At 42.4% G+C, this 69,751-nt stretch overlaps 6 protein-coding genes across 12 annotated transcripts; 1 reads left to right on the top strand and 5 right to left on the bottom strand.

Moving 5' to 3' along the window:
* Positions 1-439: 439 nt before the first annotated feature.
* LOC128526736 (coiled-coil domain-containing protein 40-like) lies at positions 440-23,343 on the bottom strand. The gene is made up of 18 exons (XM_053498870.1): positions 23,245-23,343; positions 21,991-22,095; positions 21,782-21,865; positions 20,875-21,094; positions 13,763-13,920; positions 13,523-13,645; positions 11,126-11,247; positions 10,792-11,035; positions 10,486-10,668; positions 8,106-8,351; positions 7,490-7,703; positions 4,477-4,646; positions 4,235-4,326; positions 3,999-4,119; positions 3,680-3,868; positions 2,579-2,737; positions 2,097-2,234; positions 440-553 (listed from the first exon to the last, which is right to left on the bottom strand). Exons 1-18 carry the CDS (start codon positions 23,341-23,343, stop codon positions 440-442), a joined length of 2,781 nt encoding a protein of 926 aa, XP_053354845.1.
* Positions 23,344-26,105: 2,762 nt separating this feature from the next.
* On the bottom strand, positions 26,106-38,157 carry LOC128526799 (coiled-coil domain-containing protein 40-like). 2 transcript variants are annotated; one of them, XM_053498952.1, is made up of 18 exons: positions 37,961-38,157; positions 37,687-37,791; positions 37,328-37,411; positions 35,521-35,740; positions 35,100-35,257; positions 34,853-34,975; positions 33,615-33,736; positions 33,278-33,521; positions 32,979-33,161; positions 32,635-32,880; positions 31,381-31,594; positions 31,073-31,242; positions 29,978-30,069; positions 29,736-29,856; positions 29,231-29,419; positions 28,424-28,582; positions 27,953-28,090; positions 26,106-26,911 (listed from the first exon to the last, which is right to left on the bottom strand). In XM_053498952.1, the coding sequence occupies exons 1-18, from the start codon at positions 38,111-38,113 to the stop codon at positions 26,798-26,800; spliced, it is 2,835 nt and encodes a 944-aa protein (XP_053354927.1). In that variant the 5' UTR covers positions 38,114-38,157; the 3' UTR covers positions 26,106-26,797. The 2 variants fall into 2 exon arrangements, with proteins under 2 accessions (XP_053354927.1, XP_053354926.1); XM_053498951.1 differs by lacking the exons at positions 26,106-26,911; positions 27,953-28,090; positions 28,424-28,582 and having other exon boundaries at positions 29,237-29,417.
* A 1,067-nt stretch (positions 38,158-39,224) lies between these two features.
* anapc11 (APC11 anaphase promoting complex subunit 11 homolog (yeast)) lies at positions 39,225-40,457 on the top strand. Of its 2 annotated transcripts, XM_053499445.1 has the most exons (4): positions 39,225-39,310; positions 39,652-39,766; positions 39,894-40,035; positions 40,137-40,457. In XM_053499445.1, the coding sequence occupies exons 2-4, from the start codon at positions 39,658-39,660 to the stop codon at positions 40,150-40,152; spliced, it is 267 nt and encodes an 88-aa protein (XP_053355420.1). In that variant the 5' UTR covers positions 39,225-39,310; positions 39,652-39,657; the 3' UTR covers positions 40,153-40,457. The 2 variants fall into 2 exon arrangements, with proteins under 2 accessions (XP_053355420.1, XP_053355421.1); XM_053499446.1 differs by lacking the exon at positions 40,137-40,457 and having other exon boundaries at positions 39,894-40,039.
* LOC128527130 (mapk-regulated corepressor-interacting protein 1-like) lies at positions 40,346-43,989 on the bottom strand. Of its 5 annotated transcripts, none has more exons than XM_053499440.1 (4): positions 43,862-43,989; positions 42,856-42,969; positions 42,624-42,728; positions 40,346-41,636 (listed from the first exon to the last, which is right to left on the bottom strand). In XM_053499440.1, exons 2-4 carry the CDS (start codon positions 42,956-42,958, stop codon positions 41,572-41,574), a joined length of 273 nt encoding a protein of 90 aa, XP_053355415.1. In that variant the 5' UTR covers positions 42,959-42,969; positions 43,862-43,989; the 3' UTR covers positions 40,346-41,571. The 5 variants fall into 5 exon arrangements, with proteins under 5 accessions (XP_053355415.1, XP_053355416.1, XP_053355413.1 ...); XM_053499441.1 differs by having other exon boundaries at positions 42,856-42,966; positions 43,862-43,984; XM_053499438.1 differs by lacking the exon at positions 43,862-43,989 and adding an exon at positions 43,563-43,826.
* Positions 43,990-44,189: 200 nt separating this feature from the next.
* ppp1r27b (protein phosphatase 1, regulatory subunit 27b) lies at positions 44,190-46,016 on the bottom strand. The gene is made up of 3 exons (XM_053499437.1): positions 45,659-46,016; positions 45,392-45,542; positions 44,190-45,313 (listed from the first exon to the last, which is right to left on the bottom strand). Exons 1-3 carry the CDS (start codon positions 45,891-45,893, stop codon positions 45,193-45,195), a joined length of 507 nt encoding a protein of 168 aa, XP_053355412.1. The 5' UTR covers positions 45,894-46,016; the 3' UTR covers positions 44,190-45,192.
* A 2,155-nt stretch (positions 46,017-48,171) lies between these two features.
* Positions 48,172-59,700, bottom strand: p4hb (prolyl 4-hydroxylase, beta polypeptide). Its single transcript, XM_053498837.1, has 11 exons — positions 59,368-59,700; positions 56,146-56,352; positions 54,538-54,671; positions 54,048-54,185; positions 52,662-52,766; positions 52,285-52,410; positions 51,930-52,130; positions 51,683-51,803; positions 51,391-51,572; positions 49,919-50,029; positions 48,172-49,350 (listed from the first exon to the last, which is right to left on the bottom strand). The coding sequence occupies exons 1-11, from the start codon at positions 59,507-59,509 to the stop codon at positions 49,294-49,296; spliced, it is 1,524 nt and encodes a 507-aa protein (XP_053354812.1). The 5' UTR covers positions 59,510-59,700; the 3' UTR covers positions 48,172-49,293.
* Between the last annotated feature and the right edge of the window lie 10,051 nt (positions 59,701-69,751).

Raw genomic sequence — 69,751 nt, 5'->3', positions numbered from 1 at the left:
ATGTCGAGTCTGCCTTCACCCAGAATTAGAACCTATAATTAGAACGAGGGCGAGTGTTTAATAATGAGTGTGATGTCGCCCCGCCAGTTGTTTGGGATGTTTATCTGTAAACAAACACTGGTGTTACTTTTCCAGACGTTTGTCCCAAATTGCTGCTTGATCGTTGGATGCCAATCGTTTCGGTACATTCTTTAACATTTTATCTCTGAGATCTTTAAGGGATCTCTTTCAGACTAATTCTGAAAGGGGGGGGGGGGGGGGGCAAATACTAATGAGCACATAAAGGCACGTCATGCAAAAGTAAAAAAATAAAAAGACATGAATATTACTTGCTCTTGTGCACCACATAACCTCTCGTGAATTTAACAGCAAACTTTCTTTCTACTCTGTTACACATAAACGTTCTAGAGTGCGGATGGAGAACATCTGGAGATGGGCATCATGGTTTCTCCTGATCCAAGTGTGTGTGTACTGAGAGGAGGATGCAGAGCCTGGAGAGCAGGGGCTTGTGCTGCGGCAAGTCCTGGAGAACCTGCTGTAGAACCTCGCTGATCTGTGACACACAGCCAAACACACACACACACACACACACACACACATGATTCTTTCCGTACTAAGAATCCTAGTTCTAGAACGTTAAAGACTCCAGGTGTTTAGAATTCTAAATGTTTTTAAATGTCAGATATTTCATAGTATGTTGGATGTTCAAGAATCTCAAACATCATTGCATAGTACAGGGTAGATATTTTAAAGTATAATGAATATTCTAGAATGCTGGATATTTTAAAGATGACATCTTATTATTTTATTTCAGTCTGTTTTTAATTGTTTTAGATTAAAATGTTGAACATTGGAAAATGTTAGCCATGTCAAAGTCTCATGTTCTAAAACATAGTACTGGTGCAAAAGTCTTAGGCACATGTAAATACCTGCTGTAGACCGAGGATGTCTTTAAAAAGTTTCTATATTCAACAAATTTATGAAACGAATCTAATTAATGAAATAAAGTTGTGACGAGCCTTTGCTTAAAATATAATCTTAGGCACAATTTGTGTAGTTTTATAAAAAAATTAAATTAAATCCCGAAGAGCCAGCCACAGTCCTTCTGAAGTTTTTGCCACACCACCTTCTGTATTCATGCAGCAAAACCCAATAAAAAAAAATGCTTTTTTATTTAATTTTTGTCTAAAAAGCGCTCTTATACATAATATTTGAAATTTGAAAATCATGTGATTTGAGGCTGAGCTCTAATTGAATTTTTTTCATCTCATCCTTGAACCCTCCCACTTTTGTTCTTAGCAAATCAATACTGTTTTTAAATATTTGGGCTCATGTGATTGGACCATTCTCAGCGAGTCTTATTAACGGTCAGCAAATTTTAAGTTAATGTATTGAATAGTGATTGACATGGAAGCAGCTAAATATGAGAGAAAATTCTGTAATTTCTTTGCAAGGGCATCGGATGAAGAAAGAAAAAAAGTTAAAGAGCTTAGACCAGATCGCGGCCAAGCTTACACTCTGTGCTTTTCCCGAACTTCTATGGCTATTAACAGGCGATTATTAAAAGTTTAATTTTAATTTTGATATTTTGATTTTTCAATGTTGTATGATATATTTTGGAATCTTAGCCATTTTAGAATGCTACAGTAGATAGTTTAAAGTACTGTATGTTGGAAGTTCCAGATCATTAGTTCCAGATGTTATATATATATATATATATATATATATATATATATATATGTAGTTAATTCAAAACCTTTTTTGTTTTTCTGGAATACTACATTACAATGTTGGATGTTCTAGAATGTTAGATATTTTACAGTGCTCAACATTTTAATCTTGGATGGTCTAGATTACAAGATGCTCTAGAATGCTGTACATTTTAAAGTACAGTTGTACAGTCGCTGATGTTCTAGGATGTTGTTGCATGATAGATGGGCAAAAATATTGCAATGTTGGATGTTCTAGAATGTTAAATATTTTAGCTCTTGAATATTAGATGTTAGATGTTCTAAAATGCTGGTTGTTCTACAATTTTATTATTATTTTTCAAGAATGCAAATGTTCCAGATGTTCTAGAGCGTTCCGTATCTCACCAAGCGCAGCTGTTCTTGCTGTGTCTGTGTGATGAGGCTCAGCGCGTCTTCTTCGCTCGCCGTGGCTTTGTAACGATCCTCCTTTACTGCCTGCAGCTGCTTCACCCGAGCCTGCAGAGCCAACAGCTGAAGCAGGTTCTACAATGGAGAACAGCAGAACATTCAGGATGGGTTCTACAGAACAGAAAGCCAGGTTTTCCCAAGGTGTAGAAAATGGGACAAGACTGAAGAGTAGGAGAACTCTTCAAGAACAGCAGAACACTCACTTCACAGCAGGAGAACCCTCGACCGGGTCGAGCAGAAGAAATGATCAAGTTCTAGCACTGAGAACAGAACGTTTATCTGGGTTCTAAGTGATATTTTATTTTGTGTATTTGTGTTAAACTTTTGGGCGGAGATTTACTGAGTCATGAGTCATGGGTTTGTCATGAGCAATACGCAACCATATGTGTGTGTGTGTGTGTGTGTGTGCATATACGCACTTTTTCTCTGGTATCCTGCATCTTGTTGAAGTTATCATTGTGGGCGGAGTTAATCTTCTGGAGGCCAGTGATCTGCAGCTTATTCTCTCTCATATTCTGAGCGAGAGAACTTTGAATCTCCAGCAGCTGGTCTATCACATCATCACAGTCCTCTGCTCGCTACACACAACAGTAAACATCTGTTCAGTAATTATTTGTAATATTATTTTCATAAATATCTTATTGAAGTGAACTTAAATATTCAGTAGAGTTAGAAAAACTACTTCCTATGAAATTGAAGGTGTGCTTGTATTAGGATTGACTCCCATCACAGGGAAATCTGGTTCAGCTTGATCTGGTGTAACTGGTTTCTATGAGAGTGGCTTTAGAATGGAGCTGGCCCGGATGTGATCAGAGCGTCACTGTAGATCTACGGCAGTTCCTGGAAGAACCTAGTTCGAGCACATAACTAGAGAACAGCGTTCCGCGTGATGCCCCCAGCACCAGACTGTTGAGCTGTTTTTGTAGGGTCTCAGACAAATCCTCTCTTTACCTGTTCAGTGACTTCACTGATTATTCTTTCCATTTCTATTCCTCTCTTGTTAAGATGATGATGATGATGATGATGATGATGGAAGGATGGCATTTTGTTTTGTAGCAGGACGTCTTGAGGATTTAGAACCCGATTTAGATTTTGAGTCAGGGTCAAAGTCAGAGGAAGGTATGACTGGCTTTAAAATTAGTAACAAGAAGAACATGGAAGTTCCTCCAAGTGTCGAATAATTCAAGGTTGCTCTGCTGGATTTTTGTAATGTTTCAGATTTTTTTTTTTTTAAACCAAACCCTAACACACTCTTATTTATTTCAGGAAACTTTAACTGCACACATCTCAACTTCTTATGAACATAGGATTTTCCAATGATAGGGGTAAATACTTTTGGAAACTATATACTCACACACACAAGCGCAAGTAATTCTGTTGACTTTCCGTAGTATTTCGTAATGTTTTATTATGGTGTTGTAACACTACACAGTGTGATGTAGAGATGTATTGGGATTGAAATCCTGGTGAAATAATACAAGTACACACACACACACACACACACACACACACACACATGCCTTGTGCATCTGGTGAATGTTGCGACGCATGTGCTGCAGTGTGTTCTGGAAATTGTTGTGTAAGACGTGTTTGTGGCTGCTGTGTGTCTGAGCCTCGCGGCGCGTCATGATGCTCTCGCGCCGAGCGACCGCCGCCTCCATCTCCCTCAGCATCCTCTCCTGCTGCTTCATCAGCTGGCTGTAATGCCTCTGACACACACACACACACACACACACACACACACACACACATGCACATGCACAAATAACAAACCAATACATATTTACACATAAACAAACTCGCATCCACACAACACAGAAATAACACACACATCCACACCTCCATGCAATGTATCTCAGATTTCATGGTGTATATCACCCCCATTGCAACCTCAGACTCCAGGGCCACACGAGTCTCAAGGGCCAGCTGAATTTTTCTCTCCCACAACATGATCTGTCGTCTACACACACACATACACACACAATACTGTACATGTTGTTTGGATAAGAATAGTTAGATATCAGTGTATGTATTATTTTGCTCTTGACCAGTGTGTGTGGTGTGTGTGAACTCACTCTGCTTCTACAAGGCTGTTCATCAATCGCTCTTTTTCCTCCTGAAGCTTTTCAAGGCGCAGCTGCATCTCTACAGACTCCCTCTCTGCATCCTACACACACACACACACACACACACACACATTTATACATATATAATTTCCTGGATATATTCATCCATCCATTCATCATCAAGAAACATTTGTAGACCAACCAGGGACCAATGGTTATATATATCTGTGTGTGTGTGTGTGTAACAGGACCTTAAGTGTGTGTATGAAGCTTTTCTCCATCAGGATGTTGCTCTGCTTCAGTTCATGTCTCTGCTGTGTGTTCTGGTTCAGGAGAGAGTACAGCTTCTGCATGTCCAACCTCAGAACTTCAGTGTGTCTCTCCATCTCGACCAGAGCATGCTCCTCCTGCTCCATCTCCCCTACACACACACACACACACACACACACACACACACACACACACACAGTGATGGCGGACTAAAAACCAGTCCCCACATGCATCAGACAATTCTATGCTCAAATTCTACAATAAGGGCACAAAGAGCCTTTGGCACAGTCTGTGGCTTCTGTGTGTTTGGAAAAGGGGCAGGGCGCCCTAACTGGAACCCCAGACTGGTGAGTGGAAACTTTCGCAACTCGCACTTACGTGTATCTCCTATGCCTGCATATTCTGCAAGTTCAGGAAGGACTTTGCCAAGAGGGGCTCTACCTACACTGAACTGTTCCAGGTGGATTTGCGCCCCTGCCTTGGGTCACCCCATAGAGCCACTAAGACTTCAGCATGTTTGTGAAACTTGGTCTACGTGTTTCTCTCCACCTTGTCAAACCCCTACACTGGTGGAGAATGCAGGCAGGCAGACTGGAACGGAGCCCACAACGAACCCCAGAAAAATATCTGGGGCCATCTCTTGGAAACAAGTATTCAACATCTGGCGCTGCAGTAGCTGCTTGCAGGTGACGACGGAGAAGTTAACACAACTCCAACCCTGAGGAGTCAAAAACGTGCTAATCCCTAAGCGCTCTCATTCTGCTGCTCACTGGTAAGGCACAGTGTGATTATTTTTTTTCTTTCTGATGGAGTTGCTGAATGTCATGACCTACCAGCACACAAACCACGCCGACAGAACCAGAAATCAACCGAGTAGCAATGAGGGGCTTCTGGGCGGAAGTGTCTGGAAGAACATTTATCTACGTGATTTGATACCTGGAGGCAGTAAGCTGAAATTTCTGATGTGTGTCGACTGTTGCAGATCAAGCAGATCCACACCTCCCTCAACTACCCGCAGACGGATGGCCTTATCTAAAAGTTTTAACCAAACGCTAAAAAGGATGCTAAGGTGGGTGGTGGACATACTCAAAGATAGACTTTTTGCAGTGAGAAAAACACTCCAAGCCTCCACTGGTTTTACCCCCTTCAAGCTGCTATCTGGCCAGAGGAAAGATGCCTAGGAGGAAAAACCATCATTGTTCCGGTCAATATTTGAATATGTCAAAGATTTACAAGCCGAGGAGAACCAATCGGCCTGCACAAACCTGGGAAGTCCAGCCTGATGACCGAGTAGACCTCTTGCACCACAGCGCCACCTGTAGCCACCTGTAAGTTCTTGGCCCACTCGCAAGGACCCTTTACCATCATGGAAAAAGTGGGTCCCATGAACTACAGACTACAACAGCCAGGTAAGCATAAAATGACTGATGTTAACCATGTACTAAAAATCTTTTGAAAAAATTGATTGAACCATTGTCATGTCTCTCAGCCCTTGCCTCTCTTTCATCAGGGCCACAAGCTGGTATAACAAGGGGAGGAACTAGAGACCACACAGAATCAAGAGCAGACCTTGTGGATCAGGTTGTGGATCAAGAGCAGAGCTTGTGGATCAGGTTGGTGACATGTTTTCCACCGAGCCGGGGCTTACACACTTGGTATGCTAAAAACACCACCCAGCGTGAAAAAAAACGAGCCCATACTAAGCACCAGAAGCATGTCATCATGCCATAAATGCTCATATTGAGAGCATGTGACGCCAGGGCATCATGGAGGAGTCTGCCACCCCATGGTCCAGCCCAATAGTAACCGCGCCAAAGCCTGGTCAATTTGATGCGTACCCACTGCCCCATGTAGATGATCTCAAGAGCTGTTGTCAGGTGCTGCTTACACCTGAGGCTAAGGAAAAGATTGCATTTAGCACTGACCAGGGCATTGGCAATGCCCGGTTCCTTCCTTTTGGCCTGCATGGCACCCCAGCTACATTCCAGCAATTGATAGACATTATTTTATGTCGTTAGTGCCTGTACGCTTTAGCCTACCTCAATGATGTTGTCATCCACTTATCTTTCTCACCTTAAAAGGGGATTGGAGAAACTCTGGAAAGCCAGGGCCACAGCAAACCCAAAAAAGTGTCACTTGGGGCTGACCAAAGCATAGTACCTTGGGTACAAGATCAGACCTAGGTTACTCAAACCCAAGGAAAAAAAGTGGAGGCCATGTAATCCTACCCGTGACCCTGCAATGAACAAACAAGTATATAGTTTATTGGGCTTGGCGTTTACTGGTGTAGCTATCACTTGGCTAACTATTACCCCTCTTAGACCTCATGAAAACGGGACTCCTGGAGAAGGTTTGCTGGACAGAGAGAGAGAGGAAAGAGCTTTCCAACAACTGAAATCCCACCTCACGTGTTCCCTCAGAATCCCTGACTTAGATCACCCATTCCTGGTCCACACGGACACCTCTAAGCCTGGCTCAGAGCGGTCCTGTCACAGCACATTTCACACATTAATCTATAAGGCTGGCACTTCAATTTGGTCACTGACCATGCACCTCTAAAAGGCTAAAGACACTCAACACAGGAATGCAGCTGGGATCTCCCGGCGCTACGTCAGGTACAAGCTTGAAGCTTACATAAAGCTTTTCCCACTGAGATACTGAGACTTTAGATATCTGACCTGAGTATACATTGCATTTCAAAGACTCTGTTTACAGGTCTGTATACAAAAGCACTGCATTTTAGTGGAACTTTGTCTCCGTGTTTTGGTCCGTCTTGTCGAACCACTTCAACACATACATACACTCCTATTTTATCCAGGCTTGGGACTGCCACTGCGTCCAGTGGCTGGGGTTTGGACATTGGGTGAGATTCAAACCAGGGCCTTCCGCATGGAAGGTAAGAAACACATATATATTTAATATTCTTAAAAAACGTGAAGCTTCTCGGGTTGAGGTTCATCTCTGTGTGTCTGTGTCTGTGTGTGTGTTGCTTACTCTTTTTGCGGAGGTTCCTCTGCTCCAGGATGGTGAGCTGTGTGTTAAGTGTTAGTGTTGCGCTGCTCTGTGCTTGTTTCTCCCGATTCAGTCTCACTAGCTCCCCCTGCTGCCAGAGCCAGAAATGCTGCTGCTCCTTTATCTCAACTTCGAGCTCCTCCAGCTGTTTATTCAGAGACCTCACCTCGAGCGCCAGAGGACCCAGGTCTTCTTGCTGCTTACACACACATGTACATGTAACTTTTCCAAAATACTCAAAGAACAGTAGAAGGGGACAAAACTTTTGAAACAGTAAAAAGCATAAAAAAGAGAGTGTGTACTTGTGTGGGTCTCAGTAAAGAAGGCATGGCCTGTGTGCATCTCAGTAAAGTAGCCATTGCCTGTGTATGTGAAGGAGGCGTGACCTGAGTGAAGGTCTTAGTTAAAAAAGCGTGATCAATGTGGTATCTCAGTAAATGTGGCGCGGCCTGTGTGTCATGGCAAAGGAGATGTGGTTTGTGTGTTGGGTCTCAGTGAAGGAGACCTGGCCTCTGTACCACGTGACGAATATGTGATGTGTGTGGTGTGTGTTCAGTTTGTGTAGTGTGTGCTGAGTGTGTACTGTGGTGTTACTCACCCCCGTCTTCGCCCTGATCTGCTCGATCTTCTTATTACACACGTTGATGGCGCTCTGTTTGTGGTTGACGGTGAGGAGGAGTTTATCCACCGCCGCCTCACTGGCCGAGACCAGCTGATTCCGCTTCATCACATCCTGTTGCAGCTCCGTCTGCAGGCGAGAGAGAGCCTCGATACGCAGCACCACCTCACTGACCTCCAGCGCCAGTGCAGCCACCTCGTTCTCCACCTTTGAAAGCTGGACTTCCTGAAACACACAAACACACACACAGGTTAAAAAAATGTCTCATAGTAGGTATAGAAAAGAATTGGCTTGTTTAAAATTATCACATCGTGGGCCTCCGAGTGGCGCAGTGGTAAAGCGCTCGCCCTATCACCCAGATATCGCGAGTTCGAGTGATGCTGTAACCTCTTGCAGCTGGAGGTCTAGAGAGAGCTGATTGGCCGACCTTTCTCAGAGGGGAGGGATGAGAGGTACTTTGTGCTCCCACATTAATCACGACTCTACAGCCAATCAGGGGTGTTTGTGAGCTTGTACAAGTAGCTTAATGTGGGAGCGAACGGGGAGGAATTGGACACAACTGAATTAGGAAGAAAATCAGGGAAAAATCCAATCTTTGCAGCCTGAAATTAAGACAGATGAAGTTTTTGCTTTAGCCAGCTGTATTGACTCAGTGCAGCATTTAACATCCAAGTAAAAAAATATGACACCAACATCAACCCCTTGTGTCAGTATTTTGTTGAGACACCTTTTTCTTTAATTACGGCCTTTATTCTGTTGGGATATAACTTTGCACATCAAGACTTTGCAATATTTGCCCACTCTGCTATGCAGAACAGTTGAGCTAAATTTAAGGGTGACCATTTGTGGACTGCAGTCTTCAATTAATTCCACAGATTTTCTATGGGCTTTAAGTCTGGGCTCTGACTAGGCTATGAAAGGATATTTACCTTTTTCTCCTTCAACCACTGTGCGATCAGGTTTGCCTTGTGCTTTGGGTCATTGTCATGTTGGTAAACCTTTTTCCCATTGACAACTTTCTGGCAGAGGGCAGCAGAGAAATTCTTTTCATTTGCAAAAGTTCTCGGATGACTCTGCAGTTGTGGGGTGTATTAATGGTGGTCAGGAAACAGAGGACAAAGGTCTAGTGGACACTTTTGTGAATTGGTGTAAAAGAAACTGGTTTATCCTGAATGTGACCAAGTCTACACTGAGCACAGTCCACATTCTGGGTGAGGAGGTGGAGGTGGTGGAGAACTACAGACTACAATGACAACAGATTGGACTGGAAATGCAACACAGATGCTGCCCACAGAAAAGGACAGCATTTCTATGTCTTGAGGAAACTCAAAATGTTGCAGATCTTTTATTAATTTTATCAGTTGTGGCAAGTTCCATATTCCTCGCTTCTATCTGCTGGGGCAGCATCATCAGAACCAGTGACTCTGAGAAATTTAACAAGAAAATAATCAAAATATTGGGCACTCCCTTGGAGTGTTTGGAACTTGTGGTGGAGAGAAGGAAGTTACATAAACTGTTAACCACCATGGAAAACACCTCACATCCCCTCCATAACCTGCTGGCTAAACAGCTGTGCACTTTCGGTGACAAAGAACGCTATAGGAGGTCTTTTTTGCCGACTGCAGTTAGATTTAACAATAACGCTGCTCTGTGTCAAGAGAGGGATCTTCTTTTCTGACATCACAATAAATATGCTCATATACATTCTGTCTTCATTGCACTATGGTCACATGCTTCGTTCATTGCACCCACTCTGCTGGTTATATACTCGCTGGTTCATTCTCTTCATTACTACTTGCTGGTGCACCTTATGTGCAGTTTCGTTTCCACCTGTGTATACAGTCATTATGCACGTAAACATAAAAGCAATATTTTTATATTCATATATTATTTGACAGCATTCTACCTCTTTAATGCACCCTAAATCTCACACAATTTTTATTTTTAATTTACTGGGATTCTTGCTCGTTGCTTACTTGTTGCATAATATTTGAACTGGCTACTGTAACAATACAATGTTTATTTGGGACCAATCTGTTTTGCATCCATTTTCCCAACCACCTTCATGCTGTAGGAATGGCGTTATTTGGATGGTGAGATCAATGGTCACTCATTCTCATTAATCCCTGCAACTGCTTCAGAGTTGCTGTGGGCGTCTTGGTAGCCTCTTTGACCGGTCTCCTCCTGCCTCTTTCATCCAGTTTGGAGCGAGGTCCTGATCCAGGGAGGGTCTGTGTTGCACCAAATACCTTCCACTTCTTAATAATTGACCTCACTGTGCTTCTAGATGGTGATTAGGCCCTTAAATTTTTTTTATATCCATCTCCTGATTTGTGTGTGTGTGTGTGTGTGTGTGTACCTTCTCTCTGAGCTGAGCCGTGATCTTGGTGCTGAGATAGTGTGTGTGTTTGGCAGCGTTGTTGTGTATGAGCTGCTCCTGCATCCTACTCATGATCTTCTCCTCCAGCTCTAACCGCACACTCGCCTCTTTCTCAATTTGCTTCCTCAGGACAGTGAGCTTTAACTGAAGCGCGCTGCACTCCTACACAAACACAAACACAAACAGACTGTTAGACTTTGTGTCGCTGTTAGACTTTGTGTCGCTTCTAGGTCTTCTACAGTATGTGTGTGTGTGTGTGTGTGTGTGTGTGTGTGTGTGTCTCACCGAGGTCACTACGTTCATGCTCTTTTCAGTTTCCTGTACTGTGCGTGTGTGTGTGGTGTAGACACTCTGCAGCGCCTCCTGCTGTGTGTTTATCTGTGCCAGGAGCTTCTCGTAAGTGGTGCTGTTGAGCTCGGCTCGGTTCACCAGCAGCGTCAGCGCCTCGTTCCGCTCCTGCTCCCGTGTGATGGAGCGCCTGCATCCCTCCACCTCCGTGTCCAGAGCACGCACCTGGTCATCGGCCGATCTGGGGCGGAGGCAGCATGTGGGCAACCAGTCAGAAATTAAATGCTACAAGACTGCTATGTCTCACACATACACACACACACACACACACCTCAGCGCCTCCTGGAGTGTAGTGTACGCCTCGTCTCTCTTCTTCATCCCCATCACGATGCTGTTCCAGTGTTGAAGCAGCTGCTTCCTCTCCACTATCATGGTGTCTAACTCCAGCTGAGCCTGTGAAACACACACACACACACACACACACACACACACATTAATAAATGATTAAACATGTCATTCTTTTTATCCATTTATAGTTAAATTAATGTTACATGAAATCCATAAACCATAAATGCAAAGTCCATAACTCCATACCCACATTGCCTCACAAAAGTATTCATACCCCTTGAAATAAAATGTTATGACTACTAATATTTTTGGGGGATTTTATGTGATAGACCAAAACAAAGTGGCACATAACTATGGTTTTATAAAATTTTCACTAATAAATATATGAAAAGTGTAGCGTGCATTTGTATTCAACCCCTTTTACTCTAATACCTCTGTTTAAAATCAACTGGAAGCAATTGCCTTCAGAAGTCCATCTGAGTGTAATTTAATCTGAGTATAAATACAGCTGTGAAGCCCTCAGAGGTTTGTTAGAGATCATTAGTGAACAAACAGCATCATGAAGCCCAAGGAACACACCAGACAGGTCAGAGATAAAGTTGTGAGTAGAAGTTCAAAGCAGGGTTAGGTTATAGGCCTGGGGTAGCTCAGTGGTTAAGGCATTGGACTACAATTCGGAAGATCACAGGTTCAAACCCCACAACCACCAAGTTGCCACTGTTGGGCCCTTAAGCAAGGCCCTCAACTGCTCAGATGTGTAATGAGATAAAAATGTAAGTCGCTCTGGATAAGAGCGTCTGCCAAATGCCTAAATGTTATAAATATCCCAAGCTTTGAACATTCTTACGGAGCGGTGTTCCATCATATGAAAATGAAAAGGGTACGGCACGACTGCAAACCTATTAAGACATGGCCGTTCACTAATGATGCGCAAGTCGGGTATTTTTACCCGCCCCGCACCTGCGACCATTAAATAGACATACTAGGCGTTGTAGTTCAAACGAAAACAGCCTTTATTTCAGCCTGAATGTGCTTGGAAACATCACCCTGTAAACCGGCAACAGCATATGATTATGAATATAAACGATAAATCAGGTCATATTAATAACAAGATAATGATACACATTTTAAACATTTACAAAGCACCGTTTGTATTCTAGGCTAAACAATTTTTTATTTTAGATTTGTATAGGGCAGGCCTACAGTTTACAGCCTACGCTAAATAACACACAGAAATGTTCAGTTAGCGTTTTTACGTTCGCCGTGCAAAAAAAGAATGCTAACACATTAGATTTAGCAGCCTGACCTTTTTTTCTTTTAATGATGTAAATTCCCGACCTCAATTTCTCCCGCGCCTCGTCTTCCATCTTCACTTTAATTTCTCTGTTTTTGTTGTGACTGGCAGCGGTAGCTGCTTGGCGCTTTCGCGACTTGTCACGTGACGTAATCTTCTCAAAGAAGTTAATAAAAAATATGGAAATAGATATTTCCAAATATTTAATATAGGCTACAGGGAATTGCACACGACATACATTAATTTTTTTTTAATTTTGTTTTTAATGACCCGCCCCAACCCGACCCACGGGTTACCAGACGACCCGCGCATCACTACCATCCACCTAAACTGACAGGCTGGGCGAGCAGAGCATTAACCAGAGAAGCAGCCAAGAGCCCTATGAGAACTCTGGAGGCTCTGCAGAGATTCACAGCTCAGGTGGGTGAATCTGGACAACTGTTAGTTGTGTCCTTCACAAATCTGGCCTTTATGGAAGAGTGGCGAGAAGAAAGCCATTGTTGAATGAAGGCTATAAGAATAAGGTGCTCTGATCAGATGAACTCCACAGTTGAACTTTTTGGTCTAAATGCAAACCGCTATGTGTGGAGGAAAACTGTTGGGAAGATGTATGGATCCAAATACAAGTCAATCTAAGAAGAAAAAAAACCTGTTAGAGTCTGAAAAAGACTTGAGACTGGAGCGGAGCTTCACTTTCCAGCCGAAGAACGACCCCAAATATACAGCCAGCTACAATGGAATGGTTTACATCAAAGCATATCCATGTGTTAGAATGGCCCAAATTCTAGACTTAAATCCAGCTGAGAATATATGGCAAGACTTTAAAACTGCTGTTCATCGATGCTCTCTGTCCAATCTGTGGTGAGCTTTAGATGTTTTGGGCGAAAAGTTCACCCTGTAGATGTGCAAAGCTGGTAGACACATACCTCCAAAGACTTGCAGCTGTAATTGCAGCGAAAGCTGGTTTCTACAAAGTCACGCCAAACTTTTTCAAATATTTAGTTTGTTAGTTCTGTTTGTTACTATGGAAACAATAATATATTAAAAGGTGCACATTAAATAAAATTAAGTGAGCAGGTTTCAGACCTCGGCTAAGGCGTCTTGGGCGGCGTGTTTGTGGTTCATCTGAACGCGTGTCTGCACCTCGTACAGAGAGATCTGCTCCCACAGCTTCTCCACCTGCTTTGTCAGACGCTCCACATACAGGTCCTACACACACACATGGTAAAGTGAACTTTTTCTTTAGAAAGCAAAACAAAAATGTTTGGGATTCAGTCTAAAAAAAACAGGATTATGGGTCAACGTCTCTCTCTCTCTCTCTCTGACCTGTTGGTATTTCTGCTGAGCCGCTTGTCGTTTCTTCGTCTGCGCCTTGGTCTCGGCGTTCTTCATAGTGGAGACGTCTGAGCATAGATCCGAGGCCAGTTCCTCTATGTAGCGCAGACGCTGTGCGAGACCCTCTGCCTCAGACTGCAGCTGCGACACTGTCACACACCCCCACCCCCCTCCAATTATTTTTATTTCATTTAAATGAAAAGATATACACTACCGTTCAAAAGTTTGGGGTCACTTGCAAATTTCGTTGTTTTTGTTTAGTGATTTATTTTCTACATTCTACAACAATACCGGGGATTTCAAAACTATAAAATAACACATATGGAATTAGGTAATTACATAACAACAAACACAACAGTTAGTTGTTATTTTAAGACACAGAGGTCGGCCTTTCTGTAATAGTTCTTGTAAGAACAGTATTTTGTTAAGTGCATTTGCAAAATCCGTCAAGCACCATAATGAAACTGGCTCTCATGAAGGCCGTCCCAGGAGGGCGAGCCCAAAACCTACCTCTGCCGCAGACGAGAAGTTCATTTAGAGTTATCAGCCTCAAAAATGACCAATTAACAGCACCTGAGATTAGAGGCTTTACAGAGCAGAAGTAGCAGAAACATCTCACCATTAACTGTTCAAAGGAGATTAATGCATTTGTTGGACGCCTTTAGCATTCCTTTACAATGTAGAAAGAAATAAAAATCAAAAACCATCATGGAGTTAGAAAGTGACCCCAAACTTTTGAACGGTAGTGTGTATAAAGTCAGGTTTAAAGTTAAAGATCTACTTAATTTTCTGCAATTTAAGCCTTAGTTTAATTGTAAAGTTATGCAACAGAAGCTACAATCAAATAAAACAAAATTCCGCGTGTGACAGGAGCACCATAGTGGTGCTAGACACACCACAAACCTGTTGGATTAAGCCCCGCCCTCCTGCACTATGATTGGCAGGCATTTCACAGTGAGTGACCTAAACTAATCATAACAAGTCAGTTTTAATAGTCTACTTTCCTTTTCTTGGAGTAAGCCATGCTGTGTCGTGCTTTCGTATCTGTTTCTTCCGCGCACACTATCTATACACAGCAACTATCACGTTGATTGGCGCTTTTGAGTGATGTGTATAGCCACACCCACCTTAAGGCAAAAAAAACCCACTCCATTACTGGTGTTTTACTTCATTTATCTCATTTACTGTATAAGAGAAGCAGCAGGGTCTGGATAGATCTGTCAGTCGGTCCTGATCCAAACCATGGTCGTCATTTAGTGATGCCTGGTTTAAGTAAATAATACACAAAATCCTGGCCCGGCTTATCAGACTCAATCTCAGCTGATCTTTCAGGTCACGGTTCTTCAGGCTTTGGCAATGTTTGATCTACTCTAGAATATATTAATAGTCTGATCTACTCTGTATTAGATATAATCAGTCTGATCTACTCTATCCATCTAGCTTTCTATGAACTTTTGTAGTCCATCTAGAGACCATAGAGGCCAATAGGGATTTTTATTTCCATCCTGAAATTTTCCTTTTCTTTCATTAACCATTTTTATTGCTGTCCACTCCCCTACTCCTAGCTTTTATGATGTCATTAATCCATCTGCTTGCTTGTCTTCCTACTCACTGTTTCCAATTTCTGTCTCTCTCTATTATTAATCTGATTCATTTTTTTTCTCCCATCCTGCATACATGCCCAAACAGACCCAATTTATGCTCCTTTATAACTTTGCCAATATTTTTGTCTTGCCTGAGATCTTTTCGGTTATTTCACTTGACACCTGTTGTCTCCATCCAATTTCCAGAATCGTCTCGGGTTACTTTGCTGTAATCCTGTTTCCTAAAAAGGCGGGAACGAGATGCTGCGTGAAAACGCTATGGGAACATCTTTTCGTGTTGCCGGTTGTGAAGCATGTGTGTATCAAACACGCCAAATTTTGGCTTATATAACCTCGGTCAGGTGACGTCAGGTTATAAATAGGAGTAAACCGTAAACATGCCTCAGATTGATTTTGTCTGAAGGGATGTCCGGTCACGTGGACAGTGCGGCATTGGAGCGCAGCATCTCGTTACCGCCTTTTCAGGGAACAGGGTTACAGCAAAGTAACCCGAGACGTTCCCTTTCAAAGGCTACACTCGATGCTTGAAAACGTGAAAACGCTATGGGAGCGAGAATACCACGCTGCCGCACTGCATGTGTCTGGACCCCCGGGTCGTGTAGCGTGTGCGCACAAAGACCGAGCAGGTCTCAGAACTATCTCTGGGAAGCTGACTCGAGGACCCGTAAACCCGGAGTAGCAGGCACATCCAGGCTATAAAATCTAACAAATGTGTGCGGAGAGGACTTGCTGCAGGGGAACACCTCTCGCCAGAGCGATAGATGAGGCAATCCCCCTGGTTGAATGAGCCCTAATTCCTAAAGGCGAAATGAGCTCACGCGCCTCATAGGAGAGGGCAATAGCATCCCTCACCCAGTATGACAGAGTCTGTGTAGTGGCAGCCGCCCCCCGGTTGCGGCGCCTATAGCATATAAAGAGCTGCTCTGTTTTACGCCACTGGCCGGTGCGGTGGACGTAAATCTGAAGAGCACATACTGGACACAGTAAGTGAAGTCTCTTCTGCTCCGGAGCTGTAAAAGGCGGAGGACAGAAGGCCTCAAGAACAACAGGGTGCATGGTTGAGAATGGAACTTTCGGAAGATAGTTCTGGTGAAGATGCAGAACAGCCCTGACTAGCCCAGGGGCAAAGTCTAGGCAGGATCGTGGTAGGCTGAAATAGAGGCTACGTACGTCCTGAGAGTACTAGGGCACAAGCCAGAGGACAACTTTTCCTGCAGGAACTCCAGTACTGAAGCAATTCGGCAGTGAACTGGGTCCACCTGCTTCGTCATGCACCAACTTCCAAATACATTCCATTTGAGGGCATAGGCTTTCCTAGTGGAGGGAGCCCTAGCATTTAAAATAGTGTCAATAACGCTGGCTGAAAGACCAGCTTGACTTAGTTGGTCCCGTTCAGGGGCCAAACGTGAAGGTTTCAAAGCTCGGGCTAGGGATGAAATATTGTCCCCTGCACCTGAGACAGAAGATCCCTCCTCACTGGAATCACCCATGGTGAGCCGTCAAGGAGAGATATTAGGTCGGAGAACCACACGCTGGTCGTACAGCAGGGCGCTATCAATAAGAGGCGCAAACGCTGTTGACAGACCCTCGCCAGGACTGCCGGGAGAAGAGCTATCGGAGGAAACGCGTAAAGGCGTAATTTGGGCCACGTATGGGCCATGGCGTCCAGACTCAGGGGAGCTGGATGAGTCAGAGAGTAGTAGAGGGGTCATTGTGCTGTCTCTTGGGAGGCAAAGAGATCCACCTCTGCTGTAAAGAATTTTTTCCAGATCTGACTGACTACTTCGGGATGGAGCTTCCATTCCCCGTGTGTCACAGCTTGTCTGGACAATAAGTCTGCTCCCACATTCATGTGCCCTGGAATGTAAATCGCCCTAAGGGACAAGAACTTGTCCTGTGCCCAAAGCAGAACCTGGTGCGCTGGCTTGTTCAAGCGGCGCGAGCGCAGTCCGCCCTGGCGATTTATGTAGGAGACTACCGATGTGTTGTCCACCCGCACTAGAACATGGTAGCCTCTCAACTGCTGAAGGAAATGCTGTAGGGCCAAAAATAGAGCCATCATTTCGAGGCAATTGATGTGCCATGCGAGAAGATGGCCTCTCCAGCTTCCTTTGGGCTGGACGGCCATCCAAGACCGCACCCCAGCCAGTGAGGGAAGCATCTGTCGTTAGCATCTTGCGACGACAAGATGGGCCTAAAGTGGGTCAGGAACCGGGGTCTGAACTACGTAGAAAGGGTACGAAGTCCTCTGCGCGTAACCCTTATTTGCCTTCGGGGATTGGCCCTTGAAAGAAGTCCCCTGGCTCTTAGCCACAACTGAAAAGCTTTCATGTGCAGAAGGCCCAAAGGTATCACCGTGGATGCAGCTGCCATGAGGCCTAAACATTTTTGAAAGTGATGTACAGTCACTCTCCGGTCTAGCCTGATTTCCTTCAGGGCATTGAGAATGGATTCGATACGAGCAAGAGACATCTGTGTCCGCATAACGATCGAATCCCAAATAACATCCAAGTATGTTGTCCTCTGAGCTGGAAAGAGAATGCTTTTTGCGGCATTAAGTCTCAATTCTAATGAATGAAGATGAGCTAGGACGACATCCCGATGTCGAAGCGCTAGCTCCTGAGACTGGGCCAGAATGAGCCAGTCGTCTATGTAATTTAAAATACAGATGTCCTGGAGTCGCAAGGGAGCCAGGACTGCATCCATGCACTTTGTGTATGTGCGGGGTGATAGAGCTAGACCAAATGGAAGGAGCCGATATTGGTAGGCTTTTCCCCCGAAAGCGAACCTGAGGAACTTCCTGTGTTGTGGCAAAATTTCTATGTAAAAATATGCATCCTTCAGATCTATTGTCACAAACCAATCCCTTGGTTGAATTTGTGAAACAATACTTTTGACAGTCAACATCTTGAATCTGTACTTTTTAAGATAGCGGTTCAGTCCGCAAAGATCTAGGATTGGACGCAGCCCCCCGTCTTTCTTGGGAGTCAGGAAATAACGACTGTAGTAGCCTGACTCTATGTCTGGAAGGAGAACCTGTTCTATTGCCCCTTTTTCCAGCAATGCCTGCAGTTCGAGAGTCAACAGATGCGCCCTTTTCGGTATCACGGAGGTGGTAACCACGCTGTTGAAATGCGGAGGGCGATGTGCAAACTGAATCCTGTTGCCCTTTTCTACAGTCTTTAACCCCCAGGGAGATATGTTTGGCAGTGGCTTCCACGCTGCCAGCTTCTCCGAAAGAAGCACAAGTTTTAGCACTTCGGCTACACAGGGGGGTGTTAGTGGTTCGGCATCCTGGATTACAGCAGGATAAGACCGAAGGACTAACGTACTGTTGAAGGCTGGTGTTATCCGAAACACCAAAGGCGGCGGAAACTGAGCACCGACCCCCTGGGGGTGCCAGGGAGGGCGGCTTCCTATGTGAAAGGGTGTTACGCGCCCCTCCCCGGGGGGTCCTCCCCCATGGTCCTGGGCACATAAGCTTCAGGACGACTTCTTTGAAAAGAAGACAGTGCGGCAATTTGACCTCTTTGAGGCAGCCTGTGAGGGGCGGCGAGCCGTACCCCTGTCTTTACGAGGGGGTGCCCGGCTGCTGACGCTTTCTTTCTGCGCCTCCCGTCTGGCGAGAATCAGATCTGATCGAGACTGGGTGGCCGACAGTCTCGACTCTTGAGCACGACGTGGGAGAAATTTCCCAAAAGCCTGTTCATAAAGCCTAGCTTCCCGAAACCTGAGGCAACGGAATTTACAGCTTCGCCGAACAGGCCGGAAGGTGAGACGGGGGCATCAAGGAGGAATGTTCGATCCTTATCCTTGATGCCCGTCAAATTTAACCATAGGTGCCTTTTTGCGGACACCAGGGCAGCCATGGAACGGCCGATCGCACGGGCTGTCTGTTTGGTCGCACGAAGGGACAAGTCAGTCGCCCGGCGTAATTTTGTGAAGGCTAACTCATTCACAGTGCTGCTCGTGCTCAAATCCTTTAGCAGGTCGGCCTGATACGCCTGCAAGATCGCCATGGTGTGCAAAGAAGCGCCGGCTTGACCTGCTGCTTGAAACGCCTTCCCTACCAGGGTAAAAGAAGTTCTACACGGCTTGGAGGGAAGTGTTGGCTTCTTTAATGTGTATGATGTCCCAGGAGAGAGATAGCCCGCGAGCGTCGCTTCTATCTGAGGCATCACCATGTAACCACGTGCTTTTGCATTAACAATATTCGCATAAAACGAAGTTGATGGAACAAAAATACGGGATGAATAAGGCTTGCTCCATGAACGAGTTAATTCGTTGTGGAGGTCGTCAAAATAGGGGAGAGAGCGACGTTGTGGTTCCATCTCCTGGCCACCCGACAGAAATCTGTCATCTAATTTTAAGCGTTTGTGGCCAATCAATGTGCAGCCGTCCGACTGCACGCGTTATGACTTCAAGCAGCTCCTCATACTCTCTATCTTCCTTAGAGGAGCATTCTAAGGTAGCTACTTCCATTTCCACAGAAGCAAGAGAGCAAGCCTCTTCTACACACTCACGAGAAGCACCGGAGTGCGCTTGTGAAGTGGAAGGAGAGACTTCGCGATCGGAAGAGAGGGCGAGAGAAAGGAGGGGTGACTCCGTCTCTCGCGCCTTGGCCAGATCGGCTTGTGATCCCCAGGAATGCAGCGCGGCTCGTGGCTCTCTAAAGAACGCGAGGCGCGTGCGAAGCACCTTCATGGAAAGAAGATCACAGTGTTCACAGCCTCCCTCAAGCCCTTGGAGAGCATGACTTTCCCCCAAACACTCAAAGCAAAAAAGTGTGGAGATCGCCCTCCGCAAGAAAATTCTTACACGGAGGGACACATCTAGTTTTAAACTCCGCCATTATATCGGTGAGTTAACACTTTGTTCTTTCATTTTTATTTGCTTTGTTTGTGACACACGCTCACAATGCGGTCATAAAGACAAAAAATCTAAGGAATGTTTCCGGTTTACTCCTATTTATAACCTGCAGGTGCGTCTCATCAGACGACGTCACCTGACCGAGGTTATATAAGCCAAAATTTGGCGTGTTTGATACACACATGCTTCACAACCGGCAACACGAAAAGATGTTCCCATAGCGTTTTCACGCAGCATCGAGTGTAGCCTTTGAAAGGGAATTTCTATGGCATTTCATTTCATTTTGCAATGTCCTTCTTTCTCAGTGTCCATGTTTCAGGCATAGGCATAGGATCTACTCTGTATGAGAATTAGTTGGATCTACTCTACATGAGATATCTGTGAACGGATCTACTCTACATAAAACATCTGCGCATGCAAAACTGCATTGCTTCAAATTCCTGACTCAATAAATATAAAAGTAAACCTGAACCTAATTTTAAGAGCACTGTAGCTTGCAGGGAAACCCATTGGACTTTTGACTTAAATTTGAATGTATGAAAAAGTAGCTTAAATTGAGTGACATTAATTTTACACTTTCATTTTTAACTTTAACAGTGTGTGTGTGTGTGTGTGTGTGTGTTTTCTCACCCTGTGCGCGCTGTTTGCCTTGCTCTTCCACTGCGCTGTTGTACTGGTTCCTGATGTTCTCCAGCTGTTCCTTCACTTGTCTCCTCTGGATGATGGCTTCAGCTCTGCACGCATGTTGAGACTCCAGACTGGCCTGCGCTCTGGCGAGGTCCTGCTGGACGCCGTAGAGCCTGACGCCGAGCTCCTCACGCCTGGAGTTCTCCTCCCGTTCCTCCGTCACCTGGTGCAGAACGGACAGGACTCTGGGTCGGATTTATTCTTCTTAAACCGCAGCAACTTACCTTTAAATACAACTTTTATTTCATCAAACAACACATTATATGTTTAATGCGGTTAAAGCTACAAGCTAGTTCCTGTTCTCATTTATCTGTCATTTATTGACCAATCAGATATAAGAAGTTACAGAGTTGTGTGTAAAAGTTAATTATTTTAATAGATAACCAAGGTTTACTTGGTAAGTAGTATTAGGACAAGGTTTTTTTTTTTTTTACCAAAACACTTTAGAGCACACATTGCCAAACTAAAGACCCAATCTGAGATCTGAAAAACTTCTGCGACCCAGATCTTTAATCACAACTCTGATCCACATATAAAATACAAAGTCAGAATTGAAATCTCATTTTATTAAAAATGTACATGTAAAAAAGAAATTATAATTATTATATGGTAATTTCAAACTTAATAAAAAAAACTTGAGAATTCAAAACTTTTTATTAAATTATTGTCAATGGTCTCCCCCCACCCGCCTGCAGTACCTGTGTGGTCCACTAGAGGCCACACTTTGGGAAACACAAACAGTAGCTCTCAGGAGACTGAGGATTGGATGGAATTTAGTTCTGGAAGAAAACTGGAGTAAAATAGATTTACAAATATTTAAACGTGTTAAAGAGGTTTTTTTTTGCCAAACCTTCTCACGCAGCTGCAGTTCCAGGTTCTCCAGCTGTCTGGTCAGGTGCTGCTTTAGAGCTGACTGAAATCTCCTCATCAGAGGCTGTGGGAAAAGATCTGATTATAAACTTAATAAAATTTTTTAGTATAAACGTCACAATCTTTCATTGTAAATATTACAATAAGTGTAAATCATGTTTCAAATTCAAATTCTTTAAGGTCACAGACGTGCTCAGGATCCAAAATGGGCAGCTCATGTTCATCATCTTCAGAATCTTCATTGTCTTGTCTAGGTGTCGCTCTTTCCTCTCCTTCATTGTCTGCCAGCGCCGCCTGAATGGGAGGAGATCATGATTCATCATCATTAATATGTAAACTGGTCATGAAACTGCAGCGAAGTCCATCAGGTGCAGCAGCCATTTGTTGTTTTTTAATAAACATACAGTATACAGGGCTCAGGATTGTGCAGTATAAAGTGACGTATCCTTTTTTAAGCACAAGAAAAGCCAATACTATGAACTGAATTTTAGTTCATTTTAACCAACTATACAATTATGACTGAGCAAAATTTTTGTTAAGCAAAGTCATATTGGCAAAGAAATAGCATAGATACACATGATCATATGTTTTATTATTGTTTTCAGTTGTTTCTACAACCAAAAAAGTAATAATATGCTAATTGTCAGAGTTCTACATTTGTGTGACATCATTCCCATATTCCAGTAATGGTAAAATCTAATCTTTTTACAAGTAATCATAATTTTCATTCTACCTGATATATATGAAAACACAAATATACAGATTTTAAGCCTATATATAGAGTCTATACTGTATATAGTATATATTAAATCTGAAGCCTCCGTGATAACATTGGCAAGGATTTCTTACAAGCACATGTATAGGCACTTTTGGTATGTCCTGAACACTTCTCACACTAGGTGCATTTTCAATATCCTGTTTAATGAAGATGGGTTAAAAGCAACAACAACAAAAAAAAAGGAAAAGGAAAATGGCCAAGTGTAAGGATTTGAGTGACTTTAACAAGGGCCAAATCGTAACGGCTAGAGGACTGGGTCAGAGCAAATCCAAAACTGCAGCACTTGAGAGATGTTCCTGGTCTACAGTGGTCAGGACATACCAAAAGTGATCCAAGGAAGAAAAACCATTGAACTGGTGACAGGGTGATGGGTGGCCAGGGCTCACCCATCAGTGAACTGATGCACATGGGGAGCGAAGGCTGGCCCGTGTAGTTCGATCCAATGGAAAAGCTATACTGCGGATTAAACTGATGAAAGGGTTAATGCTGGACGTGTAAAGGTGTGAGAACACACAGTGCATCACTCTCATGGTGGCAAAGGAGGGACCTACTGGTCATAATGTTATGGCTGATCAGTGTATAGAGAGAAGTTGAACGCACCCTCGCTCTGTCACTCTTGAAACACTGTGATAATGTATTGTATATAATTAGTGGCTGTTGGTCACCTGTTGAGACGGCCTGAGATCAGAGGGAACATCTGCACCATCTCCTGGTTTCTCAGGCTCCTGTTCATCAGGTGGAAGCATTCTCCTGGCTTCATCCATCTCTGGTTCAACCTTCTCCCTCTTAATACTGAGTCCAATGGCACTGCTACCCTCCCACCCTCCTACCCCCCCACACACACAATACATCCCTGCAACCTCATGATTGTGACATTTCATTTGTGACATTACACTGTATCAAAACAAACTAAATAAACCCTATGTGACGTCACTCAGGTTTTCCGAAGCGCGGGGTTTTAAGCGGAGCTCCTGTTACTCCTGGTTACCCGCCCGAGTGACCCACACGCGCTGGCGGCCGTTAATTCGTTATTAAGTTTTTTTGTTTGTTTGTTTTGGTTTGTTTTTTCCCCCGGGAATTTCCCTCCCCCGCTCACGCGCACTGCGCGCGCCGATTCAAATCACGCGTAACGGCTCTCTGTGCCTTTGATGTGTTTTAACGGACTTGTTCAGTAACAATCAAACGCCTTCTCGCTCTGTGTAGTTTTGAAGATAAATGAGACGTTTCAAATCGCTGGTAATGAATGTGTACTGCGCAAATACACACACACACACACACACACACACCTATTTTTACTTACTTATACCTATTTATCTGTGCGTGACAATACATTCTTAAATATTGATTTATTCTAATTGGATTTGTTTATACATTATTATTATTGATTATTGATAACATGTCACTGATAATATTGTTGACTGCCTCCTCTATATATTTAGTAAAAGACAATTATAATATATATTATTAATAATATTTCTCTACCAGTTTAAACTCCATCCAGTTTCTATAAAACCATATCTGGGTCATTCTACAGAAATAGTGCAAAGTGCTGAGCAGTTAGTGTTTTGCTAATGCCAAAATCATAGAACACAACACATACATTACCTGTATACAGTAGAATATATAATATAGAATTACTTACATTACAGTAGAATATAGAATATATTTGAGTATTTAATTGCAGCATTTTTTAAAGGGCCAAGTTCAGTGAAATGTCTAGTCACTATAAAAATTTACATGGAAGTGGAACTCTAAAGCTTTCATCTAAAGATTTTTTTTGTCATTTTGTCATTGGTGCTACTGTTACACAAAAAAAGCATTTTATTAGGAAATATATTCCTGTGTCAGAGATTATTAAACGAAGAGCGCTGGATAACTTTATTTATTTAGAAATTTACCTTATAATTGCTAACATGTCACTCAGTTGTACACAATTAAAAATATGAAAATAATTTGTAAAAATCAGAGCTAATATGAACAGTACACATTATAATGATCAGTTAGTTCTTGATGAGCAAGTCGGGGAGACGGTGCTAAAGGAAACACTCCCTGAGACGACAACAGAAGAGACCTTGAAAGGAAAAAAACACCAAGACAATTTTGTCACCATTTTGTTGTTTATTTGGCCAACAATTACACAAACAACCCAACTTTACAGAATGTGATTTCTTTGTATTAATAAGTTAGACAGAGAGTTCTGCTGTACAGAGAGACACACAGACATGTACATGGGCTTCAACCTCAAATACTAATACTACTACTACTAATAATAACAATAATAATAATAATAACAATAATAATAATAATATCACTAATTACATTAAAGATCAGGAGATTATTTTTAACTTTAACCTTTTAACTATTTAACCGCCAATGATGCATACTAACGCTAGTGTATAATATTTGACTCCCCTTCAAGAGACTGAAGTCATGTCACTAATCTCTTAAGCAAAATAATTATAGTGTATAGTAGATGCTATACACTATAGCATCTACTATACACTATAAACATGCAGGATTATTCGAACAGATAAACCCAGAAATAACAAGATTCCTGTTAAAAACAGTATCTCTTTACTCAGTACTTACTGCTTTCTAAATCTTTTAAATTAGCAGTCATTGAGGCACTTGCCTCCTCTTCCTGTGGTTTAGATTATTATCCTGATAATAGAATCATGATAATTATTTTCGTGGTGAAGGAGATTACTTATTTCCCCTTTCACACAACTACCATGAAAAAGAATATGAATATGAATAAAAAAACATTCCTAGTTAGTAACCCAGTGTAACGATCTATCCAATGACAGAAAGAACTTGGTGTCGCCCCTTCATCTCGACTTCTGGGAAGTGAAGGAACAGGGTGCGGTACCCACGACTCGCCCTCCTGTGTTCACTGGATGAGCTCATCGGATCAATCAACTCCACCCGTGTATTTTTGGAGTCTCTCACTGGAACAGGGTGTATCACAGTGCATCCGTTGCATGAGTCTGTTAACACAAAGAGCTCTGTCCCCCATTGTGTGGGTTTGTCCTTTTGTCCTAAATAACGTATGCTAGTTATTCAATCAATTACAAAATTAAATTCGTCAAATTTCCACAGCTTTCTGTGTTTTTGTTGTATTTATTTACTTAACATTGATTGACATTATGGAGCATCCAACATTCTAGAACATTCAGCTTACTGGACTTTAAAATATCGAGCTTTCTAGAACATCACATAATCTGGAACTTTTGAGATTTTAAAATACACAACATTTTAGAGCATCGTTTCCCAAACTATTTTTTGTTTCTCTCTAGAGTTTCACTTTTAAAAAGTTTGCAGGTCAATGAGTTGAAAGGAGCTAAAGTAGAATTGTCATTGAAAAAAAATAAAATAATGACCAACTAAGACAACAGCCCATTTTTTTGAAGAGTTTTAAATAGATGATTAATGTGTGATATATAATTGGTGAACCTACTGTGTGTTAATTTAAAACAAATAAATAAAAACAATCTGTTAAATTGTAATAAAATTGATAGTGGGTGTGACTCTATTTTTGGATTTAACTGCTGCAGATTTTCTAAAAGAAAGCGGATGTGAAGAACCAAGAAGCATGATTTAGTTTAATAGTAAAAATATTTTCATTGGGAAAAACAAGAAATAAAAGTATAAGACACTTGGGTGGTGCAAAGTGTAAATAGAAATAAGGATTGTATCAATAATCAAAACAGTAATGTAATAATACAGATCATGCAAAAGTTATGATTCCTCTGTTTTACAATTAATCTCCCCCCTCCAAAAAAAAAATTTCATTCAACACAAACGTCTTAATTTTGGAGTCCTGGAGGGGGCACTAATTATTGCACTGAGCTGTAGAATACATAATTAAATGAAAGACATGATGATATTACAACACACAGTTGCTTTGTTTCTCTTCTAGAACTTCTAGAACTTCGATCCAGCGTGTCTTTGTGAGAACATAGACACTACTGTTTTTGGAGTTTCTGGAGTAATACGGGTTCCGCGTGAGATCTTTGAAGGCTAGACGTCAGCTGGTGCATGGAGAACTCCCCGGGGTGGTGTGGGTTCTGTCTGTGTTACACGGTGGTGAGACATGAACAAGCCTACTTCAGGAAAGAAGTTCACTTTCATTAAAGCTCGGTGAGAACCAGGACACGCCCTCCTGCTGCTGTACTCACACACAGAACCCATGAGTGTAACAAGCTCTAGAGCCGAGCATCACTTTGTCTCTGGACTGGAATGTGTGTGTGCAGAGAGGAGGAGGCTGATCCGCGAGAGCAGAGATTTGTGCTGCGGGACGTCCTGGAGAACCCGCTGTAGAACCTCACTGACCTGTGACACACACACACACACACACACATCATTCTTTTTATAGTATGTTGGATGTTCTAGAATCACAGCATCACTGCATGCTACATGATAGTTTAATGTAAGATGGATGTTCTGAAACGTTCAATATTTTTTTGCTTAAATATATTTTACACGTCCTGTACTAAGAATCCTGTCCAAACTGAACATAAATTTACCAGTGAATCCCGGGTTATTTATAGCTGAGAACATTCTAGAATGCTACTTCAAATGTTTTAGAATTATAGGTGTTCTAAAATGCTAAAAAAATGATAGAATATGTTGAATGTTTTAGAATCACACACATGTTGCATGGTATCGGGTAGATGTTTCAAAGTAAGATGGACGCTCTAGAACGTTAGATGTTTCTAGAAATTTCTGATCATTCTAGAAATTTAGATGCTGCAGAATGTTGGCTGTTCAAGAAACTTAATATTTTAGAATTTTAGATGTTCTTGAACACTCATTACTTTTAAATACTGAATGTATTTAATTCTAATAATTCTAATTATCTAGAATGCTGATGTTCTGGAATGGTAGATATTTCACAGTAAGCTGGATGTTCTAGATGGTCATGTATTTTCAAGGATCCAAAATATAATAATTTAGTATATACTGTAATAATGTAGTGTTCTACAATAAAGTCCCAGCCAACAAACGTCACACAATCTGTGTTACATATTATTCTAGAATGTTGGATGCTCTAGAATGCTTCTAGCTATGTCTTTTATCTTAGCTGTTTAGAAATGTTTAGGTCATAGAGTTTTGAGGTTATACAGTGTAATTTTAGAGTTTCCATAATGCTCAATATTTCTAGATTATTTTATGTTCTACTGTAGAATTCTAGATATTTTACAGTACGATGGATGTTCTAGAACATGTTATACATTTAAGTGTCTTGAAGCCAGCAATGTTGAATGTTCTAGATATTGTAGGCCTAGAATATTAGATACTCCTAAATGTTCGATTATTAGTTGTTCAGGATCATCAGACGTTCCAGATGTTCTAGAGCGTTCCGTGTCTCACCAAGCGCAGCTGTTCTTGCTGTGTCTGTGTGATGAGGCTCAGCGCGTCTTCTTCGCTCGCCGTGGCTTTGTAACGATCCTCCTTTACTGCCTGCAGCTGCTTCACCCGAGCCTGCAGAGCCAACAGCTGAAGCAGGTTCTACAATGAAGAACAGCAGAACATTCAGGATGGGTTCTACAGGAGAACTCTTCAAGAACAGCAGAACACTCACTTCACAGCAGGAGAACACTCGACCGGCGTCGAGCAGAAGAAATGGAGCTACTGATCAAGTTCTAGCACTGAGAACAGAACGTTTATCTGGGTTCTAGGTGATATTTTATTTTGTTCAAAATGTTGTGTTAAAGTTCCAGACATCGTATGTAAATAATCCACAGTGGGCGGGGCTTCACTGAGCATTAGTCATGAGAGTTTGTTATGAATAATATCCTAGCTTGTGTGTGTGCGCGCGCTTGTGTGTGTTCAAATACATACTTTTTCTCTGGTCTCTTGCATGTTGCTGAGGTCATCATTGTGGGCGGAGCTAATCTTTTGGAGGTCATTGATCTGCAGCTGCTTCTCTCTCAGACTCTCAGTGAGAGAACTTTGGTCCTGCTGCAGCTGGTTTATCACACCATTACATTCCTCTGCTCGCTACACACACACACACACACACACACACACACACACACACACACAGTCTATTGTTAGAACCTTGAACAGAAAATTCTGTGATATTATTTTTATTCTACACACTACATATCTCACTCAATACGTCCGTCATACTGTATGAATATAAATAGACTCATCAGAAAAAAGGCTTCAGTTTGAGAGCTGGGGATCATAAAGACTGGAGCGGAGGAAAAGGGTCATGTGACCCAGACTGAGCCTATTCCAGAGTGATGGGCGTGTCAGGGTGAGGAGGGAAGGACATGAAGCGATGCTCCCATCATGCATAGTGTCCACTGTACAAGCCTCTGGAGACAGTGTTATGATCTGGGGTTGATCAGTTACTCAGGTCTAGACTCAGTAACGTTATGGGGCAATAAAATGAAGTCAGCTGACCACCTGAATGTACTGAACCACCAGAGGATCACATCTACGGAGGTTTTCTTCTTCCCTGATGGCACACGCCGTATTTATTGCATTAGCTTATCGAAACGATGCCACGGCCGGAATAAAAGCAAAAGGCGGAACAATATAATATTAAAGTGTGCAACTTTTTTTTTTTTTGACCAGGCAGCGTATATATGTACACAAGTAACTGCGCATACACACACACACACACACACACACACATGCCTTTTGCGTCTGGAGGATGTTGCGGCGCAGGTGCTGCAGTGTGCTCCGGAGCTCGGTGTGTGTGACCTGCTTGCGGCTGCTGCGTGTCTGAGCCTCGCCGCGTGTCATGATGTTTTCACGCCGCGCGACCGCCGCTTCCATCTCCCTCAGCATCCTCTCCTGCTGCTTCATCAGCTGGCTGTAATGCCTCTGACACACACACACACACACACACACACATGCACAGACACACACACATATTAAAACAGTAATACAGAAATGATAACACAAATATACACTTTCACACATAAACACATGACCCACAACATATACAGTACTAATAATTCACTAACACATCAAACAATAAACCACTACACTCAAACACACACACACACACACACACAGTGTAAAAATACACATATACACGCACAGCCCAGAATTAACACACAAACACAAATTTGTATACACAATGTTTCTCTCTCTCTCTCTCTCTCTCACACACACACACACACACACACACACACACCTCCATGCGATGGACCTCAGTTTTCATGGTGTCTATCTCCCCCTTTCCAACTTCAGAATCCACAGCTGAGCGAGTCTCAAGGGCCAACTGAACTTTTCTCTCCCACAGCATAATCTGTCGCCTACACACACACACACACACACACACACACACACACACAAAATGCATGTTTGTTAAGCCTACAGGATTAGCGTTACACATTAGTGTATGTAGTATTTTGATTTTAATGTGTGTGTACTCACTCTGCTTCTACCAGGCTGTTCATTAATCGCTCTTTTTCCTCCTGAAGCTTCTCAAGGCGCAGCTGCATCTCTACAGACTCTCTCTCTGCATCCTACACACACACACACACACACATACACACACACATACTGTATATATATATATATATATAAACATAAACAGTGGGTTTAAAAAAGAATCATCTCTTCAAAATAATCATATTTTGTTGCTTTGCAGCCTGAAATGAAGAGACACAGTTTTAGTTTTATGCAGCTGTATTTACTCAGTGCAACTTTAAACATCTGAGTGAAAGATATAAAACCAAAGATAGGAAAAAATAAATGCATTTCAGTCCCTGGAGGTGCAACTAAAGCAAACAATCAACTATACAGTAGGTTGAGCCAGTGTTCAAAAATCTCCAGAATAGAGTTGTGCACGGACACAAGTCATATATATATACACAGTGGAACCTTGGATTACGAGATTAAGGCTCGTATTCCAAAACACTCATAAATCAAAGCAAATCAAATTATTGGTTCCACAGCCCAAAAAAATAAAAACATAAAAATAAATAATAAAAAAATATAAAGTAAAAGTAAAACAAATTAACCTGCACTTTAACTTAAAAAGTTAAAGGCGAGAAGGTGTGTGTGTGTGTGTGTGAAGGGGCATGGTGTCAAATTACGCGTGCAGACACATAACGACAGCCTGATACAGAGAAGGTGAACATGGATCTTTAACCTCTCTAATGAGACTTGAGAAACAAAATAAAATATGTTTTTCACACACACATGGTCACAGTGTTATAGTAAACAGTACACACGTGCACGGATGTTGATTATACCAGTAAGAGACGCGCACTAAGACCCAGTAGGGGGGACCATTACCCACAATTCCGCAGCACAAAAGAGAGAGAGAAAAAACGTTGGCTCAGTTGTGATCATGCGTAAAACATTATACCCGGTGCTCGTAAACCAAGACTTGCTCGTTTTCCAAATCTAAATTTATTAAAAATCTTTGCTCGTCTTGCGGAACACTGGCAAACCGCATTACTCACAATCCGAGGTTTCACTGTATATATACATTTCCTGTAGTGCGTGTGTGTGTAGCAGGACCTTGAGTGTGTGTATGAAGCTGTTCTCCATCAGGATATTGTTCTGCTCCAGTTCCTGTCCCAGATGTTTATTTTGGTTCAGGAGTGAGTTCAGCTTCTGCATGTCCAACCTCAAAACTTTGGTGTGTCTCTCCATCTCGACCAGAGCACGCTCCTCCTGCTCCATCTCCCCTACACACACACACACACACACACACACACACACATATATACTGTACGTATGTATCTAAAAGTTGCTAAAAATCTGCAGCTGATCAGGTTGAGTTTCATCTCATGCTCTGTGTATGTGTGTGTGTGTGTGTTGCTTACTCTTTTTGCGGAGGTTCCTCTGCTCCAGGATGGTGAACTGTGTGTTAAGCGTTAGTGTTGCGTCGCTCTGTGCTTGTTTCTCTTGATTCAGTCTCACTAGCTCCCCCTGCTGCCAGAGCCAGAAATGCTGCTGCTCCTTCATCTCGAATCCGAGCTCCTCCAGCTGTTTATTCAGAGACCTCACCTCGAGCTCCAGAGGACCCAGGTCTTCATGCTGCTCACACACATACACACACACACACACACACACACAATACTAAATACTCGAAGACCCAAAGAAGTGAACAAAACTGTTAAAATAGGAAAAAATATAAAAAGGGGTTGTGGCTTCTGTGTATTTGTATGTGGGTCTCAGTGTAGGAGGCGTGGCCTGTGTGTGGGTCTCAGTGTAGGAGGCGTGGCCTGTGTGTGGGTCTCAATAAAGGAGGCGTGGCCTGTGTGTGGGTCTCAGTGTAGGAGGCGTGGCCTGTGTGTGGGTCTCAGTGTAGGAGGCGTGGCCTGTGTGTGGGACTTAGTATGGTAGGCGTGGCCTGTGTGTGGGTCTCAGTGTAAGAGGCGTGGCCTGTGTGTGGGTCTCAGTGTAGGAGGCGTGGCCTGTGTGGGGGGTCTCAGTGTAGGAGGCGTGGCCTGTGTGTGGGTCTCAGTGTAGGAGGCGTGGCCTGTGTGGGGGGTCACAGTGTAGGAGGCGTGGCCTGTGTGTGGGGTCACAGTGTAGGAGGCGTGGCCTGTGTGTGGGTCTCAGTGCAGGAGGCGTGGCCCGTGTGTGGGTCTCAGTGTAGGAGGCGTGGCCTGTGTGTGGGTCACAGTGTAGGAGGCGTGGCCTGTGTGGGGGGTCACAGTGTGGGAGGCGTGGCCTGTGTGGGGGGTCACAGTGTGGGAGGCGTGGCCTGTGTGTGGGTCTCAGTGTGGGAGGCGTGGCCTGTGTGTGGGTCTCAGTGTGGGAGGCGTGGCCTGTGTGTGGGTCTCAGTGTAGGAGGCGTGGCCTGTGTGAGTCTTAGTGTAGGAGGCGTGGCCTGTGTGTGGGTCTCAGTGTAGGAGGCGTGGCCTGTGTGTGGGTCTCAGTGTGGGAGGCGTGGCCTGTGTGTGGGTCTCAGTGTGGGAGGCGTGGCCTGTGTGTGGGTCTCAGTGCAGGAGGCGTGGCCTGTGTGTGGGTCTCAGTGTAGAAGGCGTGGCCTGTGTGTGGGTCTCAGTATGGAAGGCGTGGCCTGTGTGTGGGTCTCAGTGTAGGAGGCGTGGCCTGTGTGTGGGTCTCACCCCCGTGTTCGCTCTGATCTGCTCGATCTTCTTATTACACATGTGGATGGCGCTCTGTTTCTGCTCGACGGTGAGGAGGAGTTTATCCACCGCCGCCTCATTGGCCGAGACCAGCTGGTTCCGCTTCGTCACTTCCTGTTGCAGCTCCGTCTGCAGGCGAGAGAGAGCCTCGAAACGCAGCGCCACCTCACTGACCTCCAGCGCCAGTGCAGCCACCTCGTTCTCCACCTTCGAAAGCCGGACGTCCTGAAACACAAACACACACACACATAAACACACAGGTTAAAAATGTCTTATGTATTGTGTGTGTTTTTGTGCATGTGTGCGTGCGTGTGTGTGTGTACCTTCTCTCTGAGCTGAGCTGTGATCTTGGTGCTGAGATAGTGTGTGTGTTTGGCAGCGTTGTTGTGTATGAGCTGCTCCTGCATCTTCTTCATGATCTTCTCCTCCAGCTCTAATCGCACACTCGACTCCTTCTCAATCTGCTTCCTCAGGACACTGAGCTCTGACTGATGCACGTTGCAATCCTACACACACACACACACACACACACAAACAAACAGACAGACTGTTAGAGTTTGTGCAAGATTGTCTCCTGCAGTGTGTGTGTGTGTGTGTGTGTGTGTGTGTGTGTGTGTCTCACCGAGGTCACTCTGTTCAAACTCTTTTCAGTCTCCTGAAGCGTGCGTGTGTGTGTGGTGTAGGCACTCTGCAGCGCCTCCTGCTGTGCATTTATCTGTGCCAGGAGCTTTCTGTAGGTGGCGCCGTCGCGCTCGGCTCGGTTCACCAGCAGCGTCAGCGCCTCGTTCCGCTCCTGCTCCCGTGTGATGGAGCGCCTGCATCCCTCCACCTCCGTGTCCAGAGCACGCACCTGGTCATAGGCCGATCTGGAGCGGAGGCAGCATGTGGGCAACCAATCAGGAATCAAGTTTAATGCTACAAGACTTCTATCACACACACACACACACACACACACACACCTCAGCGCCTCCTGGAGTGTAGTGTACGCCTCGTCTCTCTTCCTCATCCCCATCACGATGCTGTTCCACTGTTGAAGCAGCTGCTTCCTCTCCACTATCATGGAGTCTAACTCCAGCTGAGCCTGTGAAACACACACACACTTTTTTTTTATCTTATACCACCACATGTGTTTTATTTCTCTAACACCAGAGAAGAAACCCTCCATAGATGTGATAACCTGGTGGTTCAGTACATTCTGGTCATCAGCTGACTTCATTTTATTGCCCCATAATGTTACTGAGTCTAGACCTGAGTAACTGATTAACCCCAGATCATAACACTGTCTCCAGAGGCTTGTACAGTGGACACTATGCATGATGGGAGCATCGCTTCATGTCCTTCCCTCCTCACCCTGACACGCCCATCACTCTGGAATAGGGTCAGTCTAGACTTATCGGGTCACATGACCTTTATCCATCACTCCAAAGTCTAGTCTTTATGATCCCTAGCTCTAAAACTGAAGCCTTTTGTTTCTGATTAGCTCCACTGATAGGTGACTCTCTTAAGTCTACACAGCTGTTTAGTCCCAATCCCTTGAGATCTCTTCGCATCGTACTGTAGATGCCGAAATGCTCTTACTTTCACTTTTAAACATAGCCGTGAGTTCTACTGTTGTTGTTTTTATTTAAAAATGATTTGATTTTCTTCAGAGATCTCACATCACGCTCTTTCAGGTTTCTCGACCACATTTCCTCCCTGAACGTAAGAGATGATGGGTCAGGACGATCCTTCCAGGTTTTAATAATGTTTTTTTTTTAGTTCTTAACCCAATGTTAGTAATCTCAGGAATCTCTTTAGTTGTTTTTTTTTTGCTTGATGCAGGACAATAATTTCTGAAACAGAGTAACATCTCTGCCACAATCACAGGATATGTCTTCTGACTTGGTTGTGTAAGAAATGAGAATCTCCTCGTTGCATCAGTTAGGGTTAAATAACTTCAAACATATTAATCACTGCAGTAATTATCTAATGGAAGCCTCTTAACTATTCACTTAATTACATCATCCGGGGGCGGGGTTTGTCTCGCCTGGCAGTGTAGTTACATTAATGTTGAGTAAAGTCTATAAAACATAAACATAAAATCCATAACTTCTTATTTATCTACAACTACACACAATGTTCAGTCTGTTTGTTACTATGGAAACGATAATATATCAGAAGGTGTGTATTAACTGAATTAAGTGAGCAGGTTTCAGACCTCGGCTAAGGCGTCTTGGGCGGCGTGTTTGTGGCTCGTCTGCGTGCGCGTCTGCACCTCGTACAGAGAGATCTGCTCCGTCAGCTTCTCCACCTGCTTCGTCAGACGCTCCACATACAGGTCCTACACACACACACACACACACACACACACAAAGGAATAATAAAACAATAATATATGAACTAAAATAAAAGTAGGACTTGTAGTAAAGTGTCAACGTCTCTCTCTCTCTCTCTCTCTCTCTGACCTGTTGGTATTTCTGCTGAGCCGCTTGTCGTTTCTCCGCCTGCGCCTTGGTCTTGGCGTTCTTCATAGCGGAGACGTCTGAGCGCCGGTCGGAGGCCAGTTCCTCCATGTAACGCAGACGCCGTGCGAGAACATCTGCCTCCGACTGCAGCTGTGACACTGTCACCGCCCCCAACACACACACACACACACACACACAACGCAGAATAGGTTTTATATTTCCCAAAGTAGCTACATTTAGCTTTGATGCCAGCTTGGCACACTCATGGCGTTCTCTCATCGGCCGTCACCTGGAATGGTTTTCGGTTCACAGGTGTGTCTTTGTGTTAAATACATACATGTACATAATATCTAGTAAATGCAGTCTGATGTTCTCTATACGAGATACCTGTGATAAGATATGCAGAGTAGATTCTCCTCACCCTGTGCGCGCTGTTTGCCTGCCTGTTCCACTGCGCTGTTGTACTGGTTCCTGATGTTCTCCAGCTGTTCCTTCACTTGTCTCCTCTGGATGATGGCTTCAGCTCTGCTCGCATGTTGAGACTCCAGACTGGCCTGCGCTCTGGCGAGGTCCTGCTGGACACCGTAGAGCCTGACGCCGAGCTCCTCACGCCTGGAGTTCTCCACCCGTTCCTCCGTCACCTGGTGCAAAACACACAGGACTCTGGGTCGGATTTATTCTCTTTAAACCGCAGCAACTAACCTTTAAATACAACTTTTATTTCCTAATAACAGTTAAATCGGTTGAAGCTACAGCGGGGGATAACTTAAAGAATTTTCAATCGCAGCATTCACGCGTTGATTAATAATTATCTACTATTAAATCTAAAATGTAGTTTTACGTAGTGAAACGGTGTGTTACTGTGTGTATGAGCAGAGAATAAATTCATACCATGAGGTCCAACTGGAGCTTCAGCAGGACCATCTGTCTCCCTGTCTCCACCTGTCTCACCATCACACCTGCTTCGGTCCCTCGCTCTGATTCAGTTTCACCCTGATCTTCATCTCTTATGTTCATTCCTACTTCTTTCTCTTCTCTCACTTCCTAATTCCTTTGCTCTGTGTACTTCTCTGTCTCTCCTGGTCTCTTCTGCCTACTCACTTCTCTGTGTTTCTCTTCATCTTTCTCCTTCAGCCTACTACCGTGACCTACAACATGAAAATGTCTCATGGTAAAAATCCATTTATTTCATAAACCTACACTGTAGGAACTATACGATAAAGAAACTATAAGATCAGCAACAACTCGAAGTAGAGGTTTCCTTTATGACTTCATCAGTCTTTCACATCCATTCTTCTATCCAGCATCGCTTCAGTTCATTGAGGTTTTTAAACATTTACTTACGCACAGCTCTCTTATCGTCCTGCCAGAAGTTCATTGTCCTGTTGATTAACCCAATTTCGACCAAGCTTTAGCTGTTGGAAAGACACGCCTATATTTGTCTCTAGAATACTCTCATATACAATGAGGTTGTATAGTACAGTATAATATGTTAAAGCCGTGCTTGAAGCCATGTGTTTCTGCTGAGATGCTGTTTTGATTTTCGTGAAATAAGACGACACGGGCCTTTAAAGTCAACCAACTCCACTTTGGTCTCATCTGTCCATGTTTCAGAAGTCTTGTGGTTTGTTCAGATGCATTAAGCTTTTATGTTCTTTACAGACAGAAGGCGATTTCTCCTGCCAACCCTCCCAAACAAACCATACTAGTTCAGTCTTCTTCTAATTGTGCTGTCATGGACTTTAACATGTAACACTCTCAGTGAGGCCTGTAGCGTCTGAGATGTAGCTCTGTTGGTGTTTTGTATTTTTCTGAGCATTGCACGGTCTGACCTCGGGGTGAATGTGCTGGGACGTCCACTCCTGTGAAGATCGGCAGCCGTCTCGAATGCTTTCCACTCGTGAATAACCTTTCTCACTGTAAAACATTGAACTCCAAATGGTTTTATAAACCCTTCCAGATTGAACAGCCTCTTTAAGACCACTTCTTATGTCCATTACTTTTGGCCTTGTGTTAACACCCCCCTGAATGCTGTTACAGTTTAGAGGTGTTTAGCTAAGACTGAGACTCACTACGATCACATGATTTTTATAAATTTTTTGCACGAAAAAACACGTAGGATTAAAAGAGGGGTGCAAGCTTAAGATGAGAATAAAATTTTTTTTTATATGATATAGTTCTGGAAGCAACTGGAGTAAAATGGATTAAAGGGAATCTCTGAGCCCAACCTTCTCACGCAGCTTCAGTTCCAGGTTCTCCAGCTCTCTGGTCAGGTGCTGCTTTAGAGCCGACTGAAATCTCCTCATCAGAGGCTGTGGGAAAAGATCTGATTATAAACTTCATTTTAGCTGGAATAAAATCGTGCACTTGTTATACGTTACTAAACCTTGGCTTAAATTCAATAGCAATTAATCCTGTATTACTTTAACCACAGTATAATTTATCTTGTGGGATTATTTATTGATTTTCTTCGGGATCAATAAAGTATCTATCTATCTATCTATCTATCTAGTCTTTTTTCCTTTACATCCTATATGTAAATATTACAATAAGTTGCCAAATTTTTTCAATATTCAAAGTCACAGACGTGCTCAGCATCCAAGACGATCAGCTCATCTTCGTCATCTTCATCATCTTCACCATCTCGGCCGGGTGGCGCTCTCCCCTCTCCCTCGCCGCCTGCCAGTGCCGCCTGGACGAGAGGAGATAAGGTGAACACATCATCGTTAATGTTTAAACTGGACATGAAACAGCAGGAAGGTCCATCATAGGCAGCAAATTATGCACAGCTTTTATATAAACACTAGAAGTGTAAACAGGAAACAGGAAGTGATGCGGTGTAAACATGGGGCTGTGTTTACCCTGGGGTTGGACCCCGGCGTGGTGTGGAGAGATGATGCTGGAGGCTCTGGTACACTCCCACTGTGCTGCTCGGCTCCGCCTCCTGGTTCCTCGGGTTCATCGAGTGGAGACCTTCTCCTGCCTTCATCCATCCCTGGTTCAGCTCCATCCATCCTCGCACGGGGTCAGAGGTCACCTGTGGTGTGGTACCAGTGTGTTAACGGTGTGATGATAATTATGAGTCATCTGTTTTAATGTTATTACCTCTAGACAAAATTATTATTTTTTTGGTTACATATAAACTTTAGTTTTATTTATTAAATATAGAAATTCATTAAGTAAAAATTAAATTAAACAGTGCACATTTTTTATTGGAGTTGCGTTAATAAATGCACTTTTTACAGTTCTAATACTGCATTAATGCCATCAGCTGTAATAATGAAAGATTGTAATAATAAATTTATTTTTATAATTAATTAATTATCAGCATTTAAAAAGTAACGAAGGTCAGTTTTACTTTTCATGTTTGATTACATTTTTTTTTTACAATTTATTTAATAAACACAAAACACATGTTTAAAAAAAAATAAAATTGAAATATTGTACTTACCTTTAGAAAATTAACAAATAAATTTAAAATTTTGAATTAAATTGCGTCGATGAGAGCTCGCGCCTGATGTGAAAATTCCCGTCGACGTTTTAGAAGCCTGTTGCTAAGCAACCGCACACTGCCGGATGTTTGAGCAACGGTTTCTAAGAGACTCGAGAGACTTCCGTGTTTTAATTCTTGTCTTCTTCTTGGTGTCTCCCGGCTGTTGGTCTGCACTGTGCTGCATTACCGCCACCTTGTGGTCATGATCGCAATCATTTTCCTTTCAGTTTGAAACCCATCAAATACCCTACGTTCTCCTTTTTATATTTTCTTCAATAGTTTTCACAGTGTACAAACAACAAGTCTTTTGATTAATTCATTTAAAAAACAGAATTAAACCTAGTTTTAAATGCAATTTATTATTATTATTATTATTATTATTATTATTATTATCTATATAAATTAAATAATATAACTTTATTAATTTATTTTAGGGAAATTGCTTAACATAATAACCTAAATAGTAACTATTTTACAAACTCTTAAACCATCAACGACACGTAATTACGCTTGTTTGTAAAAATAAAAAACATTAGTAAAAAAAAATAATAATCAAATAAAATCCCACTCGCTCCCGCACGCTAGAGGGCGACACTGAGTCACATCGCTGTTACTGAAAGCGCCGAGTGAAAAGAGCGGAAGTCAAAATGGCGCCCAGCACCGAGAGAGCGCTTTAGCGGTCCACACCGGGATTCTCATTAAACATCTCATCAGAACAGTGTAGTTTTTTATCATCTTTACGATTTTAAGTCTTGTGTCTTATTGCTTAGATGTTAAAAAAAAAAAAAACTTGCATCCAATAAAAACCGCACCGTCGTCCTGTTAGATTTGGTTTATTTTCTGATGTAATGACGTCATCTGTTTTATGTATTAGTTTGTTTATTTACGATATTTAAGGCTGTTTAAATGTTTTTGTGTTTTTATTTCTTTTAAATGATTTAAAAGATCTATAATTGTTTCTTTATATATTCAAAATGCTTATTTTTCCAGTTTCCTCCTGTGTTTTGTGTAATATTTGCATTTTATTATGATGATGATGATGATGATGATTGTATGCAGACAGAGATGAAGGTGAAGATAAAGCAGTGGCACGGTGTGGCCTCATGGCTCTGGGTGGCCAATGATGAAAACTGTGGCATCTGCAGAGCTCCGTTTAACGGCTGCTGTCCGGACTGTACGCCATTCCTCCATTGTTTTTATTCATTGAATCATTTGATTTGTTTGTATAAATCATTCATACATCATTGTATAAATCATTCATACACTCCGTTAAGCGCTATAACGGCGCCCGTGTGTTGCAGGTAAAGTCCCCGGAGACGACTGCCCGCTGGTCTGGGGTCAGTGCTCCCACTGCTTCCACATGCACTGCATCCTGAAGTGGCTGAACTCGCAGCAGGTGCAGCAGCAGTGCCCCATGTGCCGGCAGGAGTGGAAGTTTAAAGAGTGAGGCTCTCGCCGTCCGGCTCGCTCGTCTACACTTTAAAGATTTTATAGAACGTCGCAGAACCTCAAAGTAACGACTAACCCTTTGTGTTCTCTTTCAGGGGAGAGACAACATGATGTGATGGAAATAAACGCTGACGATCTCAACTCGGTTCTGTTTCGTTCTTACACTGCTCCACTTCTACACCATTTTAGCTAACAGACTCTGAGCCATCAGTGCCGTCCACTGCCATGCAAGTTCCAGAGGCTAACATTTCCAGATGTTCTGGCTCGTTGTTGTGTCTGTTATTAATCTGAGCATCAGACGTGCTTGGTTCAAAGACTTTTAATATTATATAATTAAAATCACAAACATTGCATTGTAAAGCCCCACCGAGAAATACAAGGGGAAATGAGTTTTAAATAAAAAGTGTCAAATATTCTTACAGTCTGTTTTTTTTATATGGGTTTTTGAAAAGAAAAAAAAAACTCCTATCTTTTTTAATATACGCTACACAGACAAAAGTGTTCGTCCAAACCTGTTAATGATTGAATTCAGGTGTTTCGAGTTCAGGCCTCGTATCCTCAGTATAGTGCGATCTTTATACTTCAGCAAACTAAGACAACTTGGACAATGCTACACTTCCATATAACCTTGTGTTTTTTCCCCAGCATGACTCCACCCCAGTGCACAAAGTGAGGACTATAAAGAATTTTGTAGTGAGTTCGGTGTAGAAGAACTCGAGCGGCCCGAACACAGAGCCCTGACCTCAACCCCATCGAGCACCTTTGGGATGAACTGGAGCGGAGATTGTGAGCCAAGGCCTCTCTTTGTCCAACATCAGTGTCTGACCTCATAAACGCTCTACAGAATGAATGGACACGAATTCACACAGAAACACTCCAACATGGTGTGGACGGCCTTCCAAGAAGAGTGAAAGCTGTTATAGTTGCAAAAGGGAGACTGACTCTATATTGAAGTGTGTGTGTTAGGACATAATGTCACTGCAGGTTTGTACAAATACTCTTGTCTGTATTATGTAGATATGATATGATACAGGCTTTTATTTTGGAAAAACTGACGTCATTAAACCTGATGTGACTCTATGATAAAGTAAATTTCCATCATGATAATAATAACAATAATGATAATTCAGTGCTGAAGGACTGGACAGTAAAACGTGACCTTAATGCCACAAACAGAATGATCAAGTGATTAATAATTTTTTTAAAAAGGACACACCCACATTTAATTTGTTGATCTAACAACCGTGTAGAGGTTAAAACCGTTCCCCAGTACACTGGCTCTGACTACAGGTGGAAGTAAGAACCGAGCAGGAGGAACGCTTACTGTACGGGAAAGAAAGCGCAGGAGGAACGCAGTGCCTCTAAATCTCACCTTAGGACATAACGAACGTTAGGGGGCGGAGTAAATACAGGCCACGACCCCTCATGCGCACGGACAGGACAGGACGCCTCATAATTAAAGACCACTTAAATAAAAATAAAACAGAAACAGCTTTACAGAGACGTGCAGGAGCAGTGACGGTGCGGCCTTTACGACTTTTTGGAGTCCTGCACGTTTCTCCGTCGCACGTTGTTTAGGTCCACCGGGGTGAAAGCTGCAGGACGCAAACACAAAACACACACACAAACACAGCTTCAGTGTGTATAATGTAGAACAAGGCATTATTATGGGCATCCCATAATATTAGAATATCATTAAAAAAATTTCTTTCATTATCCAACTTAAAAAGGAAGATTTACTACATATAAAATTAAATTAAATATTTTAACGTCAGTGAAATATGAACATATTTGTGAATTAAAGTTGAATGGACGTCCTTGAAGTTATCTGATTCACAACAGCCGTCATTAACGGTCATCATGCTACCAAATGTTTGCTGGGAGGGTATATACTTAACAACACTTAGCTAAAAGTCAAAGTGCTAGCTCTACATGCAACCCCACTGTCATACACAGCTGATTTACGACCTTGGGAGAGCTTTACAAGAAGTGGCAAAATACATTTGAATATTCTAATATTTTGAGGACCAGATTTTGGATTTTTATCATTTATAAGCTACGGTCATCGAAATTAAAACAAAAAAGGCTTGAAATATATCACTTTACATGTAATAAATGTAACCTTTTTTTTTTAACAACATTCAAATTGTTCAAGATGCACTGTGGTATTGTTAATAAAATAAATAACATCCCACAATCTAGAACATCCAGGTTACTTTAAAAACATCTAATCATCTTGAACTAGAAAGATTTTAAAACATAGAACATCTACCATTGAACAACTAGGGTTTTAAAATGTTTAGAACATCCCACATTCTAACACACACATCAGCAGCTTCCAGGTGTTTTCCTTTTTCCTTTTCTGTCCTTTCCTTGTCCAAAGAAAACATAAATAAATAAGTAAACAAACAGCAGGAATTAATTAATTAAACTGACACAGAATGAGCGAGCTTCAACAGCTTTGTTTTTTTGTTGTTGTATTTATTTAATGATCTGACAGCATCTAAACTTTAGAGGACTAAAGAGCTGACAGCCAGACATATAAATGGTGTGTGTGTGTGTGTGTGTGTGTGTGTACGCACAGCTCAGGCTGGGGTTCGGAGTTCTCTCCACGTACTTCTGAGGTCCCTTGTTGCTGTTTTGAGTTCCCTGGAAGTACTGCATCTCCCTCATCACACACTGCCAGGCTGCACACACACACCACACACACACTCCGATCAAACCTTCACTCCACTTGTTATCTTCTTATCAAATCAATGCGAAACCTTCCAGTCTAATAATAATAATAATGATGGTGATGATGATGTTCCTGACTCAAGTGAATGAAGCGGACGTTCTCCTCATGCGCTGGGGTGAGGAACTCATCAGTGTTGGAAGTAGAACACACTCCCGATGCCTGCTTGTAGTTCTGCACCATCCCTAAACCTGCTGAAGACACAAACTGAAATATTATTTCATCTTTCGGCCAAATGTGAAGTATCACTCTCTCATCATCTATACCGCTTTGTCCTGTATACAGGGTCAGGGGGGCAGGAGCTTGTCCCAGGAGACTTAGGGCACAGGGCGGGGTGCCAGTCCAAACACACGCTCATATTAATCTCCTAATTTTCATGTCTTTGGACTGTGGAAGGAAACCCAACAAACATGGGGAGAACATGCAAACTTCAAACACACAGACCCAAAGTGGGACTCGAACCTGGACCCTGGAGGTGCAGGGCAACAGTGCTAACCACTACGCCACCAAGCCTCCTTAAATGTGAAATATTTAGTTTTATTCCAGAATCTCATTAACTCTTTACCACTTTATATACTCATTTAACATCTCTCAAAGATTTTTTTTATCTTAATCCTTTTTTTTTTTTGCATTGAATAGCAATTGAATAAACAATGTAAGGTGTTTAATCCTATAAACATAAATCTACACGGCTGCACTGAATTAACAGGTTACCTGGGTAAAATAATCTAAAATGCAAGTGCAACTGAAAAAAAAATACGTTTACGACTATTTTTTTAATCGTTACTTGATTTTATTCTTTCATTTAAGCACTCCATCCGCATTCCGACAAAACCCCGCCTCCGCTGTGATTACGCAAAAAACATCAGTGCCCTGATTGGTCAGTTTTACCTAACACGCGCGCGAACCTGACCTCCTAGCCAATCGTAGCACAATGCGGAAGCACAAGTTTTAAAATGTGGGTAGGAAAAAAAATAAGCCCAATTGTTTCACAGTTAGCATTAGCTAAGCAAGAAGAAAACGGACCATTTTTTTTAGAGTTTTAAATAAGACTATCCAGGTGTGTTATATCGTTGGTGTACCTACCGTGTATTTATTTAGAACAAATAAATAAAAAAGACGTACGATATTATAATAAAATAATACGCTTAAAAATCCTGAAGTCTGGTGTATTAGCAAAACAGTGAGCGGATCCAAAATGGCGGGCTGTTGGGGGTGTAGTTCACTAGATAGGGTGCATGACGTAGTGTTGAGTGCCCTATATAGTGCACCTACAAAGTGGCTCTATTTTGAATTGAACCCATGCAGATTTTCTTAAAGAAGCAAGGAGGTCGATTTAGTTTATTAATAAAAATATTTTTATTTGGAAAAAACAAAGTATAAAATTATAAGAGCATGTGAGTCGGGCAAATTAAAAATAAAAATAAGTATTGTACAATTAACAACAAGAATAATAATGCAATGTTATAATAAAAATGTAATAAAAAAATCTTTTATAAAATTTATCTACCACAATAATAATATATATATAAAAAACATTTCATATACATATTATCACACAACAACCCTCATCAAACCTCTGACTTTTGCATTGCACCCTTGTCAGTCCTGAGGGGGGCGCAAACTTTTGCACTGCACCCTTGCCAGTCCTGAGGGGGGCGCAAACTTTTGCACTGCACCCTTGTCAGTCCTGAGGGGGGCGCAAACTTTTGCAATGAGTTTGCACACACTGAGTTTGTATTTATGTGTTCATTTAGAACAAATAAATACAAGCAATATTTAATAATATTTAATATTTAATGTAATAAAATAGTGGATGTGATTCTATCTTGGATTCAACCGATGCAGATTAAACAAAGCGGATGTGATAAAGCAAGAAGGATGATTTAGTGTAATAGTCAAAATATTTACGTCAAAAAACAAGGTATAAAAGCACAAGAATTTGGGTCATGCAAAGTAGAAATAAAAATAAGTATTGTACAGTTAACATCAACAATAATAAAGTAACGATAATACAGGAGTATGAAATAAAGTGTACCTCTTTTATACAATTTATCTAGCAAAAAAAAAAAAAGCATTTGCTACACAACAAACCTCTTACTTTTGCATTGCCCTGGGGGACAAACCTTTGCACCGAGCTGTAAGATATATAATAAAACGCATACACTTATATTAAAAAACAGTCACATTGTTTCTCGTCCCCCAGTGGGAGAAATGCGTCTCTCTGCATGAACTCCCACGTTCGAGACTCCACGTCTGCAGTTCTACACCATCAGACCTACACTGACGTCCAGAAGATCTCGTTCCCCACAAGAGCTGGACGTAGCAGCGGTTACACCCTGGGTCACTCTCCGTCATCATGAGACGAAGAAGAAAGCTTGAGCTGAGTCGATGCACCAGACAGACGCACCCCAGGTTCAGTCTCCTCCGACGCCGAACATCTCGACCAGCTCTTTGCAGTAGGTGTCGATGAGGTCGGCGGGTTTTTCTCCGCAGTCGTTTTCCGCCTCTGGGTCAGCGCCAAGAGAAAGCAGGAACCTAAACAAGCATGAAGTTAGGAATCTGTAGAAGAGTTTCAAGATTTTAAATACATGATGTACAGTAAAATGTATTTACTTGGCGATGTGTGGGAATCCATCGCTGCAGGCCATGTGGAGCGGCGTCCAACCGTCCTCGTCTCTCTGCATGATGTCGGCGCCGTATTTCACCAGCAGCTTCACACACTCCAGGTTCCCAGAGAGTACTGCCTCATGGATGGCTGCCATGCCTGGTGATAAAGAGTGATGAAAAATGAATAACAGGCTCCTCAGTCATCTAGCGTGTAATGTAAAAATGACACTCACTGACTACCCTGTACACGATGTGGTGAGCATGAGGTCTTACCTGAAGGGTACATTGTGTCCAGGGTCACCCTTCTGGTCCGAATAAAGCGCCCGATCCTCTCCAGCTCTCCCTGACGGACGTAATCCTGGAAGACCACGTCATTGGGGAAGTGGACGTTGCGGACAGGTTTTACAGACTTGCGTGAAGGAAAGCAGGGCAGCGGACTCCCTGGTTTGGTGTTGCATCCCTCGTAGGTCACGCTCTGGGTCACTGGGCACTGGTAGTACTTCATCATCCTCTTGAGGAAAGTTCGTTGTATGGATCGTCTTCAGAATCCTGCTCGGACTAGGCTTTGGGTTGCTTGTTGTCTGATGCTGAGAGCTTCAGGTCCTCTCGCTGTGTGCTGTCTCATGAGCTGGTTAGCGCTCTTTATATCCTCTCACAGACTATTTTTGGTGCCATCACCTCACAGCTCGAGTGACTGAACTGGAAGCTGAGTAGATTTTTGACCCTCCTGACTGATGGGAACTGATACTTCAGCTTGTTTTCTCCAAGATTCTTTCTTTCTCTCTCACACACACACACACCCTCCTGACAGCTCATAGCTTGTGGTCACGTATTCCACAGGCACCCAGTAAGCTTCTCGTAAACAGCTGTAAAGATGGTTTATAGATAAAGAATGTAAAATAAGCACGCAAACATGTTGCCAGTTCTGAAAATGGCATCGATAAGCAACGAGAAAAATATTCCCATCATGACGGCTATTATGAGGCTAGGATAAAATGAAAGTATTAATATAACTTGTGTAATCATTAGGTTCAAAAATGGAGGAGATTCCCAATTACACTGATCACATACATTCACAGAGAAGGAGGCGTGGCCTGTGTGACACTACTTGTAATGGAGGCGTGGCCACTGTGTGACACTCCTTGTAATGGAGGCGTGGCCACTGTGTCAGTCTTCATGACGCCTGTGGCGTCACCCATAAGTGTTCTGAAGCACCGGTTTGAAGCTCACCTGTGGGAACTCTCCTCATCGACATCTGGCAGGAACTGAGTCTGTCCAATACCGCCCCCATTAAGCCATAACTGGGCAAATGGGAGGGTGTTACCACCCACAAGCTAGCGAGCTAATACTTTTGATTGAATTCATAAAAACTCCTACGTTTCGCGGTAAGGAAAACTGCAATGATTCTAGTAAGCTGGTTTGCTAATGCGATGCATAGCGGAGATCTAGAGGTTTGACACCTACAATACAGCTGTCACTCAAATTGGCCACACCCCTTAACTCTGCATAAACTTTATTTTTTTCCCCGATTTTCTCCCTAATTTAGTCACATCCAATTCCTCCCCGTCACTAAGGGGCTCCCACATTAAGGCTACTACGACCATTCAGTCGGGAGGGCCGAAGACCATCGCGTGTTTCCTCTAAACCACGGGACACCAGCCAACCGCATCTTTTCGAACTGCTCGCTCACGCACTGTTCCCCTCATTCCTCCCCTCAGAGAGCTCGGCCAATCAGTTTCTCTAAACCACCGGCCGCGAGAGGTTACAAACCAACGACCTCTGGATGATAGGGTGAGCACTTTACAACTTTGCATAAACTTAATAGGAAAGTTTAACTACCGTACTTTCCGGACTATAAGCCGCGACTTTTGTTACACAATTTCAACCCTGCGGCCTATGCAGAGATGCGGCTAATGTATGCATTTTTTCTAACGGCCGCCAGGGGCGCTCGAGCAGAAAAGGTAAGAGTGAGACATGTGTTGTTGAGGAAGACGCAAGTCACAACCGCTAATAAACACAATAGAAGAAGAAATTTAACGTACGGTAACTTCGCGCGCTTTGTACATGAATAAAATTAGCATAAGCCTACCCTCATTATGGCAAATGCAAAAAGAAAAGCATATGACGCAGCTTTCAAGTTAAAAGTAATCGAGCTGGCCGATAAAGAAGGAAACAGAGCTGCAGCACGTAAATTTCGCATAGATGAGTCGATGGTGAGACGCTGGAAACGGCAGCGGGAAGAACTGGAGCAATGTAAAAAGTCAAAAAAAAAGAAAAGCCAAGTTATGTTATTAAAACATTGAAAACTCTTTTTGTGTACCGTCTTTCTTTGTAAATATCCCATGTTTCAATGTGGGCACATGCGGCTTATAGTCAGGTGCGGTTTATGTATGTACAAAATGGTTTTTCCTTTAAAATATGTACTAGGTGCGGCTTATAGCCAGGTGCGGGTTATAGTCCGGAAATTACGGTAATGAGTTACACAAAATTCACATACAGTCATAACAAATGGGAAATCTAGCTTTGGAGATGAAAACAGGTTTTGTCCCAGGTTAAAAATGTTTATTTTTGTCACGAAGTTGGCCATTTAAACATAGGGCTTTATGGGACTCACTTTTTAAGCCTGCCCCAAGTGGACATTCAAGGAACAGCATGTTTTGGCACTGCCCTCATCTCCCATTGTTCAGTCCTAGTCATGGAGGCGGGGACACTATGTGTCAATATGAATGATTGAGGTGTGGCATGTCAACTTTGTCAAAAAAAACCACAAAAAAACACCAACACAATTTTGTCACCATTTTGTTGTTTATTTGGCCACCAGTTAATTTTTCCACATTTTTTTCCTTTTTACGTGTGATGGAATGCTTACTTTCATCTTGTTCATTCCTCTTTCGCTCTTTACATCTTTACATTATTAAAAAAAAACAATACCATTACACAAGTCCCTCCCCTCTATAAACCCAAATCCTTCTCCATTAACGTCGACCCTCTGAACAACAGCAATAAATAGTCAGGGGTTAAAACGACACATTTACATCCCCGATCCTGGACGCGTGAGAAACTAAACGATCCGACAGACTGGTTTTACGAGACATGAGCACGTTCCCCCACCCCTTCATTTATCCATGCGACGGAGAGGAGATGCAGAGCGAAAGATGGAATGTGTCTGAAAATGTGATTCAGTAACCGAGATGAAATCTCCGCTGGCGTGAAGAACAAATGTAGTGGTACAGAAGATTTCCCCCCTCACAGACTGAGTGTGACCGAGTGCCAACAATTACACAAATAAAAACTGGAAAAATAGAATTAAATACAACAAATAGATAACTTTTCTATTGTTAAAAAAAAAAAAAAAAAAAAAAAAAGTCAGTAGCTATGTATTAATGGTTATGGAGGAGGGGGAAGAAAGAATACACTCCTAGGGGGGGAAAAAAAAGAGGATAAAGAATGCTTGGTCTTAGCTACATCTATATTTAATTGAACCGAGGATGAACTGTTTTTTTTTTGTTTGTTTGTTTAAATCACTGTGATGCCCTGAGATCGATCTGTCCATCCCAGTCACCGAACTCTTATCAAACTCCCAAATTAAAAAGGTCCTAATACCAGCCCTTGTGGCTCGCCACAAGATGAAACCTTCAAGATGCTAATTAACAGACAGGAGAAACGAGATTTAATGCCAACACAAGGTTTAACAGTTTGGTCTCTGATCAAAGAAACTTCCCAAAACAGTGTCATTTCTTCTTCGAGGTCATCGGCCTTGGTGTAAAAAGTCTACATGATTGACAGGGAGAAGTTTGAGGGTTCCTCGTACAGGGAGGGCTTGGAGTAGTGGAAGTGGTGGTTGGTGAAGGGGTTCGTCTCTCCTCTCTCTCTTACACACACGCGCGCGCCCGCCCTCTCTCTTGTCCTTATAACTCGTCGTGTCCCTCTGCGTCAACGTCGTCTGGGTCCTCAAGGTCCAAATCCTGCATGATGACAACAATAAAGATGATTTGTTTACGAGCATTATTCACCACTAAAACCCGTACAGAGTACTGAGCTCATCCTCAGCTCCGAGCCAAACGATGAGCACGATGGTGTCATGCTCTGGAATTAGACGCCCTAAACATGGGGGACTGGGGCCTTTCCAGACTTACGAACATTCTAGAATAACCTTGAAACTCTTTCCTGCTCTTGATCCTGGAGAAACCCCCCTGTCCTCATTCTGCCTACTTGACCACACCCACTTCAAGTCAAGATGTGATGTTAATAAGCTGATTAGTTAAAGGAGAAATAAACCCACACAACCACAGAGGTTTTTTAGGGCCAGAACTTTAAATACTACTTTGCGCTAGTCAGTCATACGCAGGATTGTTTGCTAACCTGCTAGGAATAGGTGGTTTAGGCACAGACTATGGGACTTAACCTAGAAAAAAGCCAAACTCACCAGCTGGTTTTTTGAGTTTATGATAATTAACGCGTGATGACTAATTTGAGGCAAATTATTTTAAAATGTTAGGGGGACAAAAAAATAAAAACCCTGGCGGTACTCACATCGACTTCATCATCGTCTCCCTCTGCTGCTGGTGCTCCGCCTTCCTTTCCTCCGCTCTCCAGGAACTTTGTAAAGCCCTCCAGTGTTCTCTCCCCGCTGTAGTCGATGATCTAAGGCGAGAGAAGCGGTACATGGTGTATCAGAACATATTGCTTTTTTAGAGCTGTTTAGGACCTCGGCTGTGCCAGGACCTCAGGACTGGGACTCGCACGCAGCTCGCCAAACATTGGCTAGAGGAATAATAAACTGGGATTGGAACATGGAGCATCAAAAGTCACTTATTTTGGATTTTCAGAACTGAAACAACAAGCAGGTATGGGGCGCTTCATGACTGACCGGACGCGTCAGCTTCAAGATGTGCAGGTTTGACTTCACAGCTGCTGAATGACCAGCGCATAACCGGGTCTACATTTAGAACCGGGGATATTAAATAGTTCCCAAAAATATACTCTATAACATCCTGCCAAAGGCCGTTATCACTCGCACCCATATTTGGGACACATCTTCCATAAGCAGGGGTAATAAGATCCTTCATACTGAGAAAATCTGCATCAACATTTTTATCCTTAATTTATTTGGATGCAAGATGTAGTTATAATAATAAGAAGAAAAAAAAGTTTATAAATCTCTAGAATGGCAGTAAACAAGGGCCATTTCACAGCATTAGATGCCAGCTGCCCCTCGGGAGCCCAGAAACAGGGGCAAACATGCACTTCACCCAATCAACGAGGAGCGGATGAGGTGTGGGCTACTGCAGCACCTTCACCGCGACTGTAAGTAAACACCACCGCGCAGCCGAGTGCCACTTCACCGCCCACATATCTGACGGGGCTGGTTCTGACCGGATTCCCCTGGCACACGACACCAGAGGGCGTGACGACCTCCTAACCTATAAACAAGTGCTCCTAAATCAGGAAAGCCATGGTGGTGGGCTGCACTTAAATCAACTTCGAGGAGGATCTCGAGGGAGCGAGACAGTAAAATTATGGCAAGCTGACTAAAACCAAAACATTAAAAAAGGTCCCATATTTTACCAGGTCGTTTTTATTTCACTCCAAACACTCCGTTTCAGTGTCTAGGTAAATGATCCGCTGTTTAAGTCCAACCTCGCAACAGGACAGGGAAAAGGGGTTCCCTCTTATGATGTCACATTAGGGGGGAAATGATTACCTCTGGTCAAAAAGAACTAAAAGCGGCAGGGAATGTTTGCCCGCCTCATGTCTGCACACTGGAGACACGTCTAAATGTCTAAACATGACCAAGGGAATTTTGGAAAACAGGTGCCCTTTAAGGCGATTATCCTTAAATAGACCCTAACTATAATGTAGGAATTTATCCTAAATCAAGACATTTAGGTTGGTATTTAGAATTAATGTAACTCGCACAATAATGCTGACATTATTTGTAAAACAGGTATTTGATGTAAAATACATTGAACTGTTTTGTTAAATAGAAAAATTAAAAGCCTGACCTTGCGATCATCTCCTGCTGGGAAGAACTTGAGCGTGGGGAAGCTGTGGACTTTCACAGTCTCGATCTCGTTGGCCGTAGAGTCCATCTTGGCCACTATGATGTCTGCGTGATCCTTGTATTTTTCTCCCAGCTGATCCCAGATGGGAGCCAGCTGTTTGCAGTGCCCGCACCAGGGAGCATCTAACGCAAGTGGACATGAGATCAGGACAAAACATTCTCAGAGCAACATGACTAAGCTTTTGACTCTGGTTTATGTACATAAAAGAAAATTCATAATAAAAGGTGCTTACAAAACTCGACGAAGACGTTCTTGGTGGGATCAAAGACGACTTCCTCAAAGTTCTTGCCTACCAGGACTTTGACTGGGTTCTTTTCCCAGTCTTCAGGAATGTCCTGGCTCATAAGGTGAGGCTGTGGACAAACACATGAGTGTTAAACATACAAACGTAGAGAACTGGAGGAAAAAAAAAAAAAAAAAAAAAAAGATCCCAACCACAGAACTGTCTACAACATTACAGGTTTAAATGGGACGCTCACCTTGAGCTTGCCCTCTGTGAACGCTGTGCAGAAGGAGATGATGTTCTCGGATGTGATCTCTGAGGACTCGGGTTTGTATTTGGTCATCTCGTCCTCCAGGGTGATGAGGCGCAGGGCGGGGCACTCGTCCTTCTTCAGACCGAAGAACTCCAGGATACGTTGGTTATCCTCCACCTCGCTGTCGATGAAGATGAAGAGAATCTGTAGGAGTAAAAAAAAAAAAAAAAAAAAAAGAAAAGGGGGGGTCTTTGAACTGTTCATGTAAAGGTTTTTTTTTTTATCAATCACAATCACAAGCCTGCTCAGTTAGAAGTGCGAGATCATTCTACAGGAACGAGCTCGGGGAGTCACGCACCTTGCCTTTGAAGCCTTCGGCTGCTTTCTTAAAGTGGTCCAGCTTCTCCTGGAAGTCTTTGCTCGCTTTGGGCACGAAGAGCAGAATGTGGGACTTGATCTCTCCTCCGAAGATTTTAGGGGCCGTCTGATAAAAGGACAAAAAAAGATGATTTAAAAAAAAAAAATTTATATAAACATTGCACGTAGACATTTTAACCTTTACTCACACTTCCTGCATGAAGTGTAATCGTGTTACTGCTCACAAGAGCTTCCCTTTAGCTTCACTCACAGATTACAATTAGCAAATTCTAATAATAATTCTAATAATAGCTGACTTTTTATCAGAGTGTAGCTGGGGAAAGTGGACGAGGACGGGATCCTGCTCGGAGTGTTTACCTGCTCGGTGAACTCGATGACCAGCGGGAGCTGATTGGCCTTGATGAAGTCCAGGAGGTTCTCCTTGGTGAGCTCGCCATCGAACGTGTTACGGCCTTCATCGAACTGAAACACACCAAAAAATAAACGTTAGACGGAATTTTTACACAAAAAGCTGAGGAGCCAATACTTTTGACACCCTTATCGGTAAAAGGGGTGTGACCTCTCACCATTCTAGACCTGTAAACAAACGCTAGCCGCAAAATGAGTGTATGTATTAGTCTTGGGAAAGGGGGCGTGACCTATGTCGGGCACAGTGGAAGGGGGCGTGGCTTCACTGTATGCAGGATTTACTATCAAACCTTTTTTACGACTCCGTTTGCGCAACGCGGTCATGACGAGGATTTTATAAACCGTAAAACACCTTTGATGTTTACAGCGTTGTCTCACAGAGGTGTAGTTACACTCAGATTTGGCGTTCATGGAATAAACAAATCCAGATAAACAAGTCCCAAAAAAAGGGAAGAAATAATCACGAAAAAACTGAAGAGTGGAGGAGTAAACAGGCGGGGCGGTGATGACAGGACACACTGCGGACGAGCATTCGGGCAACAGGTGTATAAAAAAATAAATAAATCACACAGTCAGACACGGCCAAGAGCAAGGGGTTAGCTGGGGGCAGGATGCAGAGCCAGGGCTTATTTTAGGGTGCGTGCGTGCGTGTGTGTGTGTGTGTGTGCGTGTGTGTGTGTGCGTGCGTGTGTGTGTGTGTGTGTGCGTAAAAGAGAGAGTTGATGCCGGTCTGGACAGAAGCCAGTGTGGGTCAGGTTACCCGGCTACGATGGAGACGTGGGGCAATAAATATGGAATATTCATGACTGACACACTGGACGAGTGTAAGGTTTAGAGCTTTACATTCTGGGTCACAAGGTCAGAGAAGAAGGCGTGGCTTCTACATCAATAAGTCTTAGATAGAGGTGTGGCCTCTCACTGATTGCTAGAAAAAAAGGTGTGGCCTGTGTACCTGTCAGTCTTAATAAAAAAGGTGCAGTGTATGTACATGTATATGAAGTGTGTGTGTGTCTGCGCATCAGTCAATCTATTAGTCTTAGAAAGAAAGGTTGCTGTACGCCTGTCAACCACAATAAAGGGGCGTGGTCTATGCATTAATGGGCCATGTCAATGGTGGAAAATAAGGCGTGGCCACTCAACACAATTTTTTTTTTTTTTTTTTACGAGGACGATCTGGAAACCTGTAGGTCACATGAATCGAGTGGTGAAGAGGGCGGAGCTTGGAAACATTACTACTTCCTGTTCACTACCGCATTCATACCTGGATAACATCCCGTAGAGGGGGAAACGCGGGGAACGTGTGATCAGCAGTATTTATAAACACACTTTAATCACCTTCTTGAAGAGAACGACGGCGTCCTTGGTGACCTCGAACTTGGAGAACGTGGCGTCGTCTGAGGAGATCCCGAAGGGAATGTCATCGATGGCCTCGGCTGCTTTAAGGAAGGCCTTGGCACCGTCAGACTCCACATCCTGCACACACACACACACACACACACACACTTATCACTCACAGGTAACACGCATCACGTTTTAACACCTCTTGTATATAATGCAGCTGTGTAAACACGGTGTGTAAACAACCTGCATAATGGGTGTAAGCGCACACACACACACACCTAATCAAGTGACTAAGCACAGACGCTGAGCCGCGTTCCTGAGTTGTACTGCATCCATAAAAATGTCTTTTTGACAGAAAAACTGAAGTTTACATGGTGTGATAACCACACACACACGGACACACACACACACACACAGCGTGGTTAAAAAGAGCGCGACGCTCGCTCCGTGTCTGTCTGTCGGTGAGGCTTCACAGCCGACTGACCTTGAAGAAGCCGATGACGGCGACCTCGTTGTCGGCGATGAGCGACTCGGCTTGCGTGACCTCGCTGATCGTGGTGGCGGCCGGGCCGGTCTTCTTCTTCAACCAGTTCACGATGTCATCAGCCTGACGACCAGCTACACACACACACACACACACACACACACACACACACACACACACACACACACACATATATTAACATTTATGTATAGAAATTTTTTAAATAGCGTATCCTAGATTCTTCCATCGATTTAACACAAGTAACAAACTACTTAAAGAGAGACAAAAACTTAAACTTGTGTGTTACTGAAAAGTAACTTGTGTGAAAACGCTTTTCTATTCTGAAAACACCTTCACCCACTGACACTGGAGACTCCTTCCATAAACGTTAAATAAACACCAGATTAATGTTTGCGCGTGTTTATCCGACACTGGAGACTCCTTACAAACACCACAACCTATCGGCAATGATTTCAACTTAAACTAAACGTGTGGTTACTATGGAAACCACAGCGTATTCGAGTAATGCACATTCAAATATAAAACTGCGCTGCTGTCAGAGCAGAGAGTATATCTTCTGTTAAATGATAAAACACTAGAGCCGTACAATCAGCGTGCCTGCAAAAAAAAAAAAAAAAAAAAAAAACTTGACTTAATAGATCTTTGCTGAAATGTAGCAAGTTAAAATGGTCACCTGACTTTAATTTATTTTACTCATTAGCTTCTAATCTGGTCCACCACCACTCCTGCATCAGCTCGAGCGCAAAACATGGAAAATATATAAATATTAGGGGAAAATATGTGTATGTTGGAGAATCGACGTGTGTAATGGTACGAGTGCTGGAGGCCACGCTGAGGATTGTTCTGCGTAGAGAGAGAGAGAGAGAGAGAGAGAGAGAGAGAGAGAGAAGGCAGACGAAGTTCCTCGGCATCGGGTTACACATAGCAAAGCCACAGAGCAACGTGAGGTTCAGCACGCACAGCCGCGCCGAGGAGGAATCTCCCCGCGTGTGTGTGAAGGAGGGAGGGGAAGGGAGGGGAAGGGAGGGGGGGTCCCTCTCTCCCTCTTTCACACACACATACATAAAACGACTTCCACGTGTTCAAACCAGCGGCGCTTTCACGCTTCAAACACTCTTCAGGCTGCAGAGCTCACGTATACGAGGATAGATGTTGATTAGTTCTCTAGAACGTCCGACAGGTTTGTATCGCACGCTGCCGTATCTATAGAAACAGCTCGCCCACGTCACACTTTATTATAAACATGTCCAATTGTTTGTGTACGGGGTTAAAGCCCAGTAAGTCTTCAGGCACCTTCAGAACAGAATAGTATAATTGTGTGTGTGTGTGTGTGTGTGTGTGTGTGTGTGTGTGTGTGTGTGTTTCTTATTAACTCTAGGTGGATATAAAGAGAGCCTGGTGAAAGAATAAGAGCATTTAGAGCTGGAAATTATTTGTTTATATTAAGCATTAAATGTCAAAGAAAGAAGTGTTTAGTCTTTAATAATTACTGATGATAAATTACTCTTTGGTTAAAAAAAAAAAGAAGGAAAATCCTCCTCCTCTGGACATGCATGCTCTGTAAAACCTAACAAAACGGCCGCTCACCTGTGTACTCTTTGGGCGCGGTCTTGTCTCCACCCTTGAAGAATTTGATGGTGGGGTACCCGCGCACCCCGAACTCCTGCGCCAGTTCCGACTCCTCTGTGGCGTCCACTTTGGCCAGGCGGATCTCCGAACCCTCGGATTTGAGGATCCCTGCTGCTTTGGCGTACTCGGGAGCGAGGGCCTTGCAGTGACCGCACCAGGGTGCGTCTGGAACCACGAGCATACGGACAAGAACGTGGCGTTAAAACACGACCAACACACTTTCATTAATCAGATAAAATCAGAGCAGCTTTGAAATGGGTTCAGGTTTATAAGATACAAGATGACCTGCGAGAAATTCTGCCTAAATTCATGTTTCTGTTTATTTTCCTCCATCATCATCATCATCAACCTCCTTCTCCTCCTGCATTTGTATCCGTCCTGTAAGGGATCATCCGGTCACAGAGCTGAGCCTACATTAATCATGCAGCGAGGTCATGTGTCTGAGCGTCCACAGGTGAGGTGGATCATGGGGGTCCGGAGGGTCCGAAATCACCATGGCAACAAGTTGCAGCAACAGACAATTAAATATTACTAACTCAATTAATAAATATATTTGATTTAAATTAACGTCAGGATAGTTATAAAGTTTTGGGCAAAATGAGGTGGAATAAATCTAACGTTAATACTTGGTCACAAAACAACATGGACATGAGATCTGTACACCCGAGGAAACGACGTGAATCACAGGTACAGGACGCAAGCACAGGTCTCTCTCTGTGAAAAAACAGTGATGTTTTACACTCACGTATTTAAATACATCACACAGAGGTGTATTAAAGTCTGACTGACATCGGATCCGATCCGGTCTCAGCACGCAATCTGGCGAAGCACTTGTTTTGTATAAATTTGCATGAGATATGGATTTGTTTAATCTCATAACATCAGGACCAGATAAGAGTTTTATTATCAACGCAGTTGTGATTGACTGAATAAACGAGCCGTGTACACGTGTACTACCTGGACTCACGTGACTGTTCGTCAGAGGCGTGTTTTTTTTGGGTAAAAGGTTAAGAACAGATGGCTCGCCTTCATGCACCGAAAAGCTAGAAATTCCCTCGTAATCATTTAGACTAAATGGGAAATAATATTACGTATCATCGGGAAGAATTTGTTTGTTTGTTTGTGTATTTATAACTTTATTCCCCTGAGGTCAGTCAGCACTGCCTCGCTGTATGATGCAAGTCCAAAGTTCATGACTTCTCATATTTAAACTTCGTGCTGATGTACACGTCGGCCTAAGCACCTCAGAGGAGGCCCTTCTCTCTCCACCCCTGCAGCAGTTTAACCCTCCCCTGAGCTCGGTCTGAGCCACAAAAACCTCGTGGAGCTTTCTGACTGGGCAAAAAACTCCAACAGGCTCTCCTTTTTTTTTTTTCCTCTCCTACATCAACCTCACACCCGTATTCCTTAAAAAAAAATCAATCCCGCCCTTTAGTCTCTGCGATTGGTTGGCTACTTTGAGCATCGGCTTTTCTATTGGATATCAGCTCCATCAATCGTGTTCTAGTGAGCTGAACGATTGAACGGTAAACTGTCCAATTAACTGCTCGACGCCTGATACAGGAAGCCAATCAGAGCTATGGAATCACCTATTGTAGCCAATCATAACTCGCGGAGGCGGGATATACCGAATGCGGATAAGGAAAAAATAAGTTGTGTAAAGAAGTACACAAAAATCCAAGATGGAGACGCGGAGATTCATAACTTTGATAAAGTAACTAGGAAAATGGTTCGTTCACTTAAAAAAAAAAAAATATATATATATATATACATGCCCCGTCAAATCTGCGCCCGATAACGCGTTTTCACACGTCTGTAATACGGTTTAATTGTACATTTGTAAATATAACAGCACAGTTCTACGTCGAGCGAAAATGGCCACTGAGAGGAAACAAAAAAACAAAAACAAAGCAAAACGCAGTAAAAATGAGATCAACTGAAACACCTCAGAACGCATCATCAGTTTCAGAAAAACAAGCTCAAGTGCACACTTCCTTATAGTCACACCGAGAGTGAAAGCGAGGGATAATGTGAAGCCAAAATGAATAAATGATGAAAGAGTCTGAAAGGCAGCCTGACTTTTTAAAACTTTTCAGACTTTTAAAGCTCTTTCAGTATTAACAACTATATAAATCATAAAACACACATTTATAGAGATTAAGTGTTGTGCATTGATGTTGGTCGAAATCAAACAAAATAGACATATATTTAAAAAAAAAACTTGACATTTCTTTGTAGATAGATAAATAAATATTGGCTTTTTAAACTTATTAAAGTAGATTTCAGTTCGTGTTAAACACCAAACAAAACTAAAGAAAATAAATAAATGCAGTCATCAATCCTCTTATTTTCTTTTTTTTTTTATTAAGAATTAATGGCAGAAAAAGTAAACTACTTTAAGCAAAGTGTAAAAGTAAAGTTTTTAAAAGAACAGTAATACAGCAGCATTACACTCAGTCTGCATTTCACTTCTTCCTTTTTCCTGAACTCTGGACACTTTAAAAAATAATTAAGGTCTAAATCGAACAGAATAATCATGCATTAAAAGAATTCTACATTCTATACCATCTTATATCAAATTTATTATATAGATCATGCTTAGATCTGAGTTTTCGCCTAACACAAGAACAGAAATGCAGTCAGTCCAGTTTTTAATTGCACCATTAATAAGGAAGAATTCATGCAAAGTGTAAAAGGAACTCTTAAACACATCATCAGCATTAAACTCAGTTGTGCATTTCATTTCTTCCTTGTTTTTTTTCTTCACACACTTAACACACCTAGAATCAGCAGTGCATTTAGGTTTATTTCTATAAAAGGCAATGCCTGAATTATTTTTGTCTCTTTAATTTGCATCACTTTGCTTCAGTTTAAGTGAAGAGTGAAGGAGGCGTGTCTGAGGCTGAAACTCAAGCAGTGAGCTCTCCATTCCAACTCAATCACCAACTGCAGACTGGACAAACACCTGGGCAGGTGAATAATAAAGTGATCAAGGTGAAGAAGAAGAAGAAGAAGAAGAAGTGCCTGGACAGGTGTGATGATGATGAATGCACGTGCATTATTATCATCATTATTATCATCATCAGTGTTGATGTGTAACTTCCGTGTTCGGTAAGTGACGGACGGAGAGCAGGAACAGATTTCCCGCTTCGTTAATAAGAGAGTAATGCACACACTTACAGAACTCCACCAGGATGTTGGGGTGAGCCGCGAGCGCCTCGGCGAAGTTCCCCTTGCTGAGCACGAGCACATCCTCCTCCTCGGCGATCTGAGCCGCGGCCGCGACCACGAGCACGAGCACGCACAGGACCACCGACTTCATCGTGTTGCGTCGAACAGTTTCAACCTCTCTCCCTCTATCAATATGAAACCTGTAATCTCTAATCTCCTCTAAACCGGGCGCAGCGTCTGAGCGTCAGGGCTGTGTGTATGCGTTGCTGCGGGGGCTCGAGCTCCTGCGGTACTAACGTGGCAGCACGCGCAGGAAACCGGTAGCGAGGGGTCGGAGCTGTGTCGCGCATGCGCATTTAACAGCTCACACGCCGTTCGTGTTGAATTCTGAGTGGACCAGCCAGCGCGCGGCACCCGGAAATGAATGGAGGAGAGAGGCGAGTCTGTGCGCTGGATCGCGCGTTGCCGTGGTTACCAGAACGCGGCGCGGGTGACGTCACCGCTCGGCCGTGAGTCACTCGAACACGAACGGAATAATTAATGTATTGTCCTCTATTAGTTCATTAACTAGCGCTGACTGGAAAGGAGTTTGTAGAAAGAGTTAAAATGTTAAAGCTAATAATAATCTGATGATCTTTAATGTAATCAGTAATATTATTATTATTATTATTATTATTTAGAGAGTGAATCACAGATGAGAAATGGAAAAAGTAGATAAAAGGATAAAGATGAAATAAAATTTAATACCAGTAAAAATATTCACTTTATCTTTTCTAATTAATATCTATTGGTGCAGGTGTTTGTTTACATTGAGACAGTAGCGCATTAGTAGATTATTTTACAGTAGATTATTAAATCCCACACATAACTGTTCATAACATCACTTTTACTCCACATTTAGATTCACTGATGGTGCAGATTAAACTTCAGACAGAGATCTAAGGACTGCAGGAGATTCAGTTAATTCTGTCCAGCGGTCGATTTAAGACACGCCCACAGTTTGATGCACGCGCAGTACGCGGTCAAAACTTGCGGTTCATAATCCGGCACAAAACTGCTCATTACTTCACTTCTACTGCATTAAAATGTTTGGTTTACCTTCAGGTAAATGCCTAAGGACTGGCAAAAGTTTCATTAAATTCTATCCAGCCAGTTTTGTGTGATGCTGTGAGAAAATCTGTCTGGACAGACATACAGACATACAGACATGAAATATTTTGAGACTGGTTTCTGGTCCTATGAAACATAAAGATTTCATCAAAGGAGCGAGTTCTATCAAATGTATAGACCAAACTTTTCTTTTATTTATACAGATTCTGTTAATAACTGTGGATAGTTAATTGTATAATTCAAGTTGTGTGTGATGAATGAGTGTGTTTGTTTGTGTGCGTGTGTGTGCGTGAGAGATGTGTGTGCATGTGAGTGTTAACATTTGTGATGTGTATGTGTGTACAATAGGCCGCAGGTGCTGGAAATAAGCATTACACTATGACGTCACTTAAAATAATGTCACTTAACATAATGCCACACAGAAAAATATTATCCACTTTTCAGCATAAGTTTAAGACATTATCACGGCTCACCCGTTTGAGATAACAACAATCCTTCTACAATTTTGTAATTTTAGATTGCTGATCCTAAATAACTGATTCCTGTTGAGTTGAGCCCGGGACATGCAGTGCAAAAGTTGTTCAGCTCAATGAGCTCTTAATGTATACCAAGTTTTTATACGTGCAAGTGTGTATGAGCTATGCCTGTGCTACACCCATGGCCCAGACTCTCAGGCATCCTAATGGCAGCAGATTCTAACCTGTTTTTTTCATTGGTTTTTGAGCAGGATAAGACCCCCAAAAAGCCCAAAAAGGTGGGGAAAAAAGGATCCTTAAAAAAAGGGGTCCTATGCACCCTATAGTGCTTGGGCCCTATAAAACCAATAGCAATAACTACGCAACCTGTTTGCCTTTTAAGCACGCTAACACCTCTAAAAGCACCTGGTGCTTGGGCCGATCATCGTTTGTGTAGGACGTGTAGTGTGTGTGTGTGTGTGTGTGTGTGTGTGTGTTATTTTATTCTAAGTTTATTTAAATTCATGAAATGCAAGGACATTATTGCATGTACACTAGATTTTAACAGTTTAACTCTGAGTGAATTTTATCATAAACTTTGATCAGATTGAACAAAATCATATCATCAGAAGCACAACGTGTAAACTGTACAATTCACAAAATATTAATAAATAAATATTACTGAACAACAATAATATATTTTTTTTGTAATTTTTTTTTCCCATCTAAAATAAACGTGTGATGTTATTTACAAACCCGTGGATTTACAAACGCTTGTGGTTGACTTTAACCTTATTCTTTTTTCGGGCGATGCACACAGTGGACCTGAATCTGACCATTTTATATTAAAAGAATTCACTATATACATACAGTATACATCAACATCACACACACACACTACACCTCATCAGGTCAGTCCCAGAGCATCGAGATCAATATTCTTCCCTGAAGTCCCTGAACTCACAGTAGACGAGTGGGGCCAGGGAATGCAAAACATGACGCATCAGTGGGTTTGGACATTTGTGTGAAAAAACCAACATGTTAATGATTTCAGTGGGAAGTACCGGATCAGCGCGTCCTTAAGAAAACTTCAGACAGGGTTTTCACACTTCTGTTCTGAAAGACCGTGTGGTGCAGCACAATCTTAATCACCTGCCAGGTGTCTAGTTCTTTTTTAATCACAAACACTCAGGTTCCTAAATATTTACAAACCCGATTCCAAAAAAGTTGGGACACTGTACAAATTGTAAATAAAACAGAATGCAATGATGTGGAAGTTTCAAACTTCAATATTTTATTCAGAATACGCATAGATAACAGATCAAATGTTTAAACTGAGAAAATTTATCATTTTAGGGGAAAAATAAGTTGATTTTAAATTTCATGACATCAACACTTTTAAAAAAAAGTTGGGACAAGGCCATGTTTACCCCTGTGTGGAATCCCCTCTTCTTTTTATAACAGTCTGCAAACGTCTGGGGACTGAGGAGACACGGTGCTCAAGTTTAGGAATAGGACTGTTGGACTGTTGTCCCCTTCTTGTCTAAGACAAGCTTCTTGTTGTTCGACTGTCTTAGGTCTTCTCCATACCATCAGAGATGCAGGCTTCTGAACTGAGCGCTGATAACAACTTGGGTTGTCCTTGTCCTCTTTAGTCCGGATGACATGGCGTCCCAGTTTCCCAAAAAGAACTTCGAATTTGGATTCGTTTGACCACAGAACACTTTCCCACTTTGCCACAGTCCTTACGCACAGAGATTGTTCTGGATTCTCTGAATCTTTGGATGATATGATGCACTGTAGATGATGATAACTTTAAACTCTTTGCAATTTTTCTCTGAGAAACTTCTTTCTGATATTGCATCAATATGTTTCGCCGCAGCCTTGGGGGAATTGGTGATCCTCTGCCCATCCTGACTTCTGAGAGACACTGCCACTCTGAGAGGCTCTTTTAATACCCAATCATGTTGCCAATTGACCCAATAAGTTGTAAATTGGTCCTCCAGCTGATTCTTATATGTTCATTGAACTTTTCCGGCCTCTTATTGCTACCTCTCGAAACGTTTTCGAAACGTGTAGCTCTCATGAAATCCAAAACCAGCCAACATTTGGCATGACATTTCAAAATGTCTCACTTTCAACATTTGAGATGTTATCTATATTCTATTCTGAATAAAACATTGAAATTTGAAACTTCTACTTTATCGCATTCAGTTTTTATTCACAATTTGTACAGTGTGTAGAAGACAGTAATGCAACATAAGATATTTTCGAGCTTCTGTATTACATCGCGATGAATTCGAAGCGAAACATTCAGGATGTGATTGAATGCAGACTTTAAGGGCTTTAACAATAATACTGCATTAACAGCCATTTTCACAGGCTCAAAAGTAATAGGACAAACCAACATAAATATTAGGATTATTATTCTTAATCCTCCGATTTAACCCCTTTTGCCATCAGTGGACTGGTGCTCATGTCCTGCGTTTCCTCCTCCAGCTGCTTTGCTTTTGCTTCAGTCGCCGAGTGTTGGTCTGCATTTATACCGTCAGTTTAATTTTCAGCAGAGGGAAAGCAGCTCAGATGGGTTGAGGTCAGGTGACCGACTCGGCCCTTTAAGTTCTCGGGGTTGTATGTAAAGAAGCTGAGTAGCACTAAAACTCAATCCAACCATTTTTTTTATCATTTGACTGAATCGATGTGATAGAAGGTAAGAATCAGAATCTTAAACCAATTCTTTTATTCTTTCATTCCATGAGCACGCCCAGTGTTCGACATCTCGAGCTAAACTCTCTGTACTCATGACACTCATGAAGGGGTCTCCTGATGGTCGACTCTGACGCTGATGCTCCTTATTCCTCCAGACCTGGCTAGATGTTGTGGAATGGTTTTAATCACCCACTTTACTTGTGTTCTTGTGCTTCTCCAGGTCTTTTGGTGTTTCTGAGCTCCCCAGTACGTTCCTTCTTTTTAGGAATAAATCACATTGGTGATCACTTTGGCCTTCTAAAGCCTGATCCCAGGAAGAGCTACCCAATGTGGATTCAACGCTTGGAATTAATGGCAGATTGCCCATTTTAAATCCACATTGGTGTGAACGTGAAACGTGAAAGTCGTGTCACTTTTGGGCTCCTGGAGCGTTCGGAGCCGCTGAGCTGGAGGTTGATCACGTGGCGTTGTGCAAAAAGAGATAACGCAGAACACTGAGTCACAGTCGGACGGTGTATTGCAGAAACTTACAGGAAGGCGCGGAAACACACAAGCCAAAGGGCAAACGGACAAATTACAGAAAAAAAACCTAATTACAGAAGTAGAAAACGTTACAGGAACAAATGCAGAAAAAAAAGCCACTGGACTTTCACAACATTATTACAGTTTGGTTTTAACTAAGAGTTTATCTCACACAGACACACGGGACGTTTTTATCATCAGCGTCTGTAAACCAGGCACTCAGGAATACTTTATTTATCTATTTATTAAAGTTCATATTTTTCATATTTTTGAAAACACAAAACGGCACACCTGGAACACAAACATCGCTCAGTTCCTGAAATGATTCGAAACATGAAATCAGTCTTTTTTTTAGTAAAACTTAATTTATCAATTAATTTGGGCTGAAAAAAAAGGAAGCATGTCTAGCGATTTATTTCTGTAGCACACACACACACACACACACACACACACTGTTCACACATTGAGTTCACGCATTTACAGCTTCAGCAAATATGCAAACACAGACAATGTAGAACATTGAGACAGTGTGTGTGTGTGTGTGTGTTTGCGTGTGAGTGTGTGTTTGTGTGTGTGTTTGCGTGTGTGTGTGTGTGTTTGCGTGTGTGTGTGTGTGTGTTTGCGTGTGTGTGTGTGTTTGTGTGTGTGTGTGTGTGTTTGCGTGTGTGTTTGCGTGTGTGTGTGTATGTGTGTGTGTTTGTGTGTGTGTGTGTGTGTGTGAGTGTTTGTGTGTATTGACCAGCAGTTAAATTCGTTAAGCTTCTCTTCCTGCTTTGAAACTGCACCCTGGTGCTATTGGTTTAAAAAGTGATGAGCTGTGAAAGTTTCCTCTGCCACATCATCACCATCATCACCATCATCACCATCATCCTCATCATGACACACCAACAGAGCAACTTCCTCTCTCTCTCTCTCTCTCTCTCTCTCTCTCTCTCAGTGCTCTTTGCTTGTACAGCTGATGGAGGCCTTTAGTAGGAAACATCATTTTTCTCTGGAAACTGAGTCACAAGCTACATCAAGACCAGGACTGGACAGACAGACAGAAAGACAAAGATGGAAAGCTAGACAGACAAACATAACTGACAAACTGACAAACATGGATAAACAGACAGTTATACAGACAGACAGACAGACATATACTGTAGAAAGACAGATAGACAAGACGGACACAAGAACTAAGAGACTGATGGATATAGATAGACAGATAAACATCTAGAAAAAGTACAGACATACGGACAGAACTGCTGACAGACAGACAGACAGACAGACAGACATACAGAGAGATACACAAAGACATTAAAATGAGACGACAAGCAGACAGGCTTCTGTCAAGATAGACAAGCACAAGGACAGAATAACGGTGAGACATACAAATAAGACAGACAGAAAGGCAGATGGACAGAAACATACAGTCTGAGACAACCAGATAAGAAAAAATACAGACTGACAGACAGACAGACAGACATGTTGTAATAAAGCTACATCAACACTCACGCAGACAACATGCATACATACATTCAGACAGACAGACAGATTACTGTACAGTTAGACGGACAGACAGACAGTGAGACAGACAGACAGACAGTGAGACAGACAGACAGACAGTGAGACAGACAGACAGATTACTGTACAGTTAGACGGACAGACAGACAGTGAGACAGACAGACAGACAGTGAGACAGACAGACAGACAGTGAGACAGACAGACAGACAGTGAGACAGACAGACAGACAGTGAGACAGACAGACAGATTACTGTACAGTTAGACGGACAGACAGACAGTGAGACAGACAGACAGACAGTGAGACAGACAGATTGCACTGTAGCAAAAAGGATCTCCAGAGAAACAGAAGATTTTTGAAATTTTTCTTTCTGTGGAAACTCGGCTGCGATTTTTTTTCTCCACGTTATTTCTGTAGACGTCTAGACAGATAGAGAGATAGACAGACAGATAGAATACTTTATTCATCCCAAATTTATCCAAATTGTAAACATGCCGTGTGTTTATTGTGAACCTGTCAGAAGTGTTGTAGTCGAGGGTTAAATCCTCCTCCTCCTGCAGGTGATCACTTCCTGTTCGCTCTGCCAGTGTGGGGCTGCAGGACAAACACATCTGAGAGAGTGTGTGTGTGTGTGTGTGTGTGTGTGTGTGTGTAAACAAGCTTCATGCATTTCAGTGGAGCAGTGTGATTTTTAAACCTCAAATGCCGTGTGTGTGTGTGTGTGTGTGTGTGTGTATGTGTGTGTGTCTGCACTTCACCCTCAGAATACAGGCCTCATTAACATCACAGAGACTCGGGTTTCACTACAGCCTGAAAATATCTGGCTACACCGACGGTTTTAAGAACCAGGTTTTACGTTTCATCTCATGTTTGTCCATCACACAGCTTTCTGTGGTTCCACTCGGGTTCTAGGGTTCTCCAAAATAAAAAGCTTTACAAAACTCTTAATCTCCGCCCACTCGCAGTGCGTTTTACTTAGTTCTTACACTAGGAATAGACTGTGATTAGGTGTCTAAGGGCAGACAGATGTTTTGATTTTCCAGGAAACTAAAATAACTAAGAGGTTCGTCCCGGTGTCCTGGTGTGAGATCTTTACCTCCAATTAAAACCAAATTAAACACTTTAACTTGTAGATTATCTGTCAATTTATTATTATTATGATTATTATTATTACTTTTCTTATTATAATGTATGTGACCCATCACATTAAATCGGATATTAAGTCACATTTTGAACTTTGTGTTTGAAATATTTTCAGATATCTGTTTCAATAAGCTCCAAGTTTATGGAAGCAAATCAGCCTCTGAAAAACACATTTTGAAATTTAATCACTGTTGAACCGTTAGTTTTGAAATGTATTTATTATTTAATATTTTAGTTTAAAAACAATATCTTTGATATTTGATGTATCTTAAATATTTCAGTTCAATAAATTCAGTAATATTTACATTTTAAAACTAACAATTCAACAGGATTCAATTTGAAAATGTATTTTTTAAAGGCTGAAATAATAATGATGCTAATTTGCTTTAAACAAACAAACATATAAATCATATTTTTATGATATTTAAATGAGGATTGTGTGATGTAGTAATAAGGACTTCCTTGCTACAGCTAAAAACAACGTCACCAGCAGCGCGACTTTATAGCAAACTATCTGCTGTATCACAACTGGTGTAACCGGCGTAGGGAGTGTTCATTAAAGTGCTTTTCAACAGTGTTTAGGATTAAAACTTTCTCAATTCATGTGAAGGCTCAGGAAGATAACACATTTATCAAACTATTTTTTGTAGTTGTTCCTCAAAGACTTGATCGATTTCACCTCTTCTGACCAGAGCACAAAACTAACGCGTGCGGTTTAATACCTGACCAGACACGACGGCTCCCGTTTATTATTCATTTATTTTTTATCTTAAAATAAATTCCAGTTCTGTTGTTCAGGCTTTCCCCTGAACGCTCATGTCATGCTCCCAGCTTTTTGAGTGCTTTACCTTTCATGGCGTTATGTGGGTGTTGCTATATGCTAATGAGCTGCATCAGGAAGTAATCATGATTACAAAGGAAAACATCTTTCAACACAATGCAAAGTTTAGTTCGGGTCAGATTATGTAAACATCTACACACACTACTTTACTAAAAGATTGGCGTAAGTTGCCAAAGATATTTTATCGCAACAAATAAAATAGATATCACGTCCCCACGGTCGTCTCTACTCATATGCCAGCTACAGACATGTTTCTATGATAACATAGCGCATTAAAATATAAACTTGCACTACTAACGAGGCTGATGTCAGAGAGAGAGAATTAATCAACACCTTCTGACCAATCAGAATCAGGCATTTGGTGTGAAACATTTTGGGTTTAAAAGTTTCTTTTAACCCAAAATACTTGTTTATTATAAACAGATAACGTCACGTGTCTATAACTATCGACTGTAGCACTTGGTTTGCCCTGCACAAAATATTGGCACCCCAGTGCATGATTAGGTGCTTTATTGTCAGTAAGTGCTCTCTCTCTCTCTCTCTCTCTCCTACAGATAAGGAAGATAAATAATTAGATTCTAAAAAGCGAAGGTTGTCAATAAAAGACCTTAAACAGATAAAAGCCATGCTTTTGCTCAGCTCTTAGCCTTCTGTCTTTCTGCCGCTCATTCAATTAGCGCGTAATTGTCCTTCATCAATAACAGGTCCGTAATGACGCATCTTCTACGACCCCTGGGATGAGGGCAGTCGCCATGACAACTATTTATCGGTATCTCATATGAAAGGCTGATTAGGAGAAAAGAAAGCTGGAGAGAACAGCCAAAGAGAGCACTTATGATGACGATACAGAAGAAAAAGATTGAATTTATCGTATGCTCGTTGAGGGAAAAGGCTCTGGGGGGAAATTAAATGTCACAGTGTGCACATTCTCCAAATTATAATCCCTCAGCCAGTTACACAAGGGCTTTTATTTAAAGGAGGAAACGTCAGACACTGAAAACGTCTCGTCTGATTCTGGAGAATTAAATCTGAAAAAAAAAAATAATAATCATAAAAGTAAGCTGAGTTTCCCAGTTCCTCATGATTTACATCAGACTTCAATCAGACGTCTGATCATCAGGATGGGATACTAGCGCTGCTGTCTAAATCTGAGCCATCCTCCGACCTCATCTTCTCTAGAACCAATCATGTGCGTTTAGAAAAATTATTCTTTACTGAAGGAAGCTGATTGGTCCAGGAACTAGCTACATGATGAGGCATGTTTATGAAGTTCTTCGGGCATTTCTTCCTATTATTTATTTTACCTAGTGTGATTAGTGAAGTGATTTGTTCAAAAAAGAAAAGTCAATAAAAAAAAACTAAGAAACTTGTGGGTGTCAAAACGTTGTGACGCCGTTATATAAACGCTGTTAGTGTTAAAGTGATTTAGACCATGTGTAGCTTTTGCACATTTACATTATTTATAAACATAGCATTTAAAAAAATATATTATTTAAAAATGATTTACCATTATTTATTTTAGTTTTCAACTTCTACTTTTTTTTATGGATTTTTTTCCTGATTTTCTCTTCTTTAGTCGTGTCCAATTTCTCCCCGTCACTAGGGGGCTCCACATTAGGGCTACTACTACCCCTCAGTCGGGAGGGCCGAAGACTATCACGTGTTACCTCCGAACCACGTGACGCCAGCCGACCGCATCTTTTTAAACTGCTCGCTCACCCACCATTGGGGGATGGAGTCACACACTCGGAGGACAGCGATATCCGCTCCTTCTGCGTGCGCGAGCTCACAGACGCCCCTGATTGGCTGTAGAGCCGTGATTAATGCGGGAGAACGAAGTACCTCTCATCCCTCCCCTCTGAGAGAGCTCGGCCAATCAGCTCTCTCTAGAACTCCGACTGTGAGAGGTTACAGCATCACCCGGGAATCGAACCAGCGATCTCCGGATGATAGGGCGAGCACTTTATCACTTCTATATTTTACTTGAGTATAAATTCTGTCGTTAATTTAAATGTTTATACACAAATGTTTATACGCTGCCTTTCGTCGGCTCTGTACATGCACTTTGCACACTGATGATAAAGTTGAGTCTAATCTGATCTAATCTAATCT

Source organism: Clarias gariepinus, chromosome 6 (genome assembly GCF_024256425.1).
Source record: "Clarias gariepinus isolate MV-2021 ecotype Netherlands chromosome 6, CGAR_prim_01v2, whole genome shotgun sequence".
NCBI lineage: Eukaryota > Metazoa > Chordata > Actinopteri > Siluriformes > Clariidae > Clarias > Clarias gariepinus.
The sequence above is the reverse complement of the archived record's forward strand: the minus strand, read 5'-3'. Positions and strand labels throughout refer to the sequence as shown.

Coding starts and splice junctions, on each gene's coding strand:
- p4hb (XM_053498837.1), bottom strand. CDS start 59,509: ATGAAGTCGGTGGTCCTGTGCGTGCTCGTGCTCGTGGTCGCGGCCGCG. Junction 56,353..59,367: donor CAACATCCTGGTGGAGTTCT/GTAAGTGTGTGC, acceptor TCGTGGTTCCAG/ACGCACCCTGGTGCGGTCAC. Junction 51,804..51,929: donor TCACAGAGGGCAAGCTCAAG/GTGAGCGTCCCA, acceptor GTTTGTCCACAG/CCTCACCTTATGAGCCAGGA.
- LOC128526799 (XM_053498952.1), bottom strand. CDS start 38,113: ATGGATGGAGCTGAACCAGGGATGGATGAAGGCAGGAGAAGGTCTCCA. Junction 33,737..34,852: donor CCCAAGACGCCTTAGCCGAG/GTCTGAAACCTG, acceptor TGTGTTTCACAG/GCTCAGCTGGAGTTAGACTC. Junction 26,912..27,952: donor AGCAAGAACAGCTGCGCTTG/GTGAGACACGGA, acceptor TGTGTGTCACAG/GTCAGTGAGGTTCTACAGCG.
- LOC128527130 (XM_053499438.1), bottom strand. CDS start 43,599: ATGCGGATGGAGTGCTTAAATGAAAGAATAAAATCAA. Junction 42,970..43,562: donor AAATGAAAGAATAAAATCAA/GTAACGATTAAA, acceptor TTGTGTCTTCAG/CAGGTTTAGGGATGGTGCAG. Junction 42,729..42,855: donor CGTCCGCTTCATTCACTTGA/GTCAGGAACATC, acceptor GTGTGTGTGCAG/CCTGGCAGTGTGTGATGAGG.
- LOC128526736 (XM_053498870.1), bottom strand. CDS start 23,343: ATGGATGAAGCCAGGAGAATGCTTCCACCTGATGAACAGGAGCCTGAG. Junction 21,866..21,990: donor CCATTTTGGATCCTGAGCAC/GTCTGTGACCTT, acceptor CTTTTCCCACAG/CCTCTGATGAGGAGATTTCA. Junction 8,352..10,485: donor CGGCTCAGCTCAGAGAGAAG/GTACACACACAC, acceptor TGTGTGTTTCAG/GAAGTCCAGCTTTCAAAGGT.
- anapc11 (XM_053499445.1), top strand. CDS start 39,658: ATGAAGGTGAAGATAAAGCAGTGGCACGGTGTGGCCTCATGGCTCTGG. Junction 39,767..39,893: donor TAACGGCTGCTGTCCGGACT/GTACGCCATTCC, acceptor CGTGTGTTGCAG/GTAAAGTCCCCGGAGACGAC.
- ppp1r27b (XM_053499437.1), bottom strand. CDS start 45,893: ATGATGAAGTACTACCAGTGCCCAGTGACCCAGAGCGTGACCTACGAG. Junction 45,543..45,658: donor GGACACAATGTACCCTTCAG/GTAAGACCTCAT, acceptor CTTTATCACCAG/GCATGGCAGCCATCCATGAG. Junction 45,314..45,391: donor GGATTCCCACACATCGCCAA/GTAAATACATTT, acceptor ATGCTTGTTTAG/GTTCCTGCTTTCTCTTGGCG.